The sequence below is a fragment of the Populus trichocarpa genome, chromosome 10, assembly GCF_000002775.5.
Source record: "Populus trichocarpa isolate Nisqually-1 chromosome 10, P.trichocarpa_v4.1, whole genome shotgun sequence".
Classification (NCBI taxonomy): Eukaryota; Viridiplantae; Streptophyta; class Magnoliopsida; order Malpighiales; family Salicaceae; genus Populus; species Populus trichocarpa.
In genome coordinates, this window is record NC_037294.2 from 14,865,919 (window position 1) to 14,927,124 (window position 61,206).

A 61,206-nucleotide genomic window follows, 5' to 3' on the forward strand; every position below is an offset into this window, starting at 1 on the left:
AACGTTTTTTATTAACTTACTTGATGGTGTTCTACCATCTCTTACAAACAGAACATGGCATGGAAGATATCTTGCATCTTACCGAGGATTTTAGATTGTGGGTTTGTTATGGGAAGACATGAAGGTTGAGGAGGGGAATCTTCTTTCTTCTCCTTTTTCCTTCTCCTAAGCTGGAAAAATTGCTGCATTACATCTGCACACTCCAATTCCAATATTCCTCGCCGGATTGCCATCTTTGGATGGAAAGGATGGACTGGAGCGGCTGGCTTATCTGCCAGTTCTGAGCCATTTCCATCTCGTCCATCAGGAAAAAGCCTGCAAGGATTGTCACACAGGAAACTTTTGGGAATCATAAGCCTCGGAAATTTCTGTTATGAGTCGGCTGAATGCCTGATCAACTTGAATCTAACTAGCGTGTGAATGGTGGTTTGTTCTATCCTCTATACCACCAACCACCCCCCCCCCCCCCCAATTCTAGCAGGGATTTACTTTGTGGTGACTGGAACAAGCAGAGATTCATGTAATACCAGCAGCCATTTCAGATAATGGCTATGGAAACCAATTTATCATTTTCTTCCCAATAAAAAAAATATAATAAGAAATAAATGACTGATTTAATAAATGTGCTCTATTAATTATGTTTTGATCCACGGATGCATTGGGAGCACTATGAACATTGATGACAGAAACAGGATAGGGGAACAATTCAAAAGGAAGAAAATGTGCCAAGTGTATCTAAGTCTAATTATATTGTAATGGCAAGGCAATGTTAACCCTTTCCCATTGGGACATAATGTATGGTCAGATCACTTTAATAACCATTAACCAGTCTCAGCATGGACGGACCAAATAAGGCATTTCTGTTTTGAAACGAATTTGGCACTCATAATTTTTATCAAGTAAAACACTTTAAGAACAAGGCTTTGATTCTTCATAAATAATAGTCAGATGTACAAAAGACCAGTCTCCCATTTCAATGAGATTTCAAGGAAGATGAGCTTACCTAATCCAGCTTCCATCAGCTCCAAGAAGCTTATTGGGAGCTCCCCATACAAGAGTATTTATTCTTGCTTGAAGTATTGCTCCAGCACACATAGGACATGGTTCAAGTGTTACATAAAGAGTAGTCTCCTGCAAATCAAATCATTAAGCCCTCGCTGTGAATATCAGCAGAGTTAGAACAGTTCCTTGAAAAGTGATTTCCACTTTGAAAGTCAGCTTTCATTTGATAAGATATAATTTTCTTAGTATCTTTTCCTTTCGTATGTAAAACTTAGTCATTGAAGAGGTTAAAACAGTTTGATAATGACTAAACTAGTTAAGAGTGAATGCATTAATTAATAATTATAGTTTCTTTATGACATTGATTATTTCAAAAGAATCGAGGGAGTAAATAAAAGCTTTCAAAACAAAGAGAAAGTACCGAAAGCCTCCATGACCGGAGTTGATTTGATGCCTCCCTAATGCAAATCATTTCTGCATGGGCGGTGGAGTCTCGTAACTCCTCCACTCTGAAATATAAATCTCCACATAAAACCCCAAAATAAAGAAGCACAATATAAGGTTTTAATCACAAGTGCATACAACTTACAGGTTGTAGCCACGAGCAATAATCTTCCCATGATGCACCATCACGGCCCCAACAGGCACCTCCCAAGAATCGGCAGCCTTCTTGGCGTCTAGCAGGGCTTCCCTCATAAACATTTCATCAATTTTCCGCTGCTCACTTTCACATAAATAAGCCTCTTCCCATTCATTGAATCTGTCTCTCCCAACTTGCTCATTTCGTTGAAGCTTCCTTTGTTTCAACTCCACACCCTTCCCCTCAGAGCCTGCTACTTCAATTAACTTTTCACTATCAGGTCGCTCCATAAGCTCCATTGAGCCACTAACAGAAATATTATTTTTAGCAGCACCAAAACTTTCTTCCACAATGGGACCACTTGTGCTAGAAGGCGGCGATAAAACTAGTGATGATTCCCCTACTTCCATGCTAGATGTAGCAACTTGAGAATTGTTCCTATCTTGACTACAACCAAGGTTTTCCTCTTCAGAAGGTGAGGAAATACCTTTTGACGTGAACCCAATTTTTAATGTAATTGAAGGAGATGAAGTGTCTCCTTCAAGCGGTCTTATTACGTTCTTTGATCCAAATGTGTCAGATGCTTTTACCTCATCTGGACTAGAAGTCTGTGTTAGTTGCAGCTGGTGAGAAGAGGCAGCTTCCTTAGGCATACTTTTTCTTTCCCTTTTCAGATTCTTATCACTGATTTCATCAGGTTCATGGCCAGAAAACCATGCTTCACTAGTAACAGAATCATTTGACAAACTCTTTCCACCTGATCTTCGAGTTGATTTAGGGGTTTCAGCATGTGAACCCCAGCGCAGTCGTACTATATTTGAGATGATATTCCACATGGACCTTCCAGTTCTCCTAACAACAATACTCTTGATTGCTGTGCTACCTGCTGGTGCTTCTGTCTCTGGAGGTTCCTGAACAGACGGGTTTGTTACATTCCACATTTCATCTGAAGGACCCTTCTCTCCAGAGTCCCCAGATGATTGCATTGAGTCCTGCCTCTTCAACTGTAAGTCTTTAGTATCATATTGACTTGAACTCTTTCGCCTCTGCTTCTCAACTTCATATGCCAACTTTGTATCAGAAACTGTCTTCTCCTTTTGGATTTCAGAAGTTGACACTTCATGCCTAGCTTTCTCAACAAACTCTCCAACAAACTGCATTGATGACGCCTCTAAACGATGAGCTGAACCAAGAGCATCTTCAGTCAAGGTAAGATTTGAAGCCTCCCCATATATCTCATCTTTCTTATTTCCACCATATTTTTCCTGCTGGAAAACTGCAGTTCTCCTTCCAGAATTTCTATACAGAGTACTAGAGCCACATTCCAAAGATTCTCTGGAATCCTCTTGATTTGCGATCCCACCAGATGAATTAATATGAAATGAACCTCGATCTAACAATTGAGGTGAGGGAAGCATCGTTATTGTCTGTGATGTTCTTTCATTCCCCTCCCCCACATCAACCTGTTGAATTCCAACTTTGGAAACCATATTTGCAGATGCTTGAGAATCAAAGGCCTCCTGTGAAGTTGTTTCATGAAGCCTTAATTTGTTAGTAGCCCTACAAACCTCACTTGAAGATTTGGACTGAGTGAGATTTTGCTCAATTTTATCGTCTCTCTCCCTTGTCTCGCAAATGGCTTTCACAGCTGATGTCAATTCATTTTCTTGATCAAAAACTCTCTTTCCAGAAGTTCTGCCAAAATTGGTGACCATTGTCATATCGCTTGCATGGACCAGTGACACATTGGTGAAATCCAGAGATATATTGGTGGCATCTCCAGATACCTTGCTGGATTCAGTTCCCTGAAGAGCTTTTTGATCTGTGTGCGACTGGTGCTCTTTTGCTTCGGTACCTGATCTAGAAACAACACTTTTACTTACCTCCTGCTGCTTCATTCTAGTTTCTGATAGTAGAATCGAAGTCTTTTTGTTACTACTGTCATGAACTTCTGATATTTTAGATAACTGTTGTGAACTTCTTCTTGACTGAACCTGTCCACTTGTCTGCCCACCCATTTGGAATTTTTGCTCATTTGTCTCATAAAATGATCCTAGAGCTCTATCTTCTACCAGAATCTTCATTCTAGACTCAGATTGCCTCTGCAAATTTGAAACTCTTTCAGTACTGGCATTCTCAGTTGTTGATGTGTCAATGAGTTGGTGAGTGGCTCTTCTTATATTGTTTTTTGCAGCAGTTTCACCAACTCTTTTATAACGTTCATCCCTTCCTTCCCAAACCAAATTTGCATCCACTAGATTTTCTTCTCTACCACTGAACCGCTTCTGGGATTGGGAAGCTTTTTCAACATTTATTCCACTCCTCTCCTGTTTATTGGTAATTTCCTGGTAACTTCTTCTGAATTCAGATTGCTCTTTGACTTGATCCCCCATCTGACAATATCGCTTTCTTGTTTCTTTCTCCAAATTAACCGCCAAACTTTTCTCATCCTCATTGCCAATCTGGTTATGAGAACTTGATACCTTCCTGTAATCACTTTCATGGTTTCTCGCCATTCTTGATTGCATTTGTGAGGATTCTCTTTCTGATTGTGTTTCTTCAATCTCAGTAAGTTTCTTCTCAGATTTCTTCCTCGGATCCCACTCAACACCAGTCCTTCTTGCACTAGTTCTCGCTTCCAGAACCTCCCCCTTCCACTCTGTGCCATCTCTATGCCTCCTAAACTCTTCCACAACTTGCCCCTCTGATCTACCCTCTCCACTTCTTAATTCCTTCCTGTATCCACTTGATGATTCTTTGGGACAATCAACATATTCATCCAGAGATTCCGTGTCACTCTCAATATCTCCTGCAGAAGAAAGTGAATAAAATGACGAAAAACTAGAGCTCACTCTCCTTCCCCTGTGATTCTCCCCTTTTGAAACCGCTTTCTTTTCTTCCTTTTCTTTCTGGTCTTCCATCTCTTCCTTCCTCAACTCAACTTTAGCTGACTCAAATTCACATTTTGCATCACCCTCCAATGAACTGAGCCCAACATTCTTCTTCCTCCTCCTCCCCTTGCGAGTTCCGCCACTGTGATTCCCCCTCTTCACCATTTCCACTCTCTTCGACAAACCCCAATATCTCTCCCCGTCACCTAAACACTGTCCACTCACTTCCTCGCTCAACAAACTAATCACAGTCTCTGCATCATTAACCCCACTAAAACATCGCCTTCCGCGCAATCTTACCCCCCCAATCCCTCCCTTCCTTCTCCTAAGAATTTTCTCACTCCCATTATTCTCCTTAAAACAACAACCATGATCAACACCATAATCCGGGACGCGGTAATAATCCCTACCCATCCCACCCAAGATCAACCTTCTAGAAGCTGAACATTGAATAAGACTAGCTTGCCTCAACCCAAAAAAAAAACCTGGGTTTATTGGCACTCTATGTAAAGTAGCAGTAGTAGTGAATGATGACGATGCACAACAAGAACAAGAAAAGCAACAACAAGAACCACATGATGAAGAACAAGATTGTAATAAAAATGGGTTTCCTTCATTTAATGAGTTAGAGTATTCATTGAAAGAAAATGAAAGTGGCCCTTTCGTTCCAAGAGACAAAGAAGCTAAGCTAATGTAAGTGTTGGGCATCTTTTCTTTTCCAATGTTATAGAGAGAGGCTTACCTTAATGGATTTTGTGGAGTTTTTTAAGCTGAAACTGGGAGTGAAACCATGTGAGGTGTTCTGTTTTGGAACTGGTTTCATGATTTCTACTTTCGGTTGAGAGAGAGCTAGTGATTTTGAATCCGATGAGTTGACTCTCTCTGGGTTGGCTTAACTCGGTCGCCTATACAGAGTGAAACAAACTGGGCTGCTGGCTTTTCATGTGGTTGCACTTAACCAAACACTACTGGGCCTTCAATGTAATACTAATTGGGCTCTGATCTAAAATTGTCTTCTTAAGAAGTCCAATCCATCCAGCCCACTATAAAGACTGAGTTTTTGTGCTTTTACTTGCCGAATTAAAGTCTCTTTTATTAACTAGTAATCATTATTGATCGGCGCTATTCCGGGTCAATTTAAAATTTTATTAATATATAAAAAAAATATTTATTGTTAATATTTTTCTAGTATAAAAAAATTAACTGTGTGGAGGTTAATTTGATATATCCTGATCACCTTGATGGATCTAAAAACAATCGAAACAACGTAAAAATATAGTTTGATTCATAAAAAATCAAGAAAATATTTTTAAAAAAATAATATTGAAATAAAAATATATTGGATCAATCCGGGTCAACCCGAGTTAACCCCATATAAAGCAAATCAAAATAAATTATGAAATTTAATTCTCAATCAACCCAATGTTGAAGAATGAAATTGAAAAAAACTAATAAAAAAATAATTGAATTAACCTATCAAACTCGTGACCCGGATTATGAGATTATGATAACCTTATAAAAAGTAAACAAAAAAATGATATAGGTCAATTTAGATTAATTTTTCAAACTCGCAACTAAAGTCATGAGACTCGAATAACTCCATAAAAAGTAAATCAAAATAAATTATGAATCTCGGTTTTTAATAAATCTAATATCAAAGGTTAAAAATGAAAAAAAAACAATTTAAAAACATAACACGATAAAACAACGTGAGTTGCATGGGATAACCCGCAAAACATATTACCTGAATCATAAAATCAAGATAACCTTATAGAAAGCAAACTAAAATAAAACATAAAGTCTAATTCATAATCAACCTAATATTAAAAGATGAAATAGAAAAAAAAATATCAATTAAAAAATATAAAAAAAATACTCGAGTCAACTAGATTAACTCGTCAAACTCATGACTTAAGTCATGAGACCGATATAACCTTGTAGAAAATAAACCAAGATAAATCATGAAGCCTAACATCCAATCAACTCAATGATAAATGATTAAATTGAAGAAAAATATCAATTAAAAAACAAAACTCGAGTCAACCCGTCAAACTCGTGACACGGGTTATGAAACCAAGCTAACAACGTATAAAGCAAACCAAAATAAATTGTGAAGCATAATCTTTAATAAACTAAATATTAAAGTATGGAATTAGAAAGAAAAATAGATTTAGAAAGAAAAAAAAACTATTAAAATGAATAGTATTTTATAATACAGTGTATAATAAATACACAATCTCTCTTAATTTATACTATATTAATTTTATATAAGTTAGAAAAAGTTTATAATACTCCAGGATTAACTAACGATGGCTACACTATCAATCCTCCTTAAAGATACAGACAAGTAAATAAACAAAAGAGATATGTTTATTAAAAAATTATTTATTAAAATATTTATTTAGAGTTTAATTGGAGATGATAATGTAAAAAGAAACTCACTTATGAAATGAATCAACATCCAATTATGAAAAGTTATGCTGCTTGCAAAATAAATTACAAGATTGTGTACGTACTCTTGTTATTTTAATTATACATGGGATTTAGATAATAATATCATTTAGAGGATAAAAATAATGATTTTGATGATTTATCGTAGTAGTAGATTAATACTATACATGTGTTACGAGAATATACTCGATGATGTTTTCTTAAGATAAAAACATAAAATCTCAATGGCGTGAAACTAGCTAGCTGCCAATGATTTTTGCTAAATACGAGGCGTGTTTGTGATGATGATTGGAAAGTAATTTTAAAAAAATTTAAAATTTTAATTTTTTTTATTTAAAATTAATATATTTTTAATGTTTTTAAATTATTTTGATATATTGATATAAAAAATAACTTTTTAAAAGTAAAAAATATTATTTTAATATGTATTTTAATATATTTTAAAATAAAAAATACTTTAAAAAACAACTACAATCATATTTCTAAATTTTAACAACGGAACTGTTTTTTTAAAAAATATAGTCCTGTACAGTACTGGCAATCTAGATATAAATTAAATAAATATTTAATCGATTGATTATTCATCACTGGATACCTAATTTCTCTGTGCCTAATAAAAAGTCAGCAATTCTGTTTGATAACTTCAAATCAAGCATGGTGCCGGCCGGCCCGTGGAAAAAATCATGCATGGTGGCTATGGCTAACAAGCACCTTCAAAGTAGATTCTCTCTTAAATCCCAATTCAGAGCACTCACAATTGACATAATTCATTAATTATTATTCATTTGTCCGTGGAAACGCAGTATACGTTGCCAAAAAAGACTCAGTTTATCATTTTTTAATTAAGATGATCAGCTAGTGGCAACCCTTTATTCTGGTGATTATGTTTTGATTTTGTAGATTGATTAAACTCTTGACTTGGACAAAAGTTATGGATATATTTGGTTATAAACAATGTTTAGCTTATTTTAAAAATCATTATAAAATTAAATTAAAACTCTACTTTAATATTAGTTCTCAATCTTAACTTGTACTATTTTTCTTTAGCCAAATAGACGTTTCGAGTCAAAAAGATTCATCAACCATGTTTTTAACTTGATTATTTATAAGTTATTCATAAAAAATAATTAAATAAATAATATTAATTCGCGATTAGAATCATAACAATTGAAAAAAATACGAGACTAAATTAAAACCTCAGTAAACCTAAATGATGAAATTGCTGTTAATGGCAGTGTACACTTGTCGGAACTTAGCTGTGTTGCGCATAAAATATTAATTTAAACATCTCTAAATTGAGAGCTGTTGCAGCTGTTCTTCTTTTTCCGCACGGTCCTCTTCATTAAGGCACATCTTAAGGTCTCAGCTAATCTCTTATATTCGTCAAAAGAAGATTAATTAGCTCCTACAATTAATTAATGAAGCCCTGGCATAAATAACATGTATTTTTCTTTTTAATACAAAGACATGCATGAATTTCACGTGGCACAAATAGTTTTACTACACATCAGTCAACATGTTTTTTTTTTATTAAGAAATCAAAAGGCAGACTCGAACCTGTATGCATGCATGCATGCATGTATGTATGTATGAGTGAGTGAGTAACAACAACATTATTAATGATAGTATAAATTAAGTAGATATACTATTTGAATGATAAAATCAATTAATCCAAAGGATCAGGGGGTTACAATGGCTTGAAATCTCAGGCGTTGACGCGTTCGTATGAATAATTGAGTATAGGTCCTCAAAATTCTTCAGTCCTCTTCGACGTCTTCATTATTCCTTGGCCAGCATTACGTATAGTAATAAAACTCATAATATACAGAACCCTCACACACACATAATGTATATAAAATCTCCTGGGAGGGCATGTGTAAGTCTTGGTGGCTAAACTGGCTGGATCTTTCTGTATTTGTTGCTTTTGATTAATGAAGAATTCTAGTTTATCTATAAAAAAAGACTAACTGTAGAAGCTCTGGGCCTGAAATGTTTTAATATACACTCCAACTTGTTGGACGAACGCGTTTCAGGATGCCTCCCATTCCAATTTTGATTCTTTTATTTTTGTAAAAAACAAGAGGTTTTTTATTGGGATAATAATCACAGCTATATATATATATATATATATATATATATATATATATATATATATATATATATATATATATATTCACACACACACGTTCTGATGTTTTGTATTTTGAAATTAACCTCAATCATGATCGATGAAAGCAAGATCAGTTTAATTTTCCTTAGCAACTGCCGCGCGCATCAGCTGGAATATTTGTGATTGGGATTTTATCTCTGATGTATTGGAGATTATTAGAGAATAATAAAGATTATGTATTTGAATTTTATTTAATAATTTAAGTATTTAGATTGAATTAGTTCTTTGATATGATATAAAATTTCTATTTAAGTTTTTAAATTAAATTTTACTTCAAAAGAAAAGAAATAAAAATGAGGAGGAGGAACTTAACTCATCTGAACGAAGTCCCCCGCCATGATCAGTAGCCTTTGGCGGGTGTCATTTGATGTTGAAAGCGGCTTCATTCATGTGAAATTCCTTTCACCAACTTTCATGTGGTGGTATTAAACATTAGTATTATCTACGACTACTAGTAATAGGCAACGTCGTGGAGAAAGATTGACAAAGAAGTGAGCCCTTTTCACTGTTAAATCATCCAATATAAAGTATTCCTTGTTGTGTTTAAGTTGAAATTGGTGTGATATTGTTGGTTTTTCTTAGCTCTGTGACGCTATGGCTTTGATAAATTTACCCTAAATATTGATACCCCCTTCATTGCCTTGCAGGGATATTAATTAAACCAGAAAAAAAACACACCTTATATGCACCCACGATCCAGTGACGAAGCTATAATTTTAATAGAAGGTGACAATAGTCGCGAAGGGAGAAAGAATAATCCATCACTATAGTTTTTTTTAATGATAATATTCCATTAATATTTCCAGAGATATATAGTATTATTTAAAATAAATAAGTAGCAACAAAACAACATTGTGGTCAACAGTATCATTAATAGAAAATATATATATATATCAAACATTCCCAAAACAATTTTTATAAATTATAAAAATCATTTTAAAGCTCCATTACACAATCGATAGGTTTCTAATTGACAATTAGCGATCTTTCTCAATTGCATAAAGTATAAATATAAAAGTAAGAACGAAATATTCCAAAAATCATTGAATACATTAATTTACCAGTTATACACCATTAATTCTTGTTAATTTTCATTTGATAACGAAATATATTTAAAGAAAATTTGGCTGATTGATATTCTCAAGATGCATGAAACTAAGTCATTGGTCACGAGTTCACCGAGTCAATATATAAATAAAAATTATTATTAGTATAATTTTAAAATTCAACTCGAGATAAGGTTCAAATCATGAATTGGATGAATCATCCCAGCTGATCCAAATTTAATTTTAAGAGTAATCAAAACAAAATTATTTTAACCAAAAATAATTTTTAAAAACAGTCAATAGTTTTTTTACCGGTTCAAGCGGGGTGAATCATTTCTCTATTTCTTCTTAAACTCTATATATTAATGGTAAAATATAATTTTTTTATATTTTATTTTGTTTTGTTTACAATATCTAAACATGATATAAAAATAATTATTTTATTATGTACATTATTATCAAATATATTTTTATATATTTTTTTTATCTTATCTCTATTGTTTTTATATTGTTTTCGTATTTTATGTCCTGTGCCAAACGCTTCCATAATATACCACATGCTTGCCAGATAAAAAGCCCCAAGGCACCACTGCCGAACACCTGGGATCAGGGCGGCGATGGCTAGACTTCTTATTTGTCTGTAATATATTTCGTTGCCCCAGACTCGGATAATGTTAAGTCCTTTTAAAAGAGCCATAGAAATGGGTTGTGCATGGGATGCACGTTAGTAGGGGTGATTATTTTTGGTTCGGTTTGGTTTTTATTAAAAAAATAATCAAACCATTTTTTTTTTAAAATCGAAACTGGTTCAAACCGACCAGTTTCGGTTCAGTTTTTTAGGACAAAAACCGGTTCAAACTGGTTTGGCTCGGTTTTTCTGATTTGGCTCAGTTTTTCCGGTTTGGCTCAGTTCGGTTTTTTCGGTTTCGGGCTTATAAAACCAAAACCGAACCGATCGGCTTTTTCAAAATTTTAATCGGTTTTTTTTACGGTTCGGTTTTTTCAATTATTTTTTTTTAGTTTTCTCGATTTAATTGATTTTTCAGGTTTTTTACTTATCCCTGAATATTAGCACCATATACATTCGAATAATTGATTGATAAATACATAGTCCCTTTTAATCATTGCATTTTTTATTTTCAGGCTCGTCGTTGTCTTTCTAGATAATTCTGTCAGGCTCCCAAATGAGACGGTAATCTAATATATTTCCCAGAAACTGTTGTCACAGTACTCCAATGACCATACGAGCACAATTTCTATGTAGAGTTTTGTACGTCGTACATGACAATCTAGAATAGTTGACTAGTCCAAGTTTGATGACAAGTCAAGGTCCAAGGATGAAGATAACCTTTCTTCCAGTTAACTATCAACACGTTCAATATAGACGCTTAACGACGACCATTTCAAAAAACATGTATGGACTTCTTCATGTGAACAAAAAAATGGCATGATTTGGTATCTATTCAACAAACTAATTAATTCGCCCCGGATAATTATAGCACAGAAAGGTTTTAGCTTGAGTGATGTAAATCCAAAAGGATCGAAGGACCAAGTCATGAATCAGTGATGAATTTAGATTTAACAACAAAAAATCTTTATAGATGATGAAATTGGGTCTTAGTTTATAGTATAATATATGCTAAGCTCAGTTATGTGTTTCGTTGCCAGCCGGATCAAAATCCATGTTGCTATCGTTTCAACCTATACTTAACCCTAACTCAAATGTAAAATAATAAATTTGTCAAATCATAAAATAGCAAAAAATCCAAGAAGTGAAATGAAAATATAGCAACACATTGAATTGCTCCGTGTTAACTTGTGAAATTGACAACTCAAGTAATGAACACAATCATAGTGACTTAACCCGATTAGCCAACCTTCCTCTTTTTTTTCCTACCCTATCCTTTTCATGGTTAGGCTTTGATCGAATCTCAATTGACCTTAGGTTCGATTAAAGAATGAAGACAAAGTATAAGAAATAGATAAATGATGAACTCAAAAAATATTAGCTTAAAAAAAGAAGGAAAAAAGCAAAATCAAACGAATCTCCTAAACTTTGATTAATCTTCTAAACTCGCAACTCATGAAATCTTAAGACCAAGTTCAATAAAAAAACTCAATTCCTAATTAATTTAATGTTGGAAGATGAAATGGTAAAGACAAATAAAAAAATGTCAAGGTAAAAGAAATTGCAATAAAAAGAACGAGAATAAAATCAATTAGAAAAAAATTGGAGGATGAAGTTATTAAAAAACTTTAATTCTAAAATATGTAAAATAAATAGCAATAAAGGGAATGAGTATCAATTTTAACAGATAAAAAAAACAAAAAAGAATGAAATTGAAAAAATAAATAAAAAGTTGAAGGATGAAATTAAAAAAACACTAGCTTAAAAAGAGGGAGGGGGGAACCAAGCAAATCAGGGCGCATTCTCTAAACCTCGATTAACCTTTCAAGTTTGCAACTTGTGGAATCTTAAACCTTGGTTCCAATCAGGAAATTCAATTCCTAATCAATTTAATGTTGGAGAATGAAATTATAAAAAAAAAAATTGCCAAAGCAAAAGGAATTTCAATAAAAAGAATAAGGATTAAATCATATAAGAAAAGTTTTTTGAAAGGGGGTGGAATTGTAAGGAAAAGCTTTAATTCTACAAATTATCTAAAACAAAACAAATAGCAATTAAGAAAAAGAGGACCAAATCTGACATAAAAAATTAAAGAAAAATGAAATTTAACAGAAAATATAATTATATAAACCATCTAAAAAAATAGTGATAAAAAAAACAAGGATTAAGTCTTAATGAAAAATAAATTGAAGGGTTACTTGAAAAATCTAGAGTGACGTGTGAAAGTCGAGGTGAAAAGAAAAAAAAAAGAAAAAAAAAGTTTATCGGTATCAAATTAGAGGTCAGAATGCCACACATTGTCGTGAGAGGAAGAGATTGTCAAGACGATTCCAACTACACTAAAGAAGTCCATCATTGATTGTTAAACATTATTGCATGTGTAATTTGAAGGCGATAAAGCATTTGATGCGTGTGCTAGCTAGCTTTCAATTTTTATTATCATTTTATATTTATTAAAGGACTAAATTGCCATGTAAACATAATTATAACATAAAAACCAGGTTAGAAAATGAAATAACCCTGGAAATCAATTTATTAGTTTTTGCTTTCAAAGGGTATTTTTATCATGGTATTATGCTAACTAGAAGAAAAGAGATGAGAATGGCCTTTGATGACGGTTTATTATTATTATTTTTTGTTTTTTAATGGTAATTTAGAATTGCATTGTTAAAAAAACAAAAAAAGGAAAAAAATCGAGTTGTTCCTATTGAATTTTGTAATAACTAACTATTATGTCAAAAGATCAAATTAAAAAAAAATTACACAGTACATAATGATGACAAAAATGTTTTAGCCTTCCGTTTCGTTTTAGTTTTTTTTTATTATTATTCCATGAACAATTGCAAACTATTTCCCTCCCGGGCTTGATAAAATTATGTAAAATGACGTAGGTGTTAGCTCGGTAATCGTCCACTTAGTTAATTTCCATGCCCAACATGTTTAATTGGAATTAGTGATTCGGTCACCGTCCACTTGGTTAATTTCCATGTCCAACACAGTGATCATTAGGTTCTCCGTTCCTTCAATTCATTGTCTGATGTCTACTGATTTTTTTTTATTATTAATATAAGTATTCGGATTAATTTGCGTGTACTTCGATTAATCCCACGGATCCTGAAATTAACGACCATGTAAGCTTCCAGTAGCCCTGAGATTTATGGGACTCGAACTAGTATTTTTTCAGGAACAAACCTAGAACTTGATTAGTTGAGCTACACCCCTCAGATTATCTACTGAAATTTTTAAATAAACAAGAATACACTGTGATTTTGCTGTGTCTTTAATTTCATTGATCATTATCATTATCATTTATGAACGGGCCAAATCCTTGGGAAGGGAAAACTGATAATATGGTATTGTTTGAAGAAATAATTTATCTACAAATGGGTCAATTTTTATTATAAAATACATCCACATATATATAATTTGAATAAAGAGTCTTTTATCCAACTCAAACAAATATTCTACCTGATGCTGAAATCGTTTTAATATTTTTATGGAGTGAATGATTTATTCCATCTTATATATGAACTTGTAGAACAATTTAAGGGCTTTGACCGTATAAATACAAATAAAATTAATTTTTAAAAAAATCAAGGACCAGAATATATACAATTCTGTCATCCACATTGGTGGACCTAATTAAACAAAAATTCGTCCAACATTTGGAATGAAACCTTACAAGAATATTATTCAAATCCGAGGGCTGCTGCTGCTGTTCTCCCTTGTCTCTTCTAAGACCCACCGTTGTACATAGACGAATCATATGGAGTGCACAGATTAATTGATTGATTCCAGTTATTTACCATTAGGCAAAGCCAAGAGCTACGTGACTGCGAACAAGATGGAGTAATGCAGAAGAGTAAGATTTGAGCTATTTGGTAATTTACGAGTGGTCAAGTCATTTTCGTAATCCTGGAAAATAGAGGGTAAATCCCACCTATATATTACGAATGGTCACAATTATTTTATTTTCATAAATAGTAGCCTCATTTATTTGTTTTTTTAATCACTAAATCCAATGAGATTGAATTCTATGACAAGAGCAGCCTTCACCATTCCTAAACCCCACCTCCATCCACTGAACTTAAAACTTTCCATTGAAAACCCTAAATCTTAATTACCTTCAGGGATGTTGCTCGAGGATCTGACAACAACCCTAGATCACGAGCAATCCAAAATTACTATCATGATTTTTTACCGTGTTTGAAATTGCAGTAATAGTTGTTTTAAAATAATATTTTTATTATTTTTAAAATTTATTTTTAATACTAGCAAATCAAAATATTTAAAAAACATTAAAAAAATAATTTAAAAAAAATCAAAATTCTAACGAACAACATTTTAACAACAATGCCAAACAAACTTTTCACCTCGCAAGGGAATCGTCTTTTCGTGCGAGAGACAATTAAATTGGCATGATACGGACATGGAAGCATGCACATTCCTAGTATCAGTTATCAGAACATGATCTACGAGGATATGCAAATACGCTTGTAGAGTAAATGACAAGGCAATGTTTCTTTCTTTCATGGACTGCCCGTCCCAAGCGCCAATGACTTGGAGCGAGCCCCTCTCAGCTTCTCCCTCCCTCGTTCAGATTATGGACACCATTGGATTTGCTTGGTGAGGCACTATACTTGCTCCTTCATTTCCTCTAACTTAAAACTGGTGTCAAGACTCGACATGTTCTTAATTTCCCATCGAAGAAAAAACTCTGCTGTTACAAGAATGGTCTTCTATCCAGACGTCCTAGCCAAGGGGACGACGTCTACCTTTCCTTGGTTGTAAACAATACAAGAACGATGGGTAATTTGAAGATCTTAGATCAACCCTGTCATGGGCTCCACGCCTTTCATTAATTTCAAGTGGCATTCTAGAAGATCAGATAGAAATTAACATATTTTGAAATTATAACACAGAGGTTGAATTATAGAACTTGGTAGCTTTTTAATTTATTTATAATAATGTAAACTACAGTTCTGATTCCGTTCAATATTGATTTTTCTTTTAAACTTTGTCATGCATTTATATTGAACTTGTTTGATTTCCCTCTTTAAACCAGATTCATTTTCACACTATATATGCATGCCCACGACGAGGAATGATAATACACACACACACACACACACCCCTGTTGATCTCGTTATGACCTGTTTTCAACTAAAGAATCTCCACTAGCATAATTTTTATTTTTTACAAGTCAAAAGGAGAAATAAAATATAGATAAAATTTAAGAGGGGTAATTACAAAAAAATAAAAAATAAAAAATACACCAAAAAGACATCATTGTAGGTTCTTTCAGTACCTTTCCCAAACAAAATCAATGAATTTGTTACCAGAGGTAATTCGGTTTTTTCGCTTGTGTCTATTTTTTATTATTATATTGATCGAGAATAAATTAATATTTTTATATTTTTTTAATTAATAAAATAACATAATTACTTTTAAAACAAAAAAAATATTAAATTGGCATCCAATAGCATTTTTGTCTCACATTTTTTAAATAGTTAAATAACTAAATTAATATCCTTCAAAGCAAAAATTACTAAATAAGTGTTTAGGGTTTTTTTTTTGTATTTTCATCCTTTTTTTTTGTTATAATCAAGTTGACTACAAAACAATTTAGTAATTTGATAAATCTAAACATTATTTAAAAAAGTGGTTTGCGCGTGCATTGCACGTGTCAACATGTAAGATGTGGCCTCGATATTCGGTTAGTGTGCGAGGGGGCTTTGAAGGCCAAACGGTGGTTTATGGGGTAGCATCCAAAATCTATTGGCGGCCATTCCATTCCTGGACGGCACGTGTGGCAAATAGACCTTCGGTTTGGTGTCAGCGATCTTTTTTCTTCTTTTTTCTCTTCTCTTTGATTTCTGTGCCCGACCCTCTGAATTTTCAAAGCAACCCTTCAATTTGTTTCTATCTTTATATTTGGTTTCTATTCCTTTTATTACTATTTATTTTATTTAAAATAATTTATAAAATAATTTTTTTTCAATTTCACCCCTCTTTAATTTTTTTATCTATCAGATTTGACTCTCATTATTCTGATTACTATTTTTTTTTATTTAAGATAATTTTTTAATTTTTTTTCTTCTTACAATTTTATCCTATATTTTTTTCCTATTAAATTTTTTCCTTATTTTTTTTCACTTTAGCTAATTTTTTAAAATTGATATTTTTCTCAATTTCATACTTCAACATTGAATTAGTTGAAAATTGAGTTTTTTTTATTGAGTCTAGGTCTAAGATTTCATGGGTTGCGAGTTTGGAAGATCAACCCAAATTTAGGAGATTCACTCGGGTTTACTTAGTCCTCCCCTTTTTTTAAGTTCATTTTTTTTCAGTTTCATCATTAAACATTTATTTAATTGGAGATTGGACTCTATTATTATTTTTTATTTGATTTCTATAGGATTTTTTACTGATTTTGAAAATAAATCGGGTTATCTCAGGTGTTTTTATTTGTCGTTCTTTGTTAAATCTTGTTTTTTTAAAAAGAAATTTTATTTTTTTAATTAAATGAAAGTAATTGATTAAACATAGACGTGGGATGCTCACTTCATGATATTTTGTTTGTTTTGTTTTTTGAATCGTTTCTCTTACAACGTGTGCTGCGTCTTTTAGCGTCGCTGAGCATCCTATCACAATGGTGTTAGAACCGTCTCTGTGAGTTTTTTTCAAGTAGTGAGGTGATGTCGAAGGTAGAGCGACATTGAATATCTAATGAGCTTTTCCTTTTCTCCTTCCAAATACAATATTGATAATTTATTTTTTATAGTTAATTATTATTGATTTTTTTTTTTTTTTTATTGTCAAGACTTATTAAATTCAATCAAATCAATGATTGAGATCTTAATTCTTTTTTTAAAAAAATATTAGAACCGCCTGAATATCTATCTTTATATTATGAAAAAATTAACTCGATTCATGACGCGGCGCGAGTCACCAAAATATTGACCATCATATAGTGTAAACAAAATATTCATGGCAGCAATTCCTAAATTAAAAAACCCTGGCAACTGATTAAAAAAAGAAAAATTGACCCGCGCTGCTTCTGTCGCCGTCATGACGGCGCCATCTGGCAATCCAAAGTCCAAACAAGACCATGGCTCAAAACGTTCAATAAAGAAGCACACACCTAACGGTTGGTATTATAATTAAATTAAAACCCGAGGTTTATTCTTAATCCGCATTTGATTATCTCTCTCTCTCGATATGTTTTCTTTTTTCTTTCAGACTCGATAGATAATTAAATTAATTGGAAGACCACATTTCCGATTCTCTTTCTTAGTTATTTTCTTCCTATGTTATCTTACCTACATTATCTCATGATGTCTTCTTCCCTGTCTCCTAGGTTTAGGCCCTGAGCTAAAATCTCAAGTGTTTTTTTAGTCTAATAATAAAGTGTTTTTGAATTAATTTATACATCAATTAATATTAATTTTTATTTATTTTTAATTTCAAAGATACGCACCTGCATTACTTGGTATATTTAAATAATTTATTTTGAATCTAAAAAAAAAACCAATCTCATTAACCATTAATGAACTCTTAAATGTAAAATTAGGAATAATGATCTAAAAAGAAAATGCTTGCCCCTCAAAGCAAGTATCAAAATCATCTCTTATGAAGTTTATAAACGAATGAAAGTTTAAATTGTTTTTTGAAGTGTTTTTTTATATAAAAATATATAAAAATAATATTTTTTTATTTTTTAAAAATTATTTTTGATATCAATGCATCAAAACAATTTAAAATATATAAAAAAATTAATTTTTTTTTAAATTTAAATTTTTACAAAACATGAAACACAGTTTAAATGCCATATTCACGGAGGAAGCACCGTTCCCGTCATTCACCGTCAATTCTAGTAACAGTTATTAATCAATCAATCTTACAGATCTCATGCAAGGCTTCCCTTCTAGAATTACTCGCGTCACCGTTATAAAATTACCTTCCAATAAATAATAATAATAATGAAAAAACAATGCCACGGAGTCTTCAAAGTCTCGAAGCCATCAGTCCTCGCATATACGGTGCTAAATTTCCATGGAAAAAGCATTTTGACAAATTCGTACATCTAGAAGGAGCGTGTTTTCACAATTAATATAATATTTCATAACAAGAAGACTTGCTTTTCTTTTTGGGGGTTAAACAAGGATATTTCCGGATTAATTTTCATTTATCTATATAATAAAAAAACAGAATGGCGAGTGCTCCTAAAACAGGGAAGTATTTTTTTATATAAACCATCATGTAAAGAATATTTCAACAATAAAGATATTTTTAGGTTAGTTTTCAGCTATCAAGATTCAAGACTAAATCTTTTTCGATGAAATTCTAAATAAAGTATTTCTGTTTTAATGGACTCAAGAAGATATTTTCTTCAAACTTTGAATGTCAAAGAAAAAAACCCAAATTTCTTTATCATTTAACTAAAACCTTAAAAAAATTATAAAAAATAATCTTAAATTCGTTTGAAAATGACTTTAAAAATAAGTTTAGTATAAAATTAATACTTTTAAGAGTCTTGAATATTAATATATCATCATAAAAAAACACAAAATAAATAAATAAATAAAACTAATGCACTTCCAATTCCACTTTTCCAAAAGCAATAAATGAAAAGGTAACTATTTTCAAAGCAGCAGGGTAGCTATTGAACCAAAGAGAAAATAATAAATGAAAGAAAATGAAGAACCAAAGAGAAAAGGTAACTATTTTCTTTTTTTCGAAGAAAAAAGGTAACAGAGAGTTAAATGAAAAGAGAAAAAACGAAAGGTAAAAAAACAAAAAAGAGGGATCTAATTGAACCAAAGTCTACGTTCATAGCGTACAAGATGCGCCATCTCTCTTCTTCGTTTTCCTGCTGCTTTCCTTCTCCAAGAAAAAATAAAAGAGAAAATCCAATGAAGGAATATCTTAATTTAATCAAAAATACCAATTCAATGTAAGACTGCCATCATACACGTTGACATTTTTCTCCACTATCTATTTATAAGGAGAATGGTTTGTTTGAGGACACAATCCTGTTAACACCTTTGTGTCCTTCAGAGTAAACCACCCTTGTACTCTCTTGCCTTTGTGTTCTTGTTCAAAGGTAGAGATTACATATAATAATTCACATGATCATAGCTTCCCTTGTACTCTCTGCTTTTCTCTAATCCCCTGTCAATTTTCCTCGAAGTTCTTTGCTTTTCCCTTCTTTTCTTGTTCAATTTTGATGCTTGTGTTTTTGGGTTCTTGAATTCTTAGCTTTTAGGGTTCAATCACATCTGGGGTTGGATATTACTGTGAATTCTGCTTCTGGGTATTCCTGTTTTCATTCAAAGGAGCTGCATTTTTAGCATTCTTAAGTATAAAGCCAAAAGGTTCTGGTGTTTGTTAGAGAAAGAGAGACATGGCTGGTGGTGGTAAAAGGAAGAGGTTGAGTCTGAGCAAACTGTACTCGTTTGCATGTGGAAAGACATCTTTAAAGGGTGATCAGTCCCAGATGGGGGCACCTGGGTTTTCCAGGGTAGTTCACTGCAATGAACCAGACTGTTTTGAGGCCAAGATTAGAAGATATAGTGGCAACTATGTTAGTACTACAAAGTACAATGTTGCTACTTTCTTGCCCAAATCATTGTTTGAGCAGTTCAGAAGAGTGGCTAACTTCTATTTCTTGGTTGTGGGTATCTTGGCTTTCACCCCTCTTGCACCTTACACAGCTGTCAGTGCTATTTTCCCCCTTATTGTTGTTGTTGGAGCTACCATGGTTAAAGAAGGTATTGAAGATTGGAAGAGAGCTCAGCAGGTATGGTTTTAATTTTTTATTTGTTTGCTCAGATTGGATATGTTTATTGATTATGGTTTGATGTGTTTGTAATGTCTTCTTGACTTCTCTTAAAGTGAAGTTTCAAATTACTCTCTACTGATTGAATGGTATTCATATGATTTGATGATGAAATTTTGGGATTATTTTTTTATTTTTTTTTGATTTTTTTCATGTTATTTGCTTGGACATATCTGGGAAATATTTTGCATAGAAGTTTAGTAAGGCTTTAGATGACACCGATAAACAAGATGAAAGATCAGAACTTTAACTCATTTTTACTGATTCATGCATCTTATCCTAGACTTTGTGTGACTTATAAGAAATATTGAAACATCAGATACAGGATGAGCCTTCTGCTCTCTCCTAGGGTAATTTGTGCTACACTAGTTAGCATCGAAACTCCTGTTCCCAAGAAACAGGACTATACAAATTGCAGTCCAGTTGATATTGGATATGTTTTACCTGCAACTTCTAAAATGCTTCCGTGTTCTCGTGCATGCTATCAGAGATGTCTGAGTGGCAAATGATAAGTATGCTTGATCATCTATCCTCTATTGAAATTTCTCATATCTGATTTGTACTCTTTTCTTTCGGAATGGATTCTCAGGATATCGAGATGAACAATAGAAAAACTAGAGTGCACCAGGGTGATGGAACTTTCAAATCTACTGGATGGAAGAATCTGAGGGTGGGAGACATAGTGAAGGTGAAGAAGGATGAATACTTTCCAGCAGACCTCCTCTTGCTCTCATCAACTTTTGAAGATGGAATCTGCTATGTTGAGACCATGAATCTAGATGGAGAAACAAATTTGAAACTCAAACAGGCATTGGAGGCAACAGCATTCATGCACGAGGACTCTTACTATAGGGATTTCAAGGCTCTTATCAAATGTGAAGACCCAAATACAAATTTGTACTCCTTCGTTGGCACTCTGGACTTTGAACAGAACCTGTATCCCCTCTCTCCTCAACGGCTTCTCCTCAGAGACTCCAAACTCAGAAATACAGAGTATATATATGGGGCAGTTATCTTCACTGGACATGACACAAAGGTTATGCAAAATTCTACAGCTCCCCCTTCAAAGAGAAGCAAATTTGAGAAGCAGATGGATAAAATTGTTTACTTCTTATTCTTTGTTCTATTTATGATGGCATTTATTGGATCTCTTGTTTTCGGAGTTGCAACTGACAATGACTTGGATGGAGGGAGGATGAAAAGGTGGTATCTCAAACCAGATGAGTCTACTGTTTACTTTGACCCTAAAAGAGTGGTCTTAGCATCAATTTGTCACTTTCTGACTGCTCTCATGTTGTACAATTACTTCATCCCAATCTCCCTGTACGTGTCAATTGAAGTCGTCAAAGTTTTTCAGAGCAGTTTCATCAACAACGATATCAATTTGTACTATGAGCCATCTGACAGGCCAGCACATTCTCGCACCTCAAATTTGAATGAGGAACTTGGGCAAGTGGACACGATACTTTCTGACAAGACTGGAACATTGACCTGCAATTCCATGGAGTTCATCAAGTGTTCTGTCGCGGGGACTGCTTATGGCCATGGGGTTACAGAGGCTGAGCGGGGAATGGGTGTGAGAGAAGGTGAAAGTGTGAATGGTTGGGACCAGAGCAAGGATTCTTCCACTACAAAACCGCACATTAAAGGTTTCAATTTTAAAGATGAAAGGATTATGGATGGGAACTGGGTCCATGAACCCCAAGCTAACATCATTGAAAATTTTTTCCTCTTGTTGGCAATCTGTCACACTGCCATACCTGATGTGGATGAAGAAACGGGGAAGATTTCATACGAAGCTGAATCACCAGATGAAGCAGCATTTGTGATTGCTGCAAGAGAAATTGGTTTTGAATTCTACAAAAGGACTCAAACAAGCGTTGCAGTGCGTGAGTACAATCCAAAGACTGGGAAGAAAGTTGAAAGGGTGTATACAGTTCTGAATGTTTTGGAGTTTAACAGTGCAAGAAAGCGGATGTCTGTGATAGTAAGAAATGAGGAGGGGAAACTGCTATTACTTTGTAAAGGTGCTGACAGGTTTGTGATCAACTACCTTGAAACCCTTGAAATTGGAAAATTCCTTGTCTTTTAACCTATTGCTTATTAATTAAATTTAACCTGTATCATATGCAGTGTCATGTTTGAAAGGCTTGCTAAGAGTGGAAGGGGGTTTGAAGAGGAGACCAAGAATCATGTGAATGACTATGCTGATTCTGGCCTGAGGACCCTAATACTTGCCTATCGTGAACTTGCTGAAGAAGAATACAAAATTTTTAACCAGAAATTCACCGAGGCTAAGAATTCAGTTAGTGCAGATCGGGAAACATTGATTGATGACATGGCAGAGAAGATCGAGAGGAATCTAGTTCTTCTTGGCGCAACTGCTGTTGAGGATAAACTCCAAGAAGGGGTGAGTAAGAAAACCTAAAATGTTCTAAAATAAACCGGCCTTTTTAGAGATCTTGAATTTTTTGTTCTTATACTGTGTACCCTTTAGGTTCCTGCCTGCATAGACAAACTTGCTCAAGCTGGAATTAAGATGTGGGTTTTGACTGGAGACAAAATGGAGACTGCCATAAACATTGGGTATGTTGTTTTTTGAAAAAGAGTGTTTGTATTGACACTTTTAAGATGAGTGGACATTTCATATTATACGTGGAGGCATCTGACTTAAAATTTTGAATATGCAGCTTCTCCTGTTGTTTGCTTAGACAAGGAATGAAGCAGATCATAATCAATTTGGAGAATCCAGAGATCCTGTCATTGGAAAAAACAGGAAACAAGGATGCCATTACTAAGGTAAAGACTGCTTTAATTCATCAAAGATTTCAGTCCACTTCAGGTTATTTACCCGTGATTTATTTTCCTTTTCTCCTGGTGTCATCTCGGTTGGGAGAAAGGGTGTTGAAGTCAAAGATGCACCTTAATTGTTATGAATCTATATGTGATATTGATGGTATATACATTCATTTTCCAGGCATCAAGGGAAAGTGTTCTTCGTCAAATAACTGATGGAACGGCCCTGCTTACTGGACCAAGTGGAACTGCTGAGACATTTGCATTGATAATTGATGGAAAATCACTCGCTTACGCATTAGAGGATGACATGAAACATTTGTTTCTAGATCTTGCTATGAGTTGTGCATCTGTCATTTGTTGCCGTTCATCACCAAAACAGAAAGCACTGGTGGGTTATTATTCTTAGTTTTTCACTGCTGTAGGTGCATGTGTTGTTAGATAGTAAAGACTTTCTTCTGTACACTTCTCTTGAAAGAATAATTGTTTTAAATGGTAAAATACAGGTTACAAGACTAGTCAAATCTGGAACCAGGAAAACAACATTAGCAATTGGTGATGGTGCCAATGACGTGGGTATGCTTCAAGAAGCAGATATTGGAGTCGGAATCAGTGGTGTTGAAGGAATGCAGGTCTTTTCCACAGAACAGCTTACATCTCAATTAATTGTTGAAAATATTTCTCTACTTGATTGTAATTCTCACCACCTGTTAACCCTATTTTATGCTTGTTTTCAACTCAGGCTGCCATGGCAAGTGATGTTGCAATTGCTCAGTTTCGGTATTTGGAGCGTTTACTACTTGTACATGGGCATTGGTGTTACAGGAGGCTCTCATCTATGGTAAGGTCATTCATATGTTTGGATTTGGACATGGCTTAATATTTCAGTATGGGCATTAAATTAACGTCAATGATTATTGATGAATGTGAAATGTCATCATGAGTTTTCACCTTTTCATGATTATACTGATATATATATATATTTTCATATGCAGATATGCTATTTCTTCTACAAGAACATTGCCTTTGGTTTCTCCATTTGGCTATATGAGGCTTATACATCATTTTCTGCACAGTCTGTATACGGTGATTGGTTTTTGTCATTTTATAATGTCTTCTTCACGGCTCTTCCAGTTGCCGCTTTGGGTATCTTTGAACAAGATGTATCTGCTGCAAGCTGTCTCAAGGTATCTCACTCACTCACTTAGCAGACTCAATTATGGTCATTAGATGGTTAGTAAAGCAAAGTAAACATCTTGGCCAAATTTTGATCATTTTTTGACTTATTTCATATTTCAGTATCCTCTACTATACCAAGAAGGCGTGAAAAATCTCCTCTTTGGGTGGCGCCGAGTACTTCATTGGCTGGGTAACGGGTTCTATACTGCACTAGTCGTTTTCTTCTTCTGCTCAACTGCACTGCAGCACCAAGCCTTCAACCGTGATGGAAAAACTGTTGGGATGGATGTTTTAGGAGGAACCATGTATACTTGCATCGTGTGGGCTGTGAACTTGCAGATGGCATTGACTGTTTGTTACTTCACCAAAATACAGCGTGGCCTAATTATATATTGTCTTTGTATGTTGTACATTTTCTTCATGGGATTTGGGTCCCTGTCTCCGTCAATGTCTGCAATTGGCTACAAACTCTTTACAGAAGCCCTTGCCCCGGCTGCTTCTTACTGGTTTACAATCATATTTGTGATAATCGCAGCACTGTTGCCCTTCTATGCATATTCAGCAATTGAAACAAGGTTCTTTCCCATGTACCACCAGATGATACAAAGGTTAGAGAGTGGGAAACATGAAGATGATCCTGAGTATTGTGATATGATGCGACAAAAGTTATTGCAGCCACCAACATCAGTAGGTTTTTCAGCACGGTTGGCAGCACGAGCTAATAAGTTAAGGCGTAAGAATAAGAATCAGCCACAATAATAGCTGATTGTTCCTGGAGGGCATCTGTCAACATTTCTGGGTTGTGGTTATCTGCTCAGAAGCTGAACTCTGTCCCAGCTGTATACGACTTAATGAGGCTTCTACTTTACCAGAAGGTATGGCCCTGCAAGTTAAGAGTTTTTGGTGATTTTTTATGGAAGCATCGTTCAGCTGTACCATAAGTGGAACAGGAGACTTATGCCAAAAGGAATTTAAATTTTGTTTGTTGTAAAAGAAATGTAATTTTTATACCAACTTGTATTATTATTACAATGTATTTAGGACACCATTGAATTGGTCGTAGATTTGGATTGTATTTGTTGTTTACAAGAATAAACTCTTCTTTTTCTTATTGTAACTTGTAGTTCTATTGAGTTTATTATTTTTTATTACTTCTTAATAAACTTGGATTCTTGTTTACTATTGATTATGGAGTAGAGGAATTTTCGTTTTCTTGTCTTTAATTCCCTATGCTTGATGAATTTGTTGAATCTCCTGAAGCACACAACGGATATCTAGCTTGTAACTGCAGTTAAATGTTAAAACAGCAGGCGGCCAAACGCCCTCTCATTCTTAGCTGAACATTCATTGATTGGAACTTGAAATTCTCGGCTATAATGTTCTTTCTCTTTTCCTTTTTGGTAATCTTGGCCATAACGTTGTTTCCTTGGCAGAATAAATGTCAATATAATTGTTTGTTCTTTACCTGGGAAACACCAGAGAGGGAACTGATAAGTGAACTTCCTTATTGCCCTGGTTTGATTTCTAAATGAGTTAGTTGCACAAAAGCTTTAGCCCTAATCTCAGTGGTTTCAGGTTGAATTTTAAATGAGTCAATTTGATCTATAATTGTGTTGCCCTTTACTGCAAGTTCCCATTCCATCTCTCACCCACAGTTAGCATCCGTATCTGAGTTTGCTCTTGCCAAGCCAGATTAATCCAATTCTGCAGAATTCTTTGTAAGGATCACAGAACAGAATATTGATTTACGTACGACCATAATTTGCAGCACACATTTTGTTTTGTTACTGCAAAAATATACTGAGCCAGGATTAAGTGAATGGTTAATCCATTAGTTGATGCATAGAAATGGCTGTATCTGGATGGATCTGTAGATGATATCGCCTCAATTATGATAGGGAAAATAGAGTTACTCATACAATGAGTTCTTCACATAAATGCAACTGGCCATCATCAGTAATTGCAAGAAACTGAAGTTCATGCAAAAACATCTTACATTGCCATAACCATGATCTTATTCTTAGCAATCCAATTACACGGATTAACAACTACCCTTTTTCCATTGAATCATTGCATCCAGTTTTCATGCATTCAGAGGCCAAATTGCTTTCTCAAATGCAGACCGTTGGCCTTGAATGATATGGCAGCCGGTTTCCTAACTTCCATAGATTGGTGATGCCACCAGTAATGTCATGTAGCAGAAAAATTAGTAATGAAAATCTTGGACTGGTAGATAAAATGTCGTTTTCATGTTATTTATTTATGTCGACAATTCCAACCACTACAATAAATATAACATTATGCAATCTACAAGTTGTGTTAACGATGTTTCAAGTGGGATTCAGGTCTCTCCTCCTTCCATCTTGTTTACAGGTATCCCATGACCAGATCTTAAAAGAATTACATCTACACACAAGAAATTACGAGAAAGATGATAGAAAAAAATAAGTGAAAGGAAAAGGTCATCGGATCATGCCAAACCATCAATGATATTGCAGATCGCCAGATCCCCATCAGAGAACAAAATGCTAATGACATATTAATGGATATTGCAGATCCCCGCGACGTCCATGTCCATGTATTAACAAGACCATACCCATCATCGATCAGGCTCTATGGAACTTTGATGCCAAGAAAATCAGCAGCAGATTTTGCCATGACGTTTGCAAACTCATTAAAACTCAAAACACCATCTCCATTGGTGTCAGCCTCTCTCATCATATCTGATAGCTCACGATACGTCAAAGGGTGTCCCATTTTAGCCATTGATCCTGCAAGCTCAGCAGCAGTAATGAATCCATTGCCATCCCTGTCAAATGATCGAAAAACCTCCAACAACTGCTCCTGGTTGATCAATACTTCTTCATTCATATCAGGCAATATAGCACTGACCAGCTCATCAAACTCAACATAACCATTTCCATTAGCATCCATGTTTGATAACAGAACATGAAGTTGATCACCTGTAGGTTTGAGGCCAAGAGAACGTAGAAGCGCAGCGAGCTCCAGCTGCGTGAGGCTGCCATCGGAATCCATGTCGAAGCGAATGAAGATGTCCTTGAGCTGCTTGAGCTGATCGGTCTGAAGGGTTGCCATCATGTCTGGATGGAAATGGAGGAGGTGAAAGGAAAGGAAATTAAAGGAAAGGAATGGTTTTTTTTCTTTTTTTTTGTATCTGTATTTTGGCTGGTTAAGGATGCGGGGCTAATTGAGTGTTGTTCTTTTCAACTGGAATGGTTCAACCAAAACCGCGTTATATCATTGCCGTGTTATGTGGGGGGTAAAAACGAGCAAAGGAATTACGCAGTCAAGTTTCTGAAATATTCTCTGTGAACGTTGGGGCATGTGGGTTCGCGGTGGCGTTGCCTTATTTTTTTCAAAACTCCATGTTTGCTATTTTTGTGCTCTATTTTGATCTTTCTCAGGACATAGTTGTCTTAGAAAGAATTATTACAAGAAAGTATCTGGAACAGAATAATGGTACTTTTTGTACATTCATCTAAAAACCTTGACACCGGCTTTGAAGGGCGTTGAGTTCTCTTTTCATACTCTATTCATTATTATAAAATTAATCGAGAATAAATAAATATTTTTTTAATTTAGATTGCACAATAAAAAAAACTATGATATAGCAAAATAAAAAGAATATGGCATGAAAGAATATTTCAAAATAATTTTTTTTATTATAATTTAAACTTATAGAAAATTTTTATTTGATCAAATATAAAAAATAATGAACAATTAAAATGCATAGTAAAATAATAAAAATACTCTTAAAATAAAATAGAAATTGAATGATTTTTGAAGGTTTAGTATCGATAGTAAAATATTTTAATTAATTTAATACATTTATGTGAATAAAATTAGAATGAATCATCATTAATTGTGAATGTTTTTAATTTAATATGTATCTTATAGTATTTAACATATATGTTTATTTTATGTTTACGTTTAAATATATCATATTAATACGTTTGATTTTGATCCATAAAAAATACACTTAATCATAGAAAATATTAAAGGGCTTAATTTTAATTAGTGGGTCTATAGAAAAAATCACAAAACAACTATTAATTATTGAAATAAATAAATTTTAATAAAATATTAAATAATGGGAAAAAAACAAATTAAAAAAAAAAAGGAAAGTGGGGTCAGGGTGTGACAACAGGGCTCGCGTGCTTCGTCGGCCGGATGTGCATGGCCTTGGCGTTAAAAAAATCAAGAATAGAGGTGAGCAGCGTGTCATCAGCAACAAGTGGAACTTTTGATGACTGTTTCGTCGAAAAATCGGTAGCCGCTAGTTTTGACCTCAAAAGTCAAAACCCAATTTCTATACTATTTTTACCTTTAAATCATCCCATCAATATTTAGAGCGTGTTTGGTATTGTGGTAGCTTTTGTGGTTGTGGTTTAAAAAAAACAGTTTAATAAAAAGTACTTTTTGTGAGGTTGATTTCAAAAAAAGTTGGTGTTTGGTTAAAACTATGGTTGAAGTTGTGGTTTTAAAAAAAGCAGTTTCTTGTGTTTGGTTAAAAAACTGTGGTTGAAATTGTGGTAGAAAAAAAGCAGTTTTGTGTTTGGTAAAACTGTGGTTTAAATTGTGGTTAAAAAAAATAGTTTTTTTTGTTTGGTTAATATGATTTGTGTTTTATATTTGATTTGAATTAATTAAAAGGACATATATAGACACACATATATAATTCCAAAACATAGGTGTTTTGTAATTATGATTACATAACAAAATGAAATATCATTATACATTAATGTACTCCTTTATTGTTCCATCAAACTATTTGCAATTCCATCGCGTACAAAATCCATACGTGAAGGCCTTTGTGAGCCTTGAACGGCCGAAGCCTGAACAATATCAGGTAAAAAGTCATCTGGAATTAAATTGGGGTTGCGATCATACTCAGAAAAAACTGCATCATCTTGCGATCTCCTTCTAATATAGTTATGTAGTGCCATTGATGCAACTACAATCTCAACTTGTGTTTTGTACGGATAAGCAGGCATGTTTTGCAAAATTTTCCACCTCTGTTTCCATACCCCAAAAGAACGTTCGATCACGTTACGTAGTGACGAGTGTGCACGATTAAACACTTCTTTCCGACCACTTGGTTGTCCACGCCGCCTAAATTCTTGGAAGTGATACCTCTCGCCTTTGTAGGGACCTAAATACCCATACTCGTTTGGATATCCAGCATCAACCAAATAGTATTTTCCTGCAAATAATAACAACATGGTAATTAATAACAGAACTTTTAAAAATATATATTATATTCCTTCAATTACCAAATCTTCAATTTAGTCAAAATCACAACCTTCTGGAGGTTTTGGAAATTTGATATTGCTATTGTCAATAGCCTCAAGAAAAATACGCGTATCATGGGCACTGCCTTCCCATCCTGCCCACACGAACATAAATTGCATGTCGAAACTACAAGCGGCCATGACATTTTGTGTTGGTACACCTTTTCTTCCAATATATGGAATTTGATTTGCAGATGGTATGCAGGCACGAACATGTGTTCCATCAATTGCACCGACACAATTCTACAGGCCAAAAAAACATTAAGTACTCATAAACATTTATAACATATTTCATATTCATTTGAACAACTTAATTAAACTACTTAATTAAACAAAAATTCATCTTACCTTGAAATGTGGCATAAATCTTGGATTCATAGCAATTTCTCTTGGTATGCTCGTAAATTGTGGATCTACTGGTTTTATGATTTCCACAGCAAACAAACGTAATGATTTAAGCACTTCTTTAAAACATCTACTAATAGTTTCACCTGAATGCTGAAATCGTTCCTGCACTTGTCTATTTGACGCCCCAACTGCTATTGTAAATAGAAACATTGCAACCTTTTCAATAACGCTCATTCTTCTTGACGGTTTTAAGCCATGGTGCGTTTCTAATTCAGTGCATAGACTCAACAAAGTGGTTGCGTCCATCCTGAACATGTTAACACTTCGTTTCCAATGACCTCTTAAAACTTCTGTCAACCAACGCATCCCTGTATTATACGAAACCATACATGGTTCTTTATACATATAATTAATATAACACATGTTTATAGCTCCAGCTGTGCATATAATTAATTTTTTCAAATCAAAATGCGTCATTAAAATAAATTCATCGTCATCATCACTGTCATCGTCACCGTCATCATCACTGTCATCGTTACTATCGTCAGCGTCGTTTCCATCACTGTCATCTCCAGCACCAGAAAATGAGGCACCACTACCTTCACAACTAGGATAATTAATGTGGTCTACAATGCGGTTCATTACATTATCATAATTGCCATCGAAATCCCCATTAAATATGTCATTAAACCGTGAATCATCCATAACTTCAATTACATGAAAACAAAAAAAAAATTATATGTTGTTAATAAAAATATTTAAATAATTACATATCATTTAATAAAAAAGAACTATCAAATGGTTGGTGCAACATAAGTTTTTTCATACCTGTAAAGCCAAACAAAAACAGTGTTCCACTTGCTTGTATGAAATGCAGTTGAGGAGGTTTGAGAGATTTGTTATGAAGCAAAAAAGTTCTTTGAAAGTTGGCTTACAAACAATCCTCTTTATATAGAAAAAACTCACTGCTTTTTACGTCTCTTTTACAAGCAATTTTATTCAGTTTACAATACAAGTACATTATCACATGTAGACTGTAAAAGTAACATATAATGTTACTTTTACAGCTAATATATTCTGACATGTATTTTTTCACCTTTTGTTCTCATTATATTATTCAAGATTCCTTGGCCCACTTTTTTTTTCTTTTCTTATCACCATGACAGTGCACACTAACATGTACATAAATCATCTGAAAAGCAACAAATATTGTATTCCAAGAACTGTAACTGGAGATTCAACTGACACCTCACAAAATAAACATAATTTATATATATGAACTCCAACAGCAACGCACAAAAGAGAGCAGCATGTATTCCAATAATAGGTGACAAATCCAACAGCTCAAACAGCAATGATAGTAGCACATACACATATATTTCATGCACTGGCTCCTATGCACACAGTAGCTAAGACAATATTCAAAACTCACTTGCACACAATAGCTGAAAAATCATGTTAACAGCAATGAATAACATTAAACTGCACAAGCACAGAAATGCTCAGCTTCCATCAATTCTCACTGCAGAACAGAACACAAATGCTCCTTATCACACTGCACAAGCACACAGTAGCTGAAACAATCATGTTAACAGCAATGAATAACATTAACTGTACAAGCACAGAAATGCTCAGCTTCCATCAATTCTCACTGCAGAACAGAACACAAATGCTCCTTATCACACTGCACAAGCACACAGTAGCTGCACATGGTATCTCAATTACTTGCAGCTTTCTTATCACCATGCAGCACACATCAACTCACAGCAGAAAAAGAAAATAAACAAATATTCACACAGCTTCACACATACGGCTGCAGCTCCCATCACCTCACAGCAGAAAAGAAAACACACCAACATTTCACACAGTAGCTGCACATGGTTTATTACAATTACAGCTGGACACACAAGGCAACAGATCCCATCAACTCATGGCATAAAAGAAAACAAACAAGGCTGCACATGGTATATTATAATAGAACATACATTTTAACAGCAACACTCAATATTCAAGACCTTCAGGGAATAACACAGTGAAGGAAAATTACCAACAAATTCAATCCAATGGTCAACCATTTTAACATTAATAACAACAGAAGTGACAGTTTTAATTCATTGATAAAATACAACATTAAAAACTAACAATATCCTCATACAAGTATATTAGCTCCCGAAAAGTAGTTTAATATAAATACAACAATAAACAAATTACCGCAAATGGAAATGCCCATATATCTCAACACGAAATGTGGAAGAATACAATGACTCGGATAAACTTCGGCAATTGGAAAAAACTCATTTTTAAAACCGGCATCCCATTATTCTGCAACAATAAAATAAAACTGTATAAATACATTAAGCAAGTGAATAGTTAATTGATTAACGGTTAAGAAAATGTAATAATACCATGTCAGCTAAGCACGTTTAGTGCGTGCATACATTCGTTGCAGCCATCTCAACTTCTGCTCCTTATCACCCATACTAGCCCACATTTCTCTTTTCCTTCTTAAACTCAAATACTCTGTAGCAAAGTCGTGGAACTCATCTTCAATTGAAACTCCAGGAATTGAGTGCAGCTCGGCCATCACCTCGCGAATACTACAGCCTTCGCGATCCAAATTAACAGACGTGGAATCACTCTTAGTCGATATACTCTCAAGTAGTTGATTGCACCTTGACAGCAGCTGAATTCCAGATGTTTTCTTCTTTCTATCTCGCACATCATAATGATCTCGTTCTTTTCTTTTGTCACCGCTTTTTGTGTTGCTGCTGCTAGACATATTTATCCCTCCAACCATTCGAGCCATGTCAGTCTGGAAATCTGGAATCACGTCTTCCTCCGAATCACCGCTGCCCTCTTCCAAACCATCATGAGCAATATCGGCATTGCTTGTACCAGGATCAACATCACTGTCAGCAGGTACACCTGATGAAGGAGCCCATGCATACGCTCCAGTTGCGACAATGTTGGAATACATTCGGTCAAATTTATTCTTCAAAGACTGCTCAATACCGACATGTCTGAATTTTTTGGCTCCTCTAATTTCCTGCATATAAATTAAATCAAGTAATGAAGGATCAAGACTAGTAAAATTTTGGTATTGGAATTTGACAACAATAAAAGAAATTGTTAGGATGAAAAGGAATGTACCTGAATTTTTTGTTTCCACCACTCATCGCTAGCTGAAATTGTGCCTAATTCACTATTCCAGCCAACACCAGTTTCAGAAACCAGCTTATTCCATATCCTCCAATCCTTTTTGCATCCATCCCATTTGTTTTTCAATTGTGTTTTGGTGAATGCATGACCAGTTTGTTCTTTGAATGATGTTATGAGAAATTTCCACCCCGTTTTATCGAAATGAGTATTAGGTCTCATTCCCATATCAATTGCCTTAATGCATATATCACAAAATATATGCAACATTTCCTTTGTCCAAGCAGCCTTATCAAAAGATTCAAGACCTTCCATGATATCTTTTAAAACATTTAACAAAAGTTTGAAATCAATCAATGATATCAATTACATTGTGGGACATACATAAATCGTGGACTAAAACAATAATAAAACACTCAATGTTCAGCATTTATAAAAGTTGTGTGGTTAGCAACAAACATTAACCATGCATGTATTTGAATGAGAATGTTCCCATTAATGCGTAATGAAAACTAATTGAAACCCATTAATTTTCAACTGTTCAGGAAACTCAGTTTCAGCCATGATATAATATTTGAATTATCAAGCAACACTTCAATGTCATCATGCTGTTTGGAAGCTAAAAAAAAAGGGGAAAAAACAAACAGAATATAATTTATTTCTACATTCAAAGTAACCCAACTTTCTTTCGCAGCATACAAACACACAAAAGGAAACTCAAAATTTTGATTTTGACTGCATAAGTAGAAATAAACGTAATCCTATATGACATGCTAACAGGGCACTCATTACGATTACAATAAACACACGCACAGTAAAGAAATCTACCGTTGCTCAAACAGAAACAACATTAATGTGCATAGTAAACATATCAGACCATGAAGAACAACACATAAATGAAATTTCAAAGCATCACATTGTTTCCATTAAGCAAATAATCCAGCAGCAGCACTATCAGCTGGTAGTAGACATAAAAAACAAAACCAGATTTAAACAAAGAACAACAGCAGACAAGCAGTACATATAAGCAATTAAACACTTCTTTCCGACCACTTGGTTGTCCACGACGCCTAAATTCTTTAAAGTGATACCTCTCGCCTTTGTTACTATATATTGTGCACAAGGTTATCACAATCCATCATAATATCCATGTCCAATATTACAAATCACAAAAGTGTGAGCCATACTAGCAATAATCAAGGTTTTGCTATCTACTGGCGATATGAGAAACTAGAAAACTAAGAGATCTACATACATGTATTATTGACCATGTCTTGTATGAAAATCTTGTTAAAGAGATAAGGGAAATATCTAAACCAACAACCAAAAAAAGTCAGCATTTATGGACAAGACCATCAAATTCAACAAACAAGTGAATCTTATGAAATGAAAAGCAGAGAAATAAATCAGTTTGTATTGTAACAGTAGGAAACTAGCAACCAACGAAGTGGGCCGAGATATTTCAACTGGGAACAGAATACAATAGAGCAAATAATCCAATTGACCCAAAATTAATTTCATGGTACCTTAATTCCAATATAAAACACACGTAATGTGCACAGTAAAGAACTCTACAGTTTATCAAGTAGAAACAACCTCAATGCGTACAGTAAACAGATCAGCATGGATGCATGACATTGTTTCCAGATTAATTAATTTTAATGAAGCAGCAGCATTGTAGGCTAGACATCAACAGAAAAACAAATTTCAACAAAGAACAACACATAATTACGCACAATACAAAGACCAAACAGCAGCACAGAAATGAAATTTTTAGCTCAAGTAAAAAAAATTAAAGAACGCACATTACAGGTCATGAAGCAACACAGAAATGCAATGAAATTTGCTCAATTAAAAAAATTAACGAAGGCACAATAAACAGAAGAGAACAGCAACATCAAACTACTCTTTTTAGCTTAATTCAAACAAACCAAGAACGCATAGTAAACAGATCATGCAGCATCACAGAAATGCAATTTTTAGCTAAAAAAAAACTAAAGATGGAGATAAAGGCAAGAACTTACCTCTGTCTCTCTCTTATGTGACTTTTCCCAGCACGGTTCTGCAGCGTTTTTCTACAAAAAGAAACAATGGAGACCCAAAACAGAAATGAAATTTTGAGCTAAATTTTAAAAAAAAATTAACGAAGATAAGGCAGGTACTTACGGGTCTCTCGCTCGTGTGACCTTTCCCAGCATGAAGCTGTTGGGTTTTTCTGCAATGGTAACAATGGAGGGACAGATCGGTGAAGGTTTGGGTGACGATCTTTGTGGGTGTTTGGAAAGAAAAAGGGACTGGGGAAGGATGCTCTCAGAACTGGCGTCGTCCTGTACGTGATTGTTTTTGCAAAATTTTGAAAAAGGGTTGTTGTCGGCAAGAGATGAGAGAGGGGAACAGTCTGGGGAAGGTGGAAAATGGGAGTTTGTAGATCAATGGCCAAATTGATTTGCCAATTAACCGTGCTGTGAACAATTTGGGTGAGGGTTGGGAAAGTTTTGTGACTGTAATGGGAAAGTAAGGGGAAAGTGTCGGTGATGAGAGAGAAGAGAAAATGCATGAAAAGCAATTGGTAATTGCTTTTCAAAAACTGCAGTCCAACCTTACTTTTGGACTGGGACCCACACCAATAAAAAATGTGGTTGATGTTAACCAAACACTATGTTGTAGATTTTACTTTCAACCGCGAACGCAATAGCAAATCCAAACAGCATCTTAAAAACTATTTTTAAACCTCAAAATATATTTTTAATCAACTCTAAGAACTCAAAAATTATGATTCTCTCCTCCCTTCTCTCTCATTGATTCTCCCCTCATTCTACATACACGGGCCTCATGTTAACACTAATAAATTTTGGGGACCATTCTATATAAACCTTGAGCACTGAGGACCAGAATGAATTCACGTTTGTAAGAAATTACTTTAATTTTAATTTAATTTAATTTTTGTATAAGGATGTTGTTTTTTTAGCACCATAGCTAGCCTATTCATAGGTGCAGTGCAACCCTTCATTATCTTTTAGTTAATTATTTTAATTTAATTAATAATAATGTAATTTAATTTAGTCAATAAATAATATTTACAGAGGAGGCAAAAAGAAAGATAATTTCTTGTGAAAGCATTGGCAAGTTTGGATGGCTGATAAAACTCCGATGAAGAGTGATTTGTTCGGTAATTTGTTAGAAATTATTTTTATTTAAAAATATATTAAAATAATATTTTTTTTAATTTATTTAATTTATTTTTAACATCAGCATATCAAAACAATCTAAAATTATTAAAAAAATTAATTTGAAATTGAAAAAACTCAAAAACATTTAAAAATAAATTGTACCTTGGATGACACGGGAAGGTTAGTTTTTGAATGGATTGGCCTGGGAGCATGAAGGTTTGAAAGTTATCGCTTCTGTTGAATGTTCAAATTGAGGAGAGAATTCAGTGGTTGACTAGTGAAAACCATTCAGGGTGTGAAATCAAAATTGAGTTTGCTAATAAAACCAATAATTAATCAAACCCATCTGAAAAGATTCTCATCCTCCCCCAGAATCCACAATGCTAATCGTTGAAAATTATCGCATTACACATTAAACAATGAATGCAGCGTTGAACATTCTTAGAAAATCACCATATTCGTCCTCCCAGACCAGTATACACAGGAGGGGAGTGAAATTATATCGTTGGATCTATCTAAATTCTTTTCATTGTTTTATTTAAACCCAGTAAACGTAAGATAGGTGTCATCATTGTACAGATGCCTGCTCTCTTGACTCCCTCTGGGATTGATTGGCATGTTAAAAGCAAAATATGCTATTGGTGAGAGCACCATATGGAATTTTGATTATGGATATGTTCATACATTGGCAATAATAATGGTGTGTTTTCATTCTTCCAAAACTCTAGCTCCTCCTGACGCTTCAAAACATGGGATAGAAGCCATTGTCACGAGCTGAGATCAATCAGCCCAGATTTCGAGTCTTTCACAGTGGCTTTCTTTATTTAACACTTCATTTGATCCCGATCAATGCTTGTGACACACACTATAACTAGTCACATCGGCACCACCCTGTACCGGTGCAATCATCATTTGCTACAGATGTATAACTGGATATATTCACACCATTCATTCTTCATTACTTTGTTATCCACGAGAAAAAGAATGTAAACTGTTTGGCATGCAACCAGGAATACAAGAGAAAATGGTAAGAGTCAACTGAGAGTGACACGACTCTTACATGCTTCAAGATGAATGAACAAAATTGAATCGAGATTTTTATTAACACAAAAAATACTGTTCAGAACAAAAATTTGCAGGCGCTAATTACAAGAAGAAAGAATTACAGCACCTGTGACATGGGAAAATTATAATAACCTAGCTACCAGTATCAAGGGCTTGAAATCCAATCCCTACAGGAGACAGTTCATTTCAGAGACCATCCTGTACATCGTGAGCTTGTATATGTTCCATCTCAAAATTCATGAATCCTACTGTTCATAGATGAATTTATCTCTAACACTATTTACCATGTGCTCTTTAATTATCCAGGCTATAACAATCTATACTGTAATTTTGACTACCAAATGCCATCCTTCGAAACAGTCTAATTTCTTCAGATTGTTGTGCAGAGTTGAATAGCTCACTTTCTCCCACTCTCATTCCGTTGGTTAGATCTGCTATCGCTAAAGTATCAAAAGCTCTAACAACCTGAGAAGCATAGGCAGGCTTAGAGAAATGCACCTAACATCTCCAAATCTGGACTTTTAATGGAGAAGCAAGAATTTTCAGCTAGTTCAGTGATCAAATTGCAATTACCTGTCCCATCCGTGGCCTCTTAGAAGCTGAATGCCGCACACAGGCCGCAGCAGCCTCAATCATCCGGAACATTTCGCTTTCAATGTAGTTCTTTTCAAGCCTTGGATCTGCCAAACTTTCAAGTTCCTCATTTTCTAGTGCATGATTTAGCAAAGGTCGAGCCTGGAAGAAAGGTAAGAAAAGTTTCAGCATGAAATTGTGGAAAATCAAATACCAGTTCAACACTTCTATTTCTTTCAACATGTGCATTTTTTAGTTTTCTTTCTATACATTCCAAAAAAAAATTACTGGAAAGAGAACAAAAGAAAACTACAAACAGCAGGATTATGTATTCTCCACCACAAGGTACAGAGAAGAGGAAACAACATCAAGACATAACATTGTTTCACCTCTGTACATTTGTTTCATTGGTTACACACTTTTTTTTTTATTCTTGCACTGAGGAATATCATAATTATGCATTGAATTTAAATCAAGGTTCAGTAAGATTAGTCCTAGATCTGGGAAGGCTTTTAATTTTCCATGTACTGAGTTATTTTCTTCAGTATAAAATCTATATATGATTAGAGGCCACAGGCCACGAAATCAATGGAGCTCCAGAAAACTCAACAGAACCCCGATCCCCCACCCTGCACACACCAAGGAATAACATCCACTCAATAAGCAAATCTTCCAAACAACCTATTTCTAAAATAAGCACACCTGTTCCTGAATCAAACCACTATGGGAATATATAAGAAGTTCAGAACAGGTCTTGTAGCCTTTTTACCGATTCTATCCACAATTCAAATGTGAGAAACTAGTAGTGTTTCGAGCAGAAGGTAACCATGTTTCTATTACCCTTGTAACTAATTTTCTAACAAATGTAGCAACTTCAGAAACATCTTCTCATATCAAAACTAAGCAGTGAGAAGAAAAACATATAACAGAAAGCATAAAAAATTACACGACTCAAACTAAGCTGTATCGATATAACCAGAAACTTCAGGATAAATGATCTAATTGAATTTATCATTTATGCATGCTGAAATAGAAGGCAAATCTTTAGAATAGATCTGCTCAGCAGACGAGGGTTGCTAAGAATAAGGTCCACAAAGAGTAATTGATCCATCAATAAAACTGTCATTCAAATCCTTATTACTAGCAACTAGGTTATTGGATCTGGATGTATCTTAATGCATGCTCCAGTTAACAATCAACAATTCGTGAAAATTGAATGAGTCTATCGTCCAGAAGCAGAATGCTAGCCAGGGTGCATAAACTACTTACCCATTCAACAAGACTCTCCTCTCCCATGGGCTGGGATGCATCCACAGGCTTCCGTCCAGTGATTAGCTCCAAAAGCACAACTCCATATGAGAATACATCAGATTTCTCTGTTAATTTGCCGCTTGATGCATATTCAGGGGCCATGTATCTGAGTGATCAATTAAACATTAGATGCACATAGACATGGCTGATATATGTTCATTGCACAGGAAAAGAAAACCAAATACAGCTGTACTTTGAAAATAGTATTCCCATCAACTCCCGACTGCCCAAAAGGGCTGAAACCCTCCCTGCTCACACAAAAAAGGGCAGAGAGAGAATAGGGGTGCCCCTCAGTGGCCCTGTAGTGGCAGGTATTTAAGCAAATAATAGATGATCTCTTACCCAAAGGTTCCCATAACACGAGTTGTTACATGAGTGTTTGAATCAAGAGCTAATTTGGCAAGCCCAAAGTCTGAAACCTGCAAATTAAAATCTAGAAACAGTTAAACCACAATCTAATTGAAACTAATCATAAACAAATGTTAAAAGGGAAAATTGTGCATACCTTAGCTTCATAGTTGTTATCTAAGAGAATATTTGACGACTTAATATCCCTGTGAATAATCCGAGGATGACCTGAACAAATAATAGTAAATCAAATGAATAACACCTCCACCATATGTAGTCTAATAAGGAAACCCATTCATTATTTTAGCGTTAAGGAAATAGCGCACCTATCAATGAACATTATATGGCTGGAGTTCTTATTAACATGTTCTTAACTCTAGATCATCAGTAGTACCAAAATTGATATTTTCATACTAATCTTGATTGAGGTAGAATTCTGTATGTGCTTTAAGGATGAGAATATTGTGAAATTGCATTCGGTTATTAGATCCTTGTTTTTTATTACTGAAAGTTGGATCATAACTTTTGAAAATGAAGAGTGGGTACGGATGGATGGCTTAACCTTTCAATAACAAGAATAGGGAAAAGGAAAGCAGTTGCCAAGTGTTGAAAAAGAACAAAAAACAGGTGAATAATGTCTTGAGTTAATTTTGGAAGTGAATGTGAACATTATCTAGCTAATAAAATCCAGATTTGAAATACTTACAGTCTTCATGGAGATAAGCTATTCCCCGAGCTGCTCCAGCAGCAATCTTAACACGTGTTGCCCAATCCAGAGCCAGCCCACCCACCCCTACAGAAAGAAAGACCAACAAGCATGACTGATGATCATTTTTATGAACTGACATGCCAAATCTCATCTATAAGTTGTAGCTTTACCGTGAAGATGGAAATAAAGGGTATTGTTAGGGACATAATCATATACGAGCAATCTTCGGGTCTCACATATGCAGTAGCCCACAAGAGAAACCAAATGGCGGTGGTGTACGCGACTAATAATCTCAACTTCAGCTTTAAATTCTCGCTCACCTTGCCCTCCACCAATTTTTAGCTGTTTCACTGCCACATCTCTCCCATCTGGAAGGTAACCTTTGTATACAGAACCAAATCCACCTTCTCCCAAAAGGTTTTGGGATGAAAACCCATTTGTCGCCTTGACTAGCTCTTCAAACGCAAACAAAGGCCTTGAATTACCTAATCCGCTTGATTCAGTTGGCAAAGAAACACAATCACTGCTAGAACCACTTGCAATTAGGGGAGCCGTAGAATGAGTCTTTGTGAAAGTTGAACCTGAGGGGGCAAATTTGAAAAACTTCAGAGTTCTTGTCAACAATCTCATTCAAAGTGCTTAGCAGCAATCTCATTAAATGCAAGTTTGCTAAGAATAGATTACCTTCTTAGTAGGAGAAATCAGAATAGATTAACCAATTATCTGTATTTTTATAAGATCCAAACCATATGATTTAGTTTTGCCATTTTTATTTGTTAAAGAAAATATGCTCTCGAACATTTGATTGTATATCAGATGCAGTTCAATTGGCAAAAGTTAAATCAAATTATGAGAATAAACACCAACCGAAGTTTTGGGACCCTCTTGGCAGAATTCCGAATAGCGTTACCTAGTGACTAGGAGTGGTACTATTGAGAAAAGTCATAACAAGCTAAAGAAGCAAAGGTGAAATGCTGTTTAAAATAAACACCTGATCTTGGAGAAGAGCCCAAAGAAGATGGCATAACATAAACACCATTGAGTCCAGAAATCTCTTTTCGCCGCCTCCTCATGCACCAGAGAGCCAGTCCAACAAGGCTGAGCATTATAATTCCTATTGCTGCACCAATAGCCACCATACCTCCAGTACCGATGCCCCCATTACCTGTGGAGTTTGAACTTCCAGGTGAATTAGGGGCGGTATTGTTCGTGGGTGATGGCGGGGAAACAAGTGCGCGTGGAGGCGGAGCCAATCTTATTTTTGGCGGTGACAATGCTGGTGGATTGGAATCTGATGGGACAGGTGTTGCTTGAGGAGAAGTTGGAGGAGTAAGCCTAGGAGGTGGGGGCACATTACTGGGACGAGGGGCTATTGAAATTGGTGGACGTGGTGAATTCTCAGGTGGAGTTGATGCTGGTGGTGGAGGTGATCTTCGAGGAGGTGGCAAGGATGCTGGTGGGGGGGTCGGAGGAGGTGGTGGTGGTGAATTTTGAGGTGGCCTAGATGAGGGTTGTGATGGAGGTGAACTCTGAGGTGGCGGTGTTGATGGTGGTGGAGGTGAACTCTGAGGTGGCAGAGATGGTGGTGGAGGTGAACTCTGAGGTGGCGGTGATGATGGTGGTGGTGGAGATGAGATTTGAGGCGGTGATGGAGATGAACTTTGAGGTGGAGGTGTCGATGATGGTGGTGGAGAATTTTGAGGTGGTGTTGTTGATGGTGATGGTGGAGAGGAACTTGTAGGTGGATTCAACAGTGGTGGTGGAGGTGCAGTTGATGGTGGATTAGATGGTGGTGGTGGTGGAGGTGAGCTCACAGGCGGAGTTGCTGATAGTGGTGGAGGAGAATTGGAGTTTGATGGAGGATCACTACTGGATAAAGGCGGAGAACGTGATGTCATAGGAGGTGGTGGTTGTGGTGGAGGGGTTGATGGTGTGGCAGGAGGAGGATTAGAAACAGTAGGAGGAGGGGTTTGGGGTGGTGGTGATGGAGCAGGAGGGGTTCTTGGGTCTGGTGGATTGGCATTGGGCTGTGAAGGTGGGGAAGTGGGAGGAGGAGAGGAGGCTTGTGGTGGTGAACTAGTAGAGGATGGTGGTGGTGTACCGTTTAAAGGTGGTGGAGTAGCAGAGGGGGGTGAATTTGGGGATGGAGATACAGTTGCCATCACTACAGTTCCAAATCAAGCGACTTCAAATCACATCACAGAATTTAAACTTTCATTGGCTTTTCACCAAGTTCTCCCAATTCCAGTACGAAAGGCAAGGTTTAGATCAAAACACACCCATCAATTTCAAGAAATAACTCCAAAATGAACAAACTTTAAAACCAAGAGAGATTCAAATCACCAAAACTTCACCAACCATGCTCTGAAAAGTCACCAAACATTCATACTTGAAATCACAGTAACCTCTTTGGAGCCAGACCCTAATCACTTTCGGGCTTTTTAGCTAAACCCAGATTTCCAATCTCTTTACCCGCTAAAAATCAGATCAAGAATCACAAACAAGACCAAAGCCACTTCACAACCTTTTAAGCAACACCCAAATTGCTAAATTTAGAGTAGAATTTAAAAGACCCAGACTTCGATCAGTAAACTGATTCCAGCAACGCCAATAAGATCCTCTACATTCAGCGGGCAAATGCAGCGACACTTACACCATTAATTACTCTACAAACAAGAACCCAGATGCTAAAAACTCAAGAAACCGTACCTTTCCTTTACTTCAGGTCATTTGCATTGCGGCCAATATCGGCTGGTTCTTTAAAACTCTCTCTCTCTCTCTCTCTCTCTCTCTCTCTCTCTCTCTGTCTTACCTACATATGAAGTTCAAATCAGGAACACGGATTGTGGGGTCTCAAATCCAAAGCAGTGTCGATAGAGACCGTCAAAGCTGAAGAATAATGAGGCAGTTTTTTTTTAGCATGAAAAGTAAACATTCACAGATTTTTCAAATCATCATCGTCTCCGTCATAATAGTGTTATTATTAAATTAAAGGTCAAGGTCTATTAAAGCCTGGGACTTGCTTCATGGTAACGTCAAGTCCATGATATATTTTATCAACCTACGACTCTTTTTTTCATTATGAACCTTCAAGGATCAGCATTCATGTCTTTAGGCTCTCTCTCTTTTTTTTTACTTTAAATTACTGTTTGGCAATACTAGTTCGATAATGATTGTAATTTTCAAGTGTTTTATAACACTTTGAAAGATAATATCATAATTTTTTTATATATTATTTTTAGAATATTTAATTTTTAACTTTTTAAAAATCACATTAACAACTAAAAACCATAGCTTTATCAAACTGATTCTCTCATTTGGATCTTTTCTCCTGAGTATTAACTAGATTCTCTGTACCGGGTTTGTACATTTAGAAATTTTGTTTCGTTTTCTTTAAATTAATTGAATATTAGATAATTACACGTGGAACGAAACTTATTATTATACTGAAAAACAATTTGCTCAGGATGAAATAAAAGGTATTCTCTCATAATTAATTGTTACTCTCTAGAAACTAGGAGCTTTCCTTTGGTGGATCTTTGTATATCATAAAGTTATTTATTTATTCGATGTTAAAATGACATAGATTTGATAAATTAAAAAAAAAATCAAAATGTGACTAGATACCCACCTTCCCCACAGATAATGATTTTTTTTTGTCTTCAGGCCTTGTTTGATACTGTAAACTAACCCATAATGGTCTGTAATCTGCATGTTCATTTGGATTCTTTTTTTATAGTCCCCTGGTTTGACTGAAATTAATTATTACAAAGCTAATTTTAATTCAACATAGTTCTCATAGCTTTTTAACTGGTGTTTTGGACAACTATGAAGGTTAAATTTTAATATTTTTATTTTAAAAAAAATTACTTTTAACATTAACATATTAAAATGATAAAAAACATTAAAATATTAATTTAAAATAAAAAATATATATATTTTTCAAAAACACCGTGGAATCCTAGCATCAAACACCCCCTTAAAATAATACATGTGATGCCATAAATAAATAAATAAATAAATATATATATATATATATTCTCCAAATAACAAATCAACATTGATCTTGTATATGTAAGAGATGCCATTGTTTCTGTTTTAGAAATGTGTTTCCGATGAGAACAAAGGAATGCTCAGAGTAAAATATCACCTCTAATGCAGTAGAATCTGCAAATATTCTTTCCATCCATCTGCATTTCTTTATAGGGTAAACTTGTGTCTTTACACCCCGTTCAATCTTCTATGCTTTATTTATTTTGCTACATCCATGTGAATCTTGCACCTCGCAGATGCAATGGCCGTGTCGTGTGCGAAAATAACTTGTAATGTGTGACAACAAGCTCTCTGTTATCAATTTAGATTGAGCTATCGTACAAGATGGTGAGTGGAAATTGGATGGGAGAATAAAGAGTGGTGAACCAGAGATTTGTCTGGTGAGAAAACTGTGGCTGACGCAGAGGTTGAAGAGGGGGGTCTCACGGCGGAAAATGCCAGATCAAAGTGGACAAAATATTAACAAGTGGTGGTGGGCCAATTTTGTCCAATCATTGAGGCCATCCCGTGAAACTTCAAAGAGAAATTTTGTCCAATTGTTTCCAGGTTTTGACCCTATGAAAGAATTATAGATTTTGATATTTTTCTAGAAAAAGTCTGATCCTTTTTTACCATAAATTTATGTTGAATTACTCAATTATGTTCTAAAAAATATGACTTAGTCCCCTTATAATAACAAATTATAAAGTTTTTTTTTTTACATTCTGAAATGTATTGAATAGTATTTTTATTTTATTTTATTTTATTTTTTAAAATAATAAAAAAAACACAAAAAAAAATTTAATAAAATAAAATAAAATTTCATAAAATATCATTTGAAACACAGTCTCAAATCACGTCTTATAATAAAATTAAATCCACTGGCCATTTCCTTAGAATCTATTTAGCTTTTCTCCCTTTTCCTTTTCTAACCTTTCTCCCCTTCGCACGCCATACATGTTTTTCCTTTAATCAATTGCCTCCAGACTTTATCACTGCAATCTTTTTTCGCCTGGCAAACCTGGCTTCTTTAACTGAATCTTAATTTATGTTTTGATTTTGGACATAAATAGTTTATTGCCTTTAATTAATCAAATTAAAAAAAGTGTCGGTGGAGGAAGATAGGCAAGCAAGCCGTAAATTTGAACACACGCGTCCATGATTCATGCATGCACTTCTACAGCAATTGGGACTTGTAAACCCGGCAAACTCCTAGTTAATAAAGCCTATTGAATCGGTGCGAGTGAACCATTAATATTAGTAATGAAATAGCTTATACTAGCTTTGATACCCGCGCGATGCCGCGAGTTATTTTTTTTTATAAAAAATATTAAAAAAATAAAAATTTAAAACTCTTGGGTTTTTCTGTAAAGTTATACCCAAGAATCTTGGGTTTGGCTGCAACGCCTGACCTAAGAGTAATATTTATAATATTAATAATAAAATTAAACTTGCATGACCCAAGTTTAAGTGAGTCTGGTTGTAACACCGGACCCAAGAATACTGGATGTGGGTCTGGCTATAAGGTCGTGTCATAAAAGTGTGATAATTAAATAAATTAATTAAAAAAACAAAGAAAAAAAATCAACAGGAAGGAAAAAACTAATGAAGAAAAAGAAAAAAAACATTGAATTAATTGGGTCAACCTTTTAAACCAGGTTATCCCGTAAAACATGAGATTTGCGTCATGAAAGTTTGATAACTAAATAGAAAAAAAAATGACGGGTTTACCTAGAATTAACCGGGTTAACCCATCAAACCAAGTTAACCCGTCAAGCCCAGGATACATGTCATGAAAGTATGAAAGTCTGATAATTAAATAGAAAGAAAATTAATTTTAACAAACTAGACTAAATGAAAAAAATAACTCGTCAAATCAGGTTAACCCATCAAACCCGAGATTCGTATCATGAAAATCTGATAACTAAATAAAAAAAAATTAACATTAACAAACTAAATCAAACAAAAAAAATTCATTAAAAAAAATAAAAAGAAAAAACAAAAGAAAAAAATGGTTATATAATATAATACAATATAATAATAATTATAATTATAATTATAATGAAAAAACATAGGGAAAATTTAAAAAAATGAAAAAAAAAAGTGGGAAAAGCTAAAGCTAAAGCTAAATTCTCAACCAACTCAATATTGAAAAAATAAATTTAACAAAGATAATTTTAAAGAAAAAACATGTGGGGGAAACACTGTAGCCAAACAAAAACCATGTAAGGGAAACACTGTAGTAATTCATAGTATTTTTTTTTTTAAAAAAAAGCTACGAAGCTAATCTCTCAACCAGCTCAATATATAAAAAAAAACCGACAAAGGCTATCTAAAAAAAAAGAAGTCAATTTTGGGTAAAAGAAATGAAAAAAAAATGTACAAAAAGAAAACAAAAGCGAAAAAAAACACGTAGGGAAAGCTACAATGTTTTAAAGAAAAAGACAAAAAAACTAAATTTTCAATCAGCTCAATAGTAAAAAAATAAAATCAACAAAAATAATTCTGAAAAAACAAAACAAAAAAAAAGAAAATATGTAAAAAATGACAATTTTGGAAAAAAAAAAATAAAAAAAAAATATGGGGAAAGCTAAAGCTAGATTATCAGCCAGCTCAATACTAAAAAAAAAAATTTGATAAAGATAATTTTTTAAAAAAATATATGAGGAAACACTGCAGCAAAACAAAAACTATGTAGGGAAAACACTGTAGCAATCCATATTATTTTTTTTAAAAAAAAACTATAAAGCTAAATTCTCAACCAACTTAATATAAAAAAAATAAAATCTACAAAGACCATTTTGAAAAAAAAAATAAAGAAATCATAAAAAAAAAAAACAATGTATGAGAATATTATATCAATCCACAATGTTTTAAAGAAAAAAACTACATAGTTAAATTTTAAACCAGCTCAATATTTAAAAAAATTAGCAAAGATAATTTTGAAACAAATTTTTTTTAAAAAAAAAGAAACAAAAAAAAAGAATAAATCAATTTTGGGTAAAAAAAAAAAGCAAAAAAAAAAACATGTAAAAAAAAACAAAAGCAAAAAAAAAAAAATGCTACAGTGAATATCCCACGCATTTTAGAGTTCTTTAATGTAAGCGCTACTATCCTAGGGTCGGATAATTTCTTTTAAACGTGATAAAAAAAATATCACTATTTGATATTTTTACTAAAGCTGGCTATAGTGTTAATTTAAATTTTTTTTATATGATTCTTTATGTAGCTTGGATTTAAAATTAAACCATGTTGATACTTATTTTAATATGATCCAATCAACTTGGCTAGTTCAAATACATCCGGATGAATCGGTAAAAAAAATACAAGGATGAAATTGATATAAAAAACATCTTAGTCCAACTACTTACTTAGTTTATATTTAAAATTAAACCGTGTGAGTTTTATTTTGTCATTACTCAATGAACTTAATTAGTCTAAAAATAACATGACTAGCCAGTAAAAAAGGTTTAAAGATGTAATTTTTTTTTTAAAAAAATATGAAGTTAACAGGAAAAAAAATTTTTAGGTTTAAAATTAAACCTTGTAAAAGTTATTTCAATTTAATTTAATCAACTTGATCATTTTAAAAATAACTCAGACTATTATTAAAAAAATATTTAGAAATAATTTTTTTTAAAATGAATAAAAAAAAATTAGAGGACTTAAAAAAAGGGAGGGGTGGGGGAATTGGAAAACAAAAGGTGCAAGGATGAAGAGCTTTAAAATTTGTCTCGATGTTAATTCTCAAGCCCCTTACTATAGAAGTAGTAATAATTGCTAGCCTAGAGTCTATTTTAATTACTATTAATTAATTGTGCATTCTATTTTAGCTTTAATGCTTCTCGGTACAGAGAAAAGAGACAGCCTCGTAAGTTTTCAAGTGTCGGGAGCCATTGGGTTACGTGGTAAGGTTGAATTTTTTTTTTTTTTAGTTTAACGTGGATATTCAGATTAGTTTGTGTGTATCTTGATTAATTCTATGGGTCCTGAAGTTAATGACCATGTAAGTCTTCAGTGATCATCATATAAGCAACTACAAGACTTGAATCCGAGACCACAAAAAAAACAAACCTCTTGATATTGATTTTCCTGACGACGGTGATGTGCCGCAATCTATCGGTAGAGTGGTTACCTCTAACTTCAGAAGTTTAGCATAGTTATAAGTGAGCATGCTTTCTATAATAATATTACGACATGACATCAACGAGGCAATGTTTGTTCTTTTAGAATGTTTTTTTTATTTAAAAATATTTTAAAAAAATTAAATTTTCATGAAATACTACTTCAAATGCAAATTTATTTCTTCTATGTATATAGTTTACATAGTCGGAGTGTTTTTTTTTATTATCCAAACTTTTATAAAATATTCATATTAAAGGTCTGAAAAATAATTTTTTAAATATGCATCATTCTGATTTTACACGACCTACTCAAGAATACAAGAAACTTCATGTTGAAAGGGGGGAGAAAAGCCATTAAATTGTCCATTTATTTCCTCCCTTCAAGCATTTTCCATGAATAACCATGAAATTTCTCGCCTCGGGTGGTGGCACTTGGAAGAGGTCAATTACGGATTATTTGAAGTGCTGCTACATGGGCCCGAGGAACTATTAACAAAGACTCTCATTAATAGTTGTTGAATTCAAGGGAGAAATTATATTTTAAATGTTTTTTATTTAAAAATATATTAAAATAATATTCTTTTATATTTTTTATATTATTATATTAAAACAATAAAAAAACACTAAAAAATATTAAATTAGTTTTTAAAAAATAAATAAAAAATACAGTCTGACCGACAGTACCTAAGATTCCAGTTGAATGTGTTTACACTGTTCGCTTGTAGGTTTGGAACTGTGGATGGTTCGAAGAAAAGAATGACTCTGACATGACATGTATCTTTAAAAATAAATAAATAAATAAAATAAATAAAAAATCAGGCATGGGTCGGTGGGTATTAAAAGAGGGTCGCTACAGTAACAATAGTGGCAAAAAGCTGTACGGGCATACATGGTTGGATTTGAGTTTGATGATATTTATTTTTCTGCATCATTCAAGAATGTCTCTGCGCTGTTGTTTTATGTTTACTGAAATTTCATCGCTGCTAAAAAAGTGCCCTTTTTTTTCTAAATAAACGAGGGCTTAATTTAGAGTGCCAGCATTAGTAAATATAGCATCAGTTATTTAGCGACACTGACATTGTAGCAACCAGTAAGGGAGGTCGAAGTTACCTGTCTGCCAAAAAAACAAAAACAAAAACCACCCTCAGTGTTTAGGGCCTCCACGATAGAATTGCTAAAAAACCCAAGAACGATTTTTTAAAAAATTTATCACAATAAATTAAAAGTTTTGATGGAATATATTTAATTTAATTTTTTTTTATAAAATAACATATTTTTAAGTTTGACAAGATAATTGTCTTGATTTAGAATAACAATATTTAAACATGTCATATTTTTTAAGCATGACAACTACTAACCAGTAGATCGATTAGATACAGTTATATAATTGGTTAACTATTTCACGCAAAAACCATGAATCAACAAATTTTTTCTTTCAAATATGTTTTATGAGTAAAAATATATATTTTTATCCAACTTATAGACTATAAGACATACTCTAATTGAAATATTAAAAAGTTATTATTTATATAGTATTTCTCGCAGGTGATTCTGAGCAATCAAGTATGGTCTTGCTATAATTTGATGAGGATTTGCCCCAAATAAGTTATGTAAAAAACTTAACATGTGCATTTATAAAACAATAGAACATGTCTAGGCTCAAGAGGAGGTCTGGTCGCGTTATATCAAAATAATGGTTTAAAAGAACCATGATTTTTTATCAAACTATTGAATCGCGCTCAAATTTTCACAAGAGTTTCAAGAGATCGCTTTCCTTTTAAATAGCATGTAATTTCTATTTCGACCATTGAATTTTTAGATTTAAAAAATCTCGTTTCGAGACCTTGATTTCGGCAGTTTCTTTACAAACTGGTTAATCGATTAGTCCTGAATTTAAATAGATACAGTGATGGTAGACGGTGACATCAATTATAATTTTGCTATGGCTTCTAATAACGATATTCAATTGATATTCTAATAATAATATTCAATTGATATTGTGGTTTACTACTATAATATTTAATAAAATATCACAATTTCCAGTGATAACATCTAAAAATGTTATTTTACCAAAAAATTTTGCTTAAATATAATTTCTCTATTTATTTGCACTTTTCATGCTAATTGTACAATATATATATATATAAACAAACAATATGAAAGGTTCATAATTCTGTAGCCTCGAAGAACCCACATGCAGCTAGAGATCGACCCATGATAGGATCATGTCAACTACTAGCCTATTGCTCCTAGTCTACAAGACATTTGACTTTTAGTACCTCGTCTCACCAACAGCAACTAGGCCTTGCACTGCTGCACGTGCAAGCCATCGTATAGCTTAAAAACAAGATTGCGGACCCTGTTTCGAACGATTTCCTTTGACTACTCAGAACTCAACTGAGCTTTTAACGAGTCAATAAATCTATGCAGACATAAACATGGGCACGAGCCACGAGCACAAAGCAGAATGCATAGGCACGAGCGAATATTCAAGTACGTATCTGATAACAAGATACAAATAATTGGATGTTTTTAGTTTGTGTTTGGTAATGATATGTAAAATGATTTTGAAAAGTATTTTTTGATATCTTTTTATATATATATATTTTTTATTTTTAACACTAACTTATTAAAACCATAAAAAAAACCTTAAATACATTAAGTTAATATTTTTTCAAGTAAAAACCAATTTAAAAACACATTCAAAACAGAAATTACTACAACATCAAATCAACATTTAGATGATTTTAAAATTTTTATATCAAAACCATTCAAAAACATAAAAACTAAATAATTTCAGCCCAAACACACATGATCATAACAGCCTTATTGATGTTTCGTCAAGGAAACAGTCATGCATACATCACAAGCTAACATTTGAAGAGTTTCATTGCTGCTTTAGTTGGCCAGAGGACATCAATGAAAATTGCAACCCCTTACTGAACTTTTCACAAGAAAACAAAAATATTATTACACTTTCCTTTGAAATTTAAGCATTACTGGATACAACAGTCGTTACACTAAATTCTGGAATTAGAACTCTTTGGTCGTTAGTTGCCTATGACAAACCCTGTGACGACTCGGGAATGAACCTCTTCGGCTACCTCTGGATTCAATCTAATCAGTTATCCTTCCATACTCAACGACCAAACCAGGTCCTGCAACGAGAGCGTATCAGTTAGACAGACAGCAGTAGCCAAGGGAATGTCTCAACCTGAAAGGGAAGGATAAAAAATGAGTGGATGGACGAGGAGATCAGTTTTGCTTCCTGGCCAGAATAGAGTTTCTTCTTGAAGAAATCTCAGCTGCCCAGCTCTTTCCTATCGCAGTTCGAAATTTTCCTACAGATAAAAGGGATGTATGAATATCATGAACAAAAATTTTGACACGGTAAAATTATATAATCAGAAAGCTCCGATCGTATGTAGTTTGAGATGAACAAGTAGTAGATTCTACCTGCTGCTGAAAAGAAAAACTCATCCAACACCTTCCCTTGTTCTGTGAAAACATGACATCGAATGAGAATTCCTTGGAAGCGGAACATTTAATTTCATCAGATAACCTACCCATTTCATATTCCAGTGCTCGCAAAATCATCTCAACCTAAACATGAGACTCGGAACTTTAGATTGCTAACAAAGAATTGAACATGGGAAGGGATATACAAATATAAATGCAAATCAAGTGCTATAAGAAAATGTGGTTTATGGATTTGCTTCAGGAGAGCGTAAAACTTCATTGGTTTAACACATTGAAGTTGATTCCAGTAGAAGCTTTTTATAGCATTAACACTGGGAAGTTTTCCGAGTGAACATCTAGCGAGAGAAAGGGAGTCACCAAACATTTCAACAGCAACCGGTGAACATATTAAACACAAATTGAGGAGGATCACAATGTCAGTGGATGGAAGAAGTCCCTGGGCAGTAACCAAACTACTTTAACGTTTTTATTTTATTTTTAATAATTCCCTTAATCCTTAACACATAACGGCCATCAGAAACAGCTTCCTGCAGCTTTTCCAAAAGACTGGTCATCAATAATTCAAAAGTAGATGGGGATATATGACACACCTGGCAAACACAATTGATTTGAATACTGTCCTGTGTTTCAATGACTTTCACCGCACATTGCAATAGCAAGAAAATCAATTGAAGAAGCATTTGGAACCATAGACCTGTTCCTTTATAGCATCATTCAAAAATTCAAACTTTGTCAAAGTCTTCGACAAGGTTGGCCTCCAAGGAAGCATTGTTTTCATACTCTGCCCATAACTCTTTGATCTCTTCAGCTGAAAAAATGAAAATATTTAGTTCCAGAAAACTCAAAGCTGAAACTGCTAAAAGTCAAGATAGCAAGAGTCAGTATTTGAGTAACCCTCAGTCCACCAAGAACTCAACACATTTCATTTAAAGCCGCTTGCTCCAGCCTACTCTTTTCTTGTTTAGGCACACCATTTGATATTGTTATATCTCCAACAATAGCTATCAAAGTCCAAATCCCAACTCAAAATTCAAAACTCCAACAAAATATATGTGCATATTTTGCAAAAGTAAAACACAATAAGCTCAATTAGATATATAAAAAGAGAACTATTACAAACATGGAATAGAATCCCCAATCAATGCTGTTGTTGTTGTAGGGCTCTTCTCCCATTCTACAATCATCAACAATACACGATTCTGATTTCTGACTGCAAAACAAATATTTGCAGACACACATTGTTCTCTTACTCATTAGGTGTAAGCTTGGGTATGCTCTGTGGACTATTATGGCTTTGGAGCATCAACTTGTACGTTTTACTTTTATGGCCTGACAAGAGTCAAATAGTGACAAATTAACAGTGTCAAATGTGCTCATGAAACACATTGATATCTGCTCTCCTAATTTTTAGCCAAAATTCAGTTTTAAGTGAGAGATCTATTCTCCAATAATTTAGTCCATTTTTTTCCTGAGGTGGTGATCTATTCATGACATGCCAAGGCTGAAGCAGTACAAGTAAAACATCGAGCCATTTATGCAGCAAGGAGCTATTTTCAAAAAAAAAAAAAAAAACATTATGGATTCAAGATATGATTTTGCTTACGCAAAATACCATAACCCCGCGCCCCCACATAGGCCCATACCACCACCAAATCCATGCCCTATACATTCTCAAAGAATCATGTAAATTTCCATTAGAGCATAAATGAACCTGTATCAATGGAAATAACATATCATTTATCAACCATATTGATCAATTAAAAGAATCCAACATAATACCATCTTTTTCTACCAGTCTACTCTGTCCAAAATACGAGGCAACCAAGTGTCGCTCAAAGCTAATTTAAGTGGTAAATTTGCAACAATGGCTTGTTTTAAGAATGAAAACTACAGGAATACATTAGGTGACTTTTTTAAGGACCTGTAAATTATATGGGTGCTAGATACAGTATCAACAAGTAGAGTTAATCAGATATCCAACACCATCCTGCCTCTATTCTCCTCAAAAGACAAAAAAAATGATTTAGTCTAATAGCAAATTGAATCTCTGGTTTCTCTCTTCTGATTGATAACCCAAGACTTTCCTGTTTGATTAAAGCCCAATAATCTTCCCTTGTATCTTAGCATGGCATCAAACCATTTGTTTCCAATTAATCATAACATTTATGTAGTTAAATCATTTATAAATTGGTCTATTCTGCCCCATGATTCAAGAGTGTAAATACACACATTGACTTTCTTGAAAGTGCACACAAAGAAAGAAAAACACAAGTCTTCTCATGATATAAACTGTTTAACCTTTCTGAGTTCAGCTTTTCACAGCGAACTAAAACAATCATCAGCAATCAGAGCCATCAATGACACACTGTACATATGGTCAGCAATTGATTCAGGACCCTTTATCCAATGGTTGATCCATCCCTTCAGTTTTGTGATCTGAGAGAGAGAGAGATTAGACATTTCTAAAATGTAATCTAGACCTTTACCTACATCAGATCAGGCTCACATAGAGTAAAAAGGCAAGAAGAAAAAAAAATCAAATGAGAACCAAATATTTTGCTCATGATCAAAGCAAAGAGAAGTGCAACAAAAAAAACATTAAGAAGCATATGTATACAAGGCATAAATACACAAGCACGTACGCACCCATGGTATTTGAAAAACAAAGGAAAGGAATACTGGCTCCAACCTCTTTCAGAGTTGCTTACAGGTGAAACAAGCAGAACTTCAAGGGGCTTTTGTACCATAATAAGCCACTTGAAATCTTGAATATATGTTTATCTCATGTAGCGGAGACACTAATTCTAAAACACATTACATTGTCAAGGCTGAGAATTTATGATGGAGATTTCAATTACAGGTACAGGGGCCACTCGATTTCCATCATGCAAGGTTTCACTATAATTCTTAAAGCACAACAACAGTAGTCTGGTAATCTCTGCAGACCAAGCTAGAGCATAATTTGCATAAACTCATCGGTGAGAACACTTAGTACAGCACATGCACATGGATTTATGGTAAAATGGGATGCCCTTAAATGCCAGTTTTGAAGTCCTACTTAATGTAACAAACACAATAATATCCAATCTTTGCACTGACCTTCATACACAATCCAATCCAGTCCTGACAAACTAATCAACTAGAAGGCAACTCAATAATTACTCTCCTTTACTCCAACAATATCAACAAATTTGCTTAAGCTTATAGTCCTTACAATTTGGAAAGCCAAATCGCTGCTAACTTTTAGGGAATAAAAAAGTGAATAGAACAAGAATTGGATGATCTTGTTCTTGCATTGATTTCTAACCTAAAATCATGATTTCTTAATCAATCACAGACACAAATTATCTGCTCTAAACTGGAAAAAGAAACCCCATTTCATAGTTAACAAGAAAAAGGTGAAAGCTTTTCCATTTCCCAATCTATATTCTAAGAAAAGAAAAGCAATCCTTTTCCCACTCTCATTCATACCTTCAATCGATGGCACAATGTAGGGAAATCAATAGCCGATGGAGCTGATGAGTTACCCGTCATAGATTCGGACTCCTCAACGGATCTCATGGATCCTCACCCTTCCGAATTAAGCTTTTCTCAGCGAACTAAAACGATTCTTGGGTTCGGAGCTTCGTATAAGAAAATGGGCTGCCTCCGTTTAAAGAAAGCAAGGGAGGAGCGAGTAGGTGAGGTGAACTCAGTGGAGGAGTACAGTGAGCCCGTGTATTAACAACCATTATTTTTTTTATGTTCGGTTTTGTTCGGTTTCCGTTGTGTTCTACTTGGTCTCAGACACCGGAAAAAGAATGTCCTCTCTTTAACTCGCTGTCACTCCTGCAGACGCCCACTGTAATAGGGAATCTTTCATACCTTTTTTTTTTTTTATCTCCCTCTTCTTTCTTTTTAATTTAAATTCTTAAAAAAAGACAGAAAGAAATTGTTTCATATCGATTTTCTATTGACGAGCAACAAAATACATTGATCAGCTGCGTATATATATAGGTATAATCTGTATCGACATTGTAGTGTCGCGTAACTGTGAAATTAATTATTATCGATTTAAAAATTGGCAATTATGTGGACTGAGAGCATCATTTTTATGATTAAGTTTAATTTTTATGCAAAAGAATTATAAAAGAGTTTATAGAAAAATATGGTTTGTCGGGATTGTCAATCTGGCAAAGATACAAATACAATGAATGCGGAGACGCGCCAATCCAGTGAACCAATCCCGCTCATTCATCGACTTGTCTTTTAAGTTACAATCGAGTCCCCAAGCGTTGAAGAGATTCACAAGTGGATCCTTATTAGTTTCCCTCGCCAGTTCTATCGTCAACTAAGGCTCCGTTTGTTTGCAGGAAAGTTGTTTCCTTTTAGAAAGTGAATTCCGGGAAAATATTTTCTGATATTTGGTAGTGTTATGGAAAATGAACTGGAAAACACTTTCCAGTGTTTGGTTATGTTATGGAAAATGAACCGGAAAATAATTTATTAATGAATTAATTTTTTTTTCAAGTTTATCTAATATATATTAAATATTTAATATAAATATTTAATTACTTACAATAAAAGAATGAAATCTAAAAAGTATAATGATAAATTTTTTTTATTATATCTTATATTCATACATAGCTTATTTTATAAAATATAACTATATATGTCATATCATATTATAGAGAAATAAGCTTGTGAAATATTTTTTAAGTTAAATATTTTTTTTTTTAATTTTAAAAGCTTAAAATAAGTTTTTTTTTTCATATGAAGAAAGCCAAATTAGTTTATGGTAAGAGTTATATATTACATTAGATTAACAACTATTTTAATTTTAATTTTTGGTCACTGGGAACCAATTAAATTTAATTTAGAAACAAAAAGATTACAATAAAATGATTTATAAAATCCTTATGTTTGGATGCTGGGCCACCCACCCCCCTAAAAAAACAAAGAAATCATCAAAAGTCATAAAACGTTCACATGTTTTGTGAACAAAGGAAAGGAAAGTGTTTTCCTTAAAATAAGGAAAGGAAAACACTTTCCTGGCTTAAAGTGTATTATCTTCCTTTGACCGGAATTTGGATTCCTTTGACTAGTTTTCCTTATAGTTGTCAAACATGGGAAAGTGGAGAAAATAGTTTCCAGGAAAATGAATTCCTGGAAACAAACAAGGCATTAATTACATGCAACCGTCCACTACTTTTGAATTAAAAAATCTCCATAACAAATCCCGAGGGATGAGATTTATTGGTCAGGTTCTAGATTTGTTCTCTAAATATTATCAGTTCGAATCTCACAAATTTCAGGATCACTAAAGACTTACATTATTATTAACTTCAGGGCCTATAAAATTAATCAAGATACATATAAAATAGCCCGAATACCAATGTTAATAATAAAAAAAAACATCTCAGTTCCTTTTCTACAAGACCCTCCTAAAGCCTTTATAAATTTTCTCTCCTCAGATAATCAGTCAGTGTATGCGAAAGATAAAAGAATATCTTTCGCAGATAACGACAACTAGACATCTTGATGTACCTAACGAGATACAAGCTATAAAAGAATAGATTAGATTGGTAGAAAAGCAAGCATCTCATCAATGATTCATCCTTTTTTACCATAACAGTTGGACCCATCTAATCATCCATAAAATAAACAAATTATAACGGAAAATAGATTTGTTATAGAGCTAATGCTGCGTAAACTTTTTTGAATAACAAATTATACTGGGAGGTTTAATTTATATGGAACCCTTGACATTTCTATTACTTTTGCAATTGTTTTTGACAGTTAGAATAAAATTGCTATAAATAAAAGCTACAGAATATCATTGCAACAATTTGCTTTTTAGAAACTAAAATAAAATTGCTGCAACAAGTTACTTGGATGATGAGGACAGGTTAATGGCATCAAAATACTGTACGTTCCTAGCATCCAAGTTTTTAAAGTTACAAAAGGAAAAACTACTTTTCCGACATAAAACTTGTTTTTTTTTTTTAATGTAAATCAGATAAACCTCAAATAAGCATCTAACTACTACTTGACGTGATCAGACCATCAGCCCTGGTTTGTCATGTTTAGCTTAAGTAGCTGAAAAGCAGTGATTTGGAGGTGCTTTTGCAACTAGTTTGCAAACGGGCCCGTAAAGATTTGGTGACTTGTCTTCATGAAGAAGGTGTATTAGAAGTCGGAATGGCAGAAGTGATCGTGTTGCTAGGCTTGAGCAGTACAGTATAGTAACATGTTCATCTTAAAATTCTTCGACGCCGTCGAAAGAGCTTCACACCATACACTAGCAAGTAATTAACATGTTCAGTTCAAAATAAGGAAAACGGCTCTGTTTTACTTTGAGATTTTTTGATCAAAACGTTCTATATGCAGGAGAGCTTGGTCTCAAACTTTCACGAGGCCTAATGACGTCGAATTCTCTATCCATCTTTCAGATTTTGTTCAATAGCAGAAAAGGGAGGAAAAAAAAAGCAAAAGAGAGAGAAAGGAAACTAATTGCACAGAAGGTTCAAAACGATTTGTTCAACATTAGTTCTACCTGTTTGGTACTATATTAGTTATGTCTACTGGGGCAATATTGAATTAGAATTTTGTTTGCGTGGCTTCTTTTATTATTCGGCACATAGTTTGTTTTGCAATTTCTGTTCTGCTGTCTTTTTTTTTCTTTTAATTGTTCTTCCGTTATTGTTAATTTAAGATAAAAACAAGGGATTTTCTTGGAAACAAAGGCAAGGTCAATAATTATTAAGTCAATTAATATAGACTTGCCGAATCTCCTTTGCTAGAACCAGAGGCTAAAGCAGAGAAAAAGAAGTAGCAGATCAACAATATCGGCTACGGACAACAGGGCATTAAATTAATGAACAAAATTTGGAGTGCACTGTGCAAGACGAGAATCCTAAAAATAGCTGCATAACAGCGAAACCCCATCTTGATAAAAGACTTGGCCTTTCCATGGCATGAAGCACCTACAGAACTAGAAAGAGATCTCCTTTTCTTCAACAGCACACCATTTTGAGTATGTCGGCACTCTCCGCCTCTCATCTGAACATATCCGTAGCCATATTCCACAGACAGTAGCGGCAGTATGCCCAGAAGCACAAAATATATAGCAGAAGACATCATGTATAGTACAGCGCTTGAAACTTCTAACTGGCGAAAGTTTTGGAGAATACAGAGAGATCACTGAAGAACTAGACATGTAGAAACCTCACCATGAACAGTGAAAGAAGATTTGTGGCTTGTGATTATTAGCAGGAAATCACAAAAGTAAACGATCATGGCCAACTTGACAGAAGCAATAAATCTTGAAACGTAGTAAAGAAAAATGAAGCAAATAAATCTTGAAACGTAGTAAAGAAAAATGAAGCAGTGTAGACAGCAAATGAAGTGAACCCAAAGGCCAAACCCATGCAGAAACATCAACACTAGAGTAGGGCAACGCAGAAACATCAAAACCAGCAGTATGTCAGCTATAGATTGACCAGGTTTGAAGTTTCTCATCACCCAAAAGATGATTTGGAGCATAATGCAATAGCAATAGCAGTTTAGATTGCAGAAAAGTCCGAACAGAACAGTGTAATTGCCGAAAAAATTGCTTTTTTTTTTTGTCAGCCTGATTGGAAGTGCAAAGAACATGTAAACCAAAAGCAGATAAAAACAGCCATATGATCTACCAGAGATAAACTGGGGAACCAGTGCAGCAAAATGATGGAGAATCTGAGAGTAGCAGCGTTAGTCATAGGCAACACACTGTCATGAATATTAAGCTTCTTGTCCCCTTTGCCCACAAATATTTAGATCACAGAACAATAATGATCGTCCAATCCAAATATGGTTATTCTCAAGAGACTTCAAGATAAGCCCGTCTTCAGATTTTGCAGGAAGCATGCGCGTGTTTTTCTCGGAACACTTTCTCAATTTTTTAATTATAATTTTTTGTTATAGATCTTTTATATAATTGACCTTTTTCCGGTGTTATTTTTTTGGGTAATTTATTATTTATATATTTTTAAAATTTACGAGCTTGTAATTTTCTTTGGGTAAAACATTTGGGTTGTCAAATGACTTGAATTACTCGATTGGGTAAAACATTTGGGTTGTCAAATGACTTGAATTACTCGATTGGATAAAACAAACTGGGTAAAAAAATTTCATATAATCACTTCAAATTGCGAATTTAATTTTATCTAAATTATTCGAATGCTCATTCTCAAATAACGGTCTAGCAATATTAAAGAGAAAAAAATAAATTAAGCTCAGATGCACTGGAATCTTTTCTGCTGGGAAAAATCATAGGTTAGTTAATTGTATGGTTGTTGAGGAGTTGCGTAATCGCCTGACATCGAGTCTTGTACATGTGCGTGATGCATGGAAAATTCTCCAGATGCATGGAAAATTCTCCAGGAGCTTCATCTGTAGTTTTTAATATACACGCATTGTGAAGGTTCGACCTTCTGTGGGTCAGAAGTAATTATTCTTTTATTTAAAGAAGACCTTTTTGGATATGCGTGGATGCTTTCGCATCACCAAGATTAGTATAAATTTGAATTTTCAATAATACTTGTTTTACATGCCAGAGAATGCTGAAATATTATTTCTCTTATAAAAATGTTATTTCTTAAAAATATTAAAACTTCAGTAACATTATTCATTGCATTATTTTTTTCACTAGTTTTTTTTCAAATCTATATTTTTTCGATTTACTTTCTACGAGATTATCCTAATTTCATAACCCGTGAAATGAATTTGACGAGTTCATCCGGATAATATTTTTGTTTTTTCAATTCAATCCTTTAATATTATATTAGTTTAGAATCGTTAATGTTATTTTTAGATTTTCTTCAAGTCGACTAGGTCATATCATATTGTTAAAATAGTCGTGTATCAAATATATTAAAAGCTCTTCTAAATAACTTTTATAATTAGAGTGCACATGAACTATATTTAAAAAATAATATTATCAATTTAACTATTCTAAATAACTTCTAGCGTTCG

At 34.0% G+C, this 61,206-nt stretch overlaps 7 protein-coding genes and 1 long non-coding RNA gene across 21 annotated transcripts in view; 2 read left to right on the forward strand and 6 right to left on the reverse strand.

The window, feature by feature from the left end:
• The window catches only part of LOC7489385 (tRNA(adenine(34)) deaminase, chloroplastic), a 5,471-nt gene extending 83 nt beyond the window's left edge, over positions 1 to 5,388 (reverse strand). The window contains exons 1-4 of the mRNA XM_024610836.2: positions 1,592 to 5,388; positions 1,424 to 1,511; positions 1,004 to 1,131; positions 1 to 315 (exon numbers count right to left, since the gene is read on the reverse strand). The exon at positions 1 to 315 is cut by the window's left edge and continues 83 nt beyond it. Of these exons, the coding sequence (XP_024466604.1) occupies positions 42 to 315; positions 1,004 to 1,131; positions 1,424 to 1,511; positions 1,592 to 5,181 (4,080 nt within the window). The 5' untranslated portion in view covers positions 5,182 to 5,388 and the 3' untranslated portion in view covers positions 1 to 41. The remainder of the gene's footprint in view (positions 316 to 1,003; positions 1,132 to 1,423; positions 1,512 to 1,591) is intronic.
• Positions 5,389 to 19,637: 14,249 nt separating this feature from the next.
• On the forward strand, positions 19,638 to 25,768 carry LOC7466932 (putative phospholipid-transporting ATPase 9). The gene is made up of 10 exons (XM_002314864.4): positions 19,638 to 20,570; positions 21,199 to 22,646; positions 22,743 to 23,019; positions 23,107 to 23,195; positions 23,300 to 23,408; positions 23,587 to 23,796; positions 23,912 to 24,037; positions 24,148 to 24,246; positions 24,401 to 24,592; positions 24,705 to 25,768. Exons 1-10 carry the CDS (start codon positions 20,175 to 20,177, stop codon positions 25,341 to 25,343), a joined length of 3,585 nt encoding a protein of 1,194 aa, XP_002314900.3. The 5' UTR covers positions 19,638 to 20,174; the 3' UTR covers positions 25,344 to 25,768.
• A 1,043-nt stretch (positions 25,769 to 26,811) lies between these two features.
• On the reverse strand, positions 26,812 to 28,063 carry LOC7489386 (probable calcium-binding protein CML16). The gene has a single exon (XM_024610101.2). It carries the CDS (start codon positions 27,681 to 27,683, stop codon positions 27,198 to 27,200), a length of 486 nt encoding a protein of 161 aa, XP_024465869.1. The 5' UTR covers positions 27,684 to 28,063; the 3' UTR covers positions 26,812 to 27,197.
• A 1,293-nt stretch (positions 28,064 to 29,356) lies between these two features.
• On the reverse strand, positions 29,357 to 30,949 carry LOC127905866 (protein ALP1-like). The gene is made up of 4 exons (XM_052456483.1): positions 30,748 to 30,949; positions 30,245 to 30,612; positions 29,908 to 30,139; positions 29,357 to 29,808 (listed from the first exon to the last, which is right to left on the reverse strand). The coding sequence occupies exons 1-4, from the start codon at positions 30,947 to 30,949 to the stop codon at positions 29,357 to 29,359; spliced, it is 1,254 nt and encodes a 417-aa protein (XP_052312443.1).
• Positions 30,950 to 32,342: 1,393 nt separating this feature from the next.
• Positions 32,343 to 33,280, reverse strand: LOC127905895 (uncharacterized). The gene is made up of 2 exons (XM_052456726.1): positions 32,650 to 33,280; positions 32,343 to 32,566 (listed from the first exon to the last, which is right to left on the reverse strand). The coding sequence occupies exon 1, from the start codon at positions 33,219 to 33,221 to the stop codon at positions 32,658 to 32,660; it is 564 nt and encodes a 187-aa protein (XP_052312686.1). The 5' UTR covers positions 33,222 to 33,280; the 3' UTR covers positions 32,343 to 32,566; positions 32,650 to 32,657.
• A 4,365-nt stretch (positions 33,281 to 37,645) lies between these two features.
• On the reverse strand, positions 37,646 to 42,738 carry LOC18102586 (proline-rich receptor-like protein kinase PERK9). Of its 2 annotated transcripts, XM_052456724.1 has the most exons (9): positions 42,168 to 42,738; positions 41,568 to 42,134; positions 40,747 to 41,157; positions 40,574 to 40,660; positions 40,025 to 40,095; positions 39,862 to 39,938; positions 39,478 to 39,625; positions 38,209 to 38,370; positions 37,646 to 38,100 (listed from the first exon to the last, which is right to left on the reverse strand). In XM_052456724.1, exons 1-9 carry the CDS (start codon positions 42,736 to 42,738, stop codon positions 37,930 to 37,932), a joined length of 2,265 nt encoding a protein of 754 aa, XP_052312684.1. In that variant the 3' UTR covers positions 37,646 to 37,929. The 2 variants fall into 2 exon arrangements, with proteins under 2 accessions (XP_052312684.1, XP_024465868.2); XM_024610100.2 differs by having other exon boundaries at positions 41,568 to 42,738.
• Positions 42,197 to 42,924, forward strand: LOC127905896 (uncharacterized). Its single transcript, XR_008060407.1, has 2 exons — positions 42,197 to 42,332; positions 42,363 to 42,924. It is a non-coding gene; the product is annotated as an uncharacterized LOC127905896 (long non-coding RNA).
• An 8,728-nt stretch (positions 42,925 to 51,652) lies between these two features.
• LOC18102587 (uncharacterized) lies at positions 51,653 to 56,149 on the reverse strand. Of its 13 annotated transcripts, none has more exons than XR_002984020.2 (5): positions 55,684 to 56,142; positions 54,511 to 54,648; positions 53,816 to 53,923; positions 52,189 to 53,020; positions 51,653 to 52,073 (listed from the first exon to the last, which is right to left on the reverse strand). XR_002984020.2 is itself a non-coding variant. In XM_052456729.1 (5 exons), exons 2-5 carry the CDS (start codon positions 52,890 to 52,892, stop codon positions 51,988 to 51,990), a joined length of 255 nt encoding a protein of 84 aa, XP_052312689.1. In that variant the 5' UTR covers positions 52,893 to 53,020; positions 55,684 to 56,149; the 3' UTR covers positions 51,653 to 51,987. The 13 variants fall into 13 exon arrangements, 2 of the variants coding, with proteins under 2 accessions (XP_052312689.1, XP_052312688.1); XM_052456729.1 differs by lacking the exons at positions 53,816 to 53,923; positions 54,511 to 54,648 and having other exon boundaries at positions 52,189 to 52,230; positions 52,299 to 52,335; positions 52,803 to 53,020; positions 55,684 to 56,149; XR_008060409.1 differs by having other exon boundaries at positions 52,189 to 53,923; positions 55,684 to 56,145.
• Positions 56,150 to 61,206: the final 5,057 nt, after the last annotated feature.

Bases quoted from the DNA above. Each gene is read 5' to 3' on its own strand.
- LOC7466932 (XM_002314864.4), top strand. From the start codon at position 20,175: ATGGCTGGTGGTGGTAAAAGGAAGAGGTTGAGTCTGAGCAAACTGTAC. The intron at 23,020-23,106 runs GTGAGTAAGAAA...TGTACCCTTTAG, and splicing joins AGGATAAACTCCAAGAAGGG to GTTCCTGCCTGCATAGACAA. The intron at 24,038-24,147 runs GTCTTTTCCACA...TTTTCAACTCAG, and splicing joins GTGGTGTTGAAGGAATGCAG to GCTGCCATGGCAAGTGATGT.
- LOC7489386 (XM_024610101.2), bottom strand. From the start codon at position 27,683: ATGATGGCAACCCTTCAGACCGATCAGCTCAAGCAGCTCAAGGACATC.
- LOC127905866 (XM_052456483.1), bottom strand. From the start codon at position 30,949: ATGGATGATTCACGGTTTAATGACATATTTAATGGGGATTTCGATGGC. The intron at 30,613-30,747 runs GTGATGATGACG...CGTATAATACAG, and splicing joins TGATGACGGTGACGATGACA to GGATGCGTTGGTTGACAGAA. The intron at 29,809-29,907 runs GTTGTGATTTTG...TATTATTTGCAG, and splicing joins ATTTCCAAAACCTCCAGAAG to GAAAATACTATTTGGTTGAT.
- LOC127905895 (XM_052456726.1), bottom strand. From the start codon at position 33,221: ATGTATTCCAACATTGTCGCAACTGGAGCGTATGCATGGGCTCCTTCA.
- LOC18102586 (XM_024610100.2), bottom strand. From the start codon at position 42,738: ATGGCAACTGTATCTCCATCCCCAAATTCACCCCCCTCTGCTACTCCA. The intron at 40,661-40,746 runs GTAAAGCTACAA...TTCTTTCTGTAG, and splicing joins CCTTTATTTCCATCTTCACG to GGGTGGGTGGGCTGGCTCTG. The intron at 40,096-40,573 runs GTAAGTATTTCA...TTATTTGTTCAG, and splicing joins AGCTTATCTCCATGAAGACT to GTCATCCTCGGATTATTCAC.
- LOC18102587 (XM_052456729.1), bottom strand. From the start codon at position 52,892: ATGCTTCTTCAATTGATTTTCTTGCTATTGCAATGTGCGGTGAAAGTC. The intron at 52,336-52,802 runs GTGTGTCATATA...TCTCATGTTTAG, and splicing joins AAATCAATTGTGTTTGCCAG to GTTGAGATGATTTTGCGAGC. The intron at 52,231-52,298 runs GTAGGTTATCTG...ATGTTTTCACAG, and splicing joins AGCACTGGAATATGAAATGG to AACAAGGGAAGGTGTTGGAT.